At 33.6% G+C, this 72,089-nt stretch overlaps 5 protein-coding genes and 1 long non-coding RNA gene across 12 annotated transcripts; 5 read left to right on the forward strand and 1 right to left on the reverse strand.

Annotated features, from left to right (window-relative positions):
- Positions 1-353: 353 nt before the first annotated feature.
- LOC131615769 (uncharacterized) lies at positions 354-5,806 on the reverse strand. Of its 7 annotated transcripts, none has more exons than XR_009287938.1 (10): positions 5,626-5,806; positions 5,448-5,510; positions 4,291-4,484; positions 3,823-3,887; positions 3,551-3,714; positions 3,344-3,424; positions 2,102-2,281; positions 1,851-1,971; positions 1,590-1,686; positions 354-677 (listed from the first exon to the last, which is right to left on the reverse strand). It is a non-coding gene; the product is annotated as an uncharacterized LOC131615769 (long non-coding RNA). The 7 variants fall into 7 exon arrangements; XR_009287934.1 differs by having other exon boundaries at positions 3,537-3,714; XR_009287939.1 differs by having other exon boundaries at positions 2,102-3,424; positions 3,537-3,714; positions 4,349-4,484.
- A 21,261-nt stretch (positions 5,807-27,067) lies between these two features.
- Positions 27,068-32,606, forward strand: LOC131615770 (serine/threonine-protein phosphatase PP-X isozyme 2). The gene is made up of 8 exons (XM_058886926.1): positions 27,068-27,347; positions 27,565-27,717; positions 28,996-29,058; positions 29,174-29,259; positions 31,234-31,309; positions 31,403-31,671; positions 31,748-31,826; positions 32,147-32,606. The coding sequence occupies exons 1-8, from the start codon at positions 27,207-27,209 to the stop codon at positions 32,195-32,197; spliced, it is 918 nt and encodes a 305-aa protein (XP_058742909.1). The 5' UTR covers positions 27,068-27,206; the 3' UTR covers positions 32,198-32,606.
- A 2,047-nt stretch (positions 32,607-34,653) lies between these two features.
- Positions 34,654-37,219, forward strand: LOC131617804 (putative BPI/LBP family protein At1g04970). The gene is made up of 6 exons (XM_058889057.1): positions 34,654-35,214; positions 35,478-35,617; positions 35,747-36,101; positions 36,191-36,439; positions 36,542-36,667; positions 36,843-37,219. The coding sequence occupies exons 1-6, from the start codon at positions 34,813-34,815 to the stop codon at positions 37,044-37,046; spliced, it is 1,476 nt and encodes a 491-aa protein (XP_058745040.1). The 5' UTR covers positions 34,654-34,812; the 3' UTR covers positions 37,047-37,219.
- A 5,268-nt stretch (positions 37,220-42,487) lies between these two features.
- LOC131617805 (probable pectinesterase 66) lies at positions 42,488-44,172 on the forward strand. The gene is made up of 5 exons (XM_058889058.1): positions 42,488-42,840; positions 42,928-43,096; positions 43,185-43,373; positions 43,512-43,756; positions 43,892-44,172. The coding sequence occupies exons 1-5, from the start codon at positions 42,617-42,619 to the stop codon at positions 44,052-44,054; spliced, it is 990 nt and encodes a 329-aa protein (XP_058745041.1). The 5' UTR covers positions 42,488-42,616; the 3' UTR covers positions 44,055-44,172.
- Positions 44,173-50,306: 6,134 nt separating this feature from the next.
- Positions 50,307-57,300, forward strand: LOC131615771 (uncharacterized). The gene is made up of 7 exons (XM_058886927.1): positions 50,307-50,952; positions 51,550-51,931; positions 52,544-53,925; positions 54,167-54,280; positions 55,065-55,219; positions 55,951-56,050; positions 56,919-57,300. The coding sequence occupies exons 1-6, from the start codon at positions 50,548-50,550 to the stop codon at positions 55,997-55,999; spliced, it is 2,487 nt and encodes an 828-aa protein (XP_058742910.1). The 5' UTR covers positions 50,307-50,547; the 3' UTR covers positions 56,000-56,050; positions 56,919-57,300.
- A 10,337-nt stretch (positions 57,301-67,637) lies between these two features.
- On the forward strand, positions 67,638-70,276 carry LOC131617806 (indole-3-acetate O-methyltransferase 1-like). The gene is made up of 4 exons (XM_058889060.1): positions 67,638-67,802; positions 68,039-68,455; positions 69,216-69,491; positions 69,772-70,276. Exons 1-4 carry the CDS (start codon positions 67,692-67,694, stop codon positions 70,126-70,128), a joined length of 1,161 nt encoding a protein of 386 aa, XP_058745043.1. The 5' UTR covers positions 67,638-67,691; the 3' UTR covers positions 70,129-70,276.
- Positions 70,277-72,089: the final 1,813 nt, after the last annotated feature.

Consider the following 72,089-nt stretch of genomic DNA (forward strand, 5'->3'; position numbering starts at 1 on the left):
ATTGACTTTTGGTGACACTCAAAAAGTGTCACTAAAAGTCAATAATCTGTAGGTAAATGTCTATTGGACTTTGAGTGACACCCACACTTGGCGTCAACTTTAAGGGGGTGTAGTGTGACACCAAATTGAATGTCACAATAACTTTTAGCTACGGTTAAGTTTTTTCCTACAGTGTCACTATATACTATGCTAGTATTACAAATAATAGAAACTCTAGCTACGGATTGTTTTCTTTTAGCTGTCACTAGAACTACAAATAATATAATTTTTATTATATAAAAATATAATAAATTTATAAATTCAATTTTTAATATAATTGAGAAATATTACTATTTAAATAAAAGTTACTCATTTAAAATATTTTCCATTACATTTTGAACCATGACAAAGCTAAATAACTAAAATTAAACTATTATACCATTTTCTATTAAATAAAGTCAAATAGTTCAATATAGAAAGATTGATTTCATATAATATTGATAAAAACTAATTACAAAATAAATCATACCCTTAACATCTTAGTATATATCCAACTCCATATTATTATTTTCTATATTTGAATTTTCACATAAAATAAAATAAAATAAAAATCCTTTTCTTATATTTGTATGTTGATGTATCCATAACTTTGAAAGTCCTGCTATCTTCACTTCCATGTATCTGCATCTAAATTTTTCCTGAAATAATAAATAAATAATGATCAATATGCAAACAAAACTAAATAAACTATGCATAACAATATCACACAATATCACACATCTTTTACAGAAGGATACAACTTAGTTTATATTCAAATTCAAGCTATTCAAATTTTTCAAATACTTGTTTGTCAGGTACTTCAAATACCTGCAACCAATGAGATGTTATCAAATCAAAATGAATTAGTTCAAATTAATCAACACAACAAGATGTTTCGAGTATAGTCCAAAATTGTAACTTCAATATAGAACAAATAAATTGCAAGGTAAATTCAAGAAAGCACTCCTTTGGCCAACAAGATATCCTTCAATGAATTAGTTTTGGTAACACACAACAGAAAAATCAATTACAAGGAGGTAACCAATAGCCAGGAAAAAAATTAGTGCAGTTAAGAATTGGGTCCCCATATTTTAAGCAGGAATCAAAGGAGACCCAAAATCTAGCCTGCAATAATATACACATGTATTAGCAGTTAGTAGTATATGTATTGCATACTAGCATCAAAATTTGAACGTATATCATCTTTTTCTACATACAAATGTTGGAATTTACAGTTAATGTTAATTTCCAGGATCAAGTATAAAATCTACTAATAGAAAAAAGTTAGTTTTGGAATTGTATGATATTTTGAGTTCGAATAAATTGATCTAACTTATGAGCACTTCCAATCTCGCGTAATCCATGAATGGTAAACCAGTTAGGTTTTACTTAAATCTAACTACCAGTGACTCATTCATAAATGAAAATTCTCAACAAAAAAAAAGCATATACTCATCGAAGCAGTAGAAGCCGAGTGACAAAGTTTAAAGGGAGAAAACAAAACTCAAATAACTTCAAACAGATCCAAAACAAAAACCGATCTACACAGTAATAAAATAAAATCAACTCACCATTATATTCTTCCTTCCCAGACACAATCCATCTGTTATCAAATCAACTCAAGTACAATCGCTTTCTCCTCGTTCGTATCATGTTGAGTCTTCCTGCCTGTGTATAGTAGCAAGTTCTGTTGTAAATTTAAATCTTGAAAATCTTAGCAGAGCACAAATTTGTAGAACATGAGTTAGTGGCTCTCAATGATAATTTGAAACCGAAACAGTCTTTAAAGTGAAGACAATCAATCATACAATAATGCTTAATATTTTACTTACAGTGCTAATCCCTATCGAGTTATTTCCTTGAATTGCAATTGCCTCTTCGATTTGTAAGATTTCAGCTTCTGTAGTATACACACATTCCAATATCTCAGGAGTGTTTACAAAGCGTACAAACCTATAAAACCATGACGATTAGTCCACCAAGCTCTTCAAAAATATTATTCAAAATCATGCGATAATACAAATGATAATGTTTTTAAAGCTATACCAAACATATCAATAAACCGAAACATTAAAAGTCAAACCTTTCAAGAGTTCCTTTGGTAAACCATGTGGAATCACTTCCATCATCCGGCTCAAGAACAATTGAATAACCACCCTTGTCCATTTGATCTTGAGCCGCTTTCAAGTGAGAAAGAAATGGATTGAGCAAACCTGAAGCAATTTTCTCCTTCTTTCCATTCACAGTTATAACCAAGTCAAATCTGATTTACACAGAAGCAGAAACATTGAAAAATCAAACACATAAATCAGTGTTGACAAACAATGTGTAATTTTTATCATCAAGCTTTCTCATAAATCAATTAGTATCAAAATAATAACAAGTGTAAAAAACAAGGGTTTCTCAACTCTCCTAGTTAGCACACCTTTCAAAATTTGCATTCTAGTACTTAAATCATAAAAACAACATCACTGTGAAATCCACAAAACTTCAAACTTTATCACATAAAAATACCCTAACCAAATACAACTTTAATTGTTTTCCATAAAATCTATGATTAAACTTGCTTATAACACCCAAGTTGCAAAAACCATATCATGTCACTAGATTCCAATTATATGAGCAACCGTGAAAATTATAACTTATATAAAAAACTTATTTCCAATTAAAGAAATAACTTAAAGTCATTAACATCCTTAAACAAACCCAAGTTGCATGTGACTGCACTCAGTTCCAGACTCCAGTAACCCAAACTTCTTCCTCAGTGTCACTGTCACAACAGCTTTGAAGGTGTTAAGAGAAGTATCCGAAGGGAAACCAACGGTAGGTTCGATATATGAACTAATGATTAGGGCCAAAGAATCTATCAGAACATACGACATAATGGATGAGAATAAATGCAAGACATTCTTAGATATAGTTAACAAACAAATCAAATTTCTCTCGTCTATAAAAGAAGACTTCTATAATGTTCTCGAGAAGTTGCTTCCTGTACCAGATATGAGGCGCGACATGACCAATCAAATCTATACGTTTACAAAGGCACACAGAATGTTCGGTTGTAGCCTAGCAAAGGAAGCAAGAAACACAGTTGCACCATGTAAGTTTTAAATAGTACTCCATCCGTTTTGTTTCATTTGGGTTAATTGTTATTTATTCTTCAAACTAATTGCTTGTGACATGCAGGGCTTTGGTGGGAACAGTATGGTGATTCTGCTCCGGGGCTGCAACGAGTTGCCATTAAGAGCTGACTAGGCAGACAGAACTTATCCGTAAAATATATGCAAGTTAGATTGTCATTTTTAATTTGACAACGAAGTAGTACCTTTATGCCAAAATAAGGAGCAGCAGCACGTTCTAATGAGAAGAAAGCCGACGCGCTAAACGAGGATTTCACAGGGTATAGCTGGAAAAAGATAGACAACAAATGTAGGTTTGTTAGTTAAGTATTAGAAAAGCATCCAATAGCAAAGAATGATGAAATCTATCATATTCTAAACCTATAAAATGGCTAATACCTCGTTTCGTATACCTGGAATGTGCTCCTCTCCCAAATGCTTGATTACATAACCAACCGCGCTGGTTCTTTCTTCATCCGTCTTCAGTAACGGATGCAATGTAACATGACAACCAAAGGGGCCTTCGCCTTCGGGAAAAACAAACACGTCGTTGAAGCCTCGCAAATGTTCAACAAACCTTAACAAATTCAAAGTTTAACCAAAGAAACATTCATGAACAACCAAACATAAGAAAAGATCACACAAGCATCAAACATGAAAAATAGAGAAATGGAGTAAAATTTACCGATTGTGAATGAATCCAACATCACGTCCCTCAACGATAAACGGAACGAATTCAGATTGTTTGTCCTACAATCAATTCCAAACTCAAATGTTGAATATGAACATGAACTTAACATCATCTAGAGAAAGCAGATTGTTTGTCCAAAAAGCAACTCCAAACCCAATAACACAGTTTATGAGTAAACACTAGTTTGTTGGAATCACTGATCACTTTCCAACAAAATACAATAAACAGAAAACACAAAAAAGTGGATTCTACACTTCAAAATTAGCTAAACCCAAATTTCATAATTACTAATGATAAAGATTAAAACTTTATTGAAAAAAAAAAGTGGGGTGATACAAAAATGCACAATTGGGTGGTTAAAATTGATTATTACTCACAATTCTGAGTCAAATGATAAAAGGGCACAATGTAATATAGGTAACAACTTTGCTTTGTTTCATTCATTGTTTAGTAAGAACTCACAGAAGCACGATTGCAGAGTTGGATTTTGTGGAAGAAACCTTGGAGATAAGAAGAATACCCACGCTAAATTCTTCATCAACAAGGTAATGGCAGCTATATGTTGTCACAGGAAGATACCCACGCTCAATCTTATGTTCACCCTGAGCTCCTGCTTCTACTGTTTTAAGATTGAGTTCAATTGCTGCTTCAATTGCCTGTCATGTCCAAACACAGCGTAAATATAGTAAATGGTTTCTCTTATATTCAGGGTATGCCCTTGGAGGGTCGCACCCTCCACCACCTTAAGAAATAGACACTATGATTGTGTTCTAGTGTTTGGTTGACAAAGTTAAATAAAATAAGGTAAAATCAGCTTTGTTTTGATCTGTTCATGTGCCAAACACTTTCCACAGATAGGTTTAAAATTACCTAAGCTTGAGCTAAATTTAGTTCAGGCCATTCATGAGTTTAGACTTTCAATAATTTTAACACAGCTTATAGTCCAACACTATTGTCCAGCCAAATGATACCTGTCTGGTAATAGCCAAATTCTAAACCAGGAATAGCTAAGCTGAAAAACTACTCAGGGAGAAGAATTAAAAGATATGAATTAGTGCTGAGGGAAAAGAGAGAGAATATCACAATTGATCAGAATTGGCTATTTATTCATGATGCATGCCTTCAAGGCTATAAGTAGGGAAATTGGTTACAATCATCTCACCAATCACTATAATCCAAAGAGAATCCAGTAACTAACTACCAGCTCAGCTTCTTAACAAAAATATATTGATGTAAATGATTGAGTTTTTCTTTTGTTGACAAATGTAAACGATTAATAGTGGTATAGACTATATTAGTATTTAGCAATCACCAAATATTTTCTTGATTACCTTTTGAAAGCATTAAGACTGTATTCATGCTTGTACTGTTTAATTTGCAATTTGACCTAAAACCTAAACTGATAATTTGATCCTAGGAAAACCTCAAAAACAAACTCTCTTAATTGCACTCCCAGCAAATAGATTCCAAAAACTGCTACAAAACACACTCGTTTGCCTAAAACCAAAAGCTGTAACTAAATTTTACCATTCTATGACACCAAGAAATCCTCTAAGCATCAAAGTGCTAAAGTAATAAATCACAAACCTAATTGAAAAATTAGACAAACAATAAATCACCTGAATTTGAAGATATGAAACTCAGATCAGTTTTTGGTTCTAAATCCCCAACTTACTCTATACCTGAATATGAAAATGAAAGATAAAATAGATGAGTTTCAGAATTGGAAAACCATTTTTGTGATTGAAAAAGGAATCTGAAACTCACAGTGAATGAAAGATGAAAAGGGAATCTCACATTTTTGTCAACGATTTGTGTGAGCGATTGAACATTTTCAATTTGAGGGTGAAAAATGATTCTCGATTTCAGTGTGAAGAACGATTCTCGATTTCGAGGTGAAGAACGATTTTCGATTTCAGCGTGAAGAACATTTTTAATTTTGGGGTGAAGAACGTTTTCGATTTAGGGTGAGAAACAATTTTCGATTTTGGTGTTAAACTTTATTTTTAAATAAAGTTATATAAATAAAAGAGAAAAGAGTATAAATATATATATATATATATATATATATATATATATATATATATATATATATATATATATATATATATATATATAGGGGACGACTCAAGTGAGAACATTTGGTTATTATGAGAAATGAGAACAATGAATCACGACCATTAAATTTGATTTTAATGGACTGGATTGATTTCTCTTTCTAAGATCCAGTCCATTAAATATTAAGGATCTTAGAAAGAGAAACCAATCCAGTCCATTAAAATCAAATTTAATGGTCGTGATTCATTGTTCTCATTTCTCATAATAACCAAGTGTTCTCACTTGAGTCGTCCCCATATATATATATATATATATATATATATATATATATATATATATATATATATATATATATATATAAGGAAAAAGGTATTAAATAGAAAGATAATTTAGTAATAAGTTAAAATTGTTATGGTGAGAATAAATTAAAATAATTTTTTATCTATAATAATTGTTTTAAAATCTATAATTAATTTTTGTAAAAATTATTATTTTTTTAAATAAGTTTATACAAATAAAAGGAAAAAGAGTATAAATATAAATAAAAGGAAAAATGTATTAAATATAAAGATATTTTAGTAGTAAATAAAATTTTTTATGGTGAGGATAAATTAAAATAATTTTTAATGAAAATAGTAATATTTTTTTAAAATATAAAGTTAATTTTGATTGCTTTATGAGTAAAAATTAATTTATGTTTTTTTATCTAATAGGACAATAGTGATAGAGTAAAGCTGTAGGTAAAAGTAATATTTAGTGACAAATATTAGTGATAGAGTAAAACTGTAGGTAAAAGTGGTCTTTCGTGACAAATATTAATAATAGAGTAAAACTGTAGGTAAAAGTGATATTTAGTGACAAATAGTTAGCCATCACTATAAATGAGTGTCACAATATGACATTTTTTTTGTAGTGTTGTGAGACTATTTTGAATTTATGGGCTACAAGGTTCTAAGTTAATCCGATGCAAGAACAAGTGATTGTGGATCATGGTCTGAGTTTTTGACTCTGTAGTTTTTCAAAAAGTGGAACGAATTAGTAGTTTAGACTAGTTAGGGATTGACGAGATTGTTTGATTCTATCTGTTGGTATAGTAATTTCTTCAATAGGTAGGTGACCATGTTTTATTGTATTTTTGTTGTTGATGTTGTTAGATCTCTTCATAACTTTATGATTTATGTCGATATAGAAATCAAGAACAAAACTCTAAACTAATCCTTATGGTTTCAGATATGTGACCTTCCGATTTGTAGAGTTTTTTATGATTTCTTGAATCTCTACGAATGAGATCATATAGTTTTAAATATTTTAATTTGCCCCCCTTATCAAATTAGATAGTGACGTATGTATCTACACAATAATCTTTTATGACATATATGTCCTTAGCCATAGACTTAATATCAATTAGATCACTTTAGTTTTGACTAATTAAATAATGATCCTAACACATGTAATATTACATTTGTGATCCAAAATAATAACAATCTCCAACTGTTCACATATGCAACTTTACACACATGTTAGATTTTATGAGCTCAAATTTTGTCATTATATACTTCAAGCATATTCAAATTATATCGTCCATTAGTCATACCAATATATAAAACCAAGGTGATTTTCGTAAAATTGATCATAACTAAGACCCATCAATGATCACTGATAGTGACATAGATTCATCATGAAATGTGTAGCATGAAAACCACATAAAGTTGGTATGTACATGTTGATTTTTAACTGGTCCTACTTTACTTTAGTGAGACTATTCAATAATTTTATTGTACAAAGTATAAATAGTTGAATGTCAAACTTTATAAAACAAAATATTTAAAAGCAGATTATGCATACATAATACCAAACATATAACAAAAATTTACAAATGACTAACTTCCATTAAACTAAAGATTTTTCAATCTATAAAACATCCATTTTAGCAGTGTGCTCATGAAAGACCTTGGGTGGAAGACCTTGGAATAGAGGTAACAAATAATTTGTTACATTCATAGATGATTTTAATCGAAAAATATGGACTTACCTGATCAAGAAGAAAAGTGAAGTGATAGAGGTATTTACCAAGTTAAAATCTATGGTCGAAGGGCAAAGGGAGCGAAAGCTCAAAGTTCTAAGGATTGATGATGGTGGAGAATATGTGTCGAAAGACTTCGACATGTTATGTGAGAAAAAAAGGATTGTGCATAAGGTGGTGCCACTCTACACTCCACAACTGAATGGAACTGGAGAAAGGAAGAATCAAACCATCATGAATATGGTGAGAAGTATGTTGGAAGGCAAGTATTTACCTAAAGAGTTTTTGGGTGAAGCTATGTCGGGAGAGAAGAAGTTTAACAAGAAGAAGTCAGAGGTGATGCAGGCCCAAGCAGACCTCAAAGAACAAGACACATGCCTACAAGGTTGCACAGTATGGCATCAGACAGAGATCCTATTTTTTTGAGTCACTTTTGGCAGGAGATTTTTCGTTTAACTGGATCTAAGCTTCGCATGTTGACTGCGTATCACCCTTAGAGTGACGGCCAAACGGAAATTGTCAACAAAATGTTGAAAGCAGTATTTGAGGTGTTTTGTTCACAACAGGCCAAACGCATGGGGATGCTACCTCCATTAGGCATAATGGCATTACAACACCGCAATATACACATCCACAGATTTCACACCTTTTCAAATTGTGTATCGAAGACAACCTCCATCTCTATTAGATTATATGGAGGGAACCTCACACATTCAAGTTGTAGACACAATTCTTATGGATCGAGCTGCCGTATTACAAGAGCTGAAGAACAAATTAATTAAGGCTCAAGTAACCATGAAGCAAAATGTTGACCGTACCCGAATTTCTCATAAATTCAAGGAAGGAGGTATGGTTTTCGTGAAGTTGCGGTCTTACTGCCAAACTTCTGCCGCTAGAAAAAGAGTTTATAAACTCTCCAAGCATTTATACGACCCCTTTAATGTCATAAAAGCAATATGAGAGGTAGCATTTAAACTAGATTTTCCCCTACTAGCAGGATACATCCTGTTTTTCATGTATCCCTGTTGAAATAGTGTATTGGTAATGCTGAACCGGGGCTTGAATTACCACCTGAAGTAGTCGATAACTAGCCTTTGATTCGACCTTTAGCTGTGTTAGATTGGCACATTCATGGGACTGACTATGAAAAGCAGATGCTGATATAGTGGGCCGATTTAATTCCAAAAGATACAACTTGGGAAAAATACCATCACATCATCAGCATCTATCTAGATTTTCACCTTGAGGACAATGTGAGTTTTGAAGATCAATGGGATGTTATGGAACCAATATAGAAGCATGTCCAAGAAAATTGGGAAGAGGAAGAAGAAAGCATACATACACCAAGGCTCAAAAGGAACCATAACAAGCCCGAACATTTCAAGGACTTTATTATGAATTAATAAATTAGCATCTATAAAATATTCCTTAGATACGACTCGCCAATTCGTTGGCAGGTGATGTCACAAAATTGTTAGAAGTGTCATTAGGTTCTATTTCTGATATGTACTATTCAAGTACTATCGTACACATGGAGTGAAATCAAGAAATTGGATGCAAGTAAAATCATTTAGTATTATTAGTTGTATATTTCTGTTAGTGTATTTATTACATGCTCATTCAACTTTTCAAGTCAAGACAACAACACATAATATTGCATTCCATATGATCATGTTAAAGGTATACATAGGGATCTTTGTGGTGGAATGTGAATATATTGAGTTAATTAGAAAAACCACATGATCTAAAGATAAAATAATTCTTTGTTTAGTTTGATTTAGTTACTCACTAAAAAAATATGATCTAATTTAATTAACTATAGTTTAATATAGATCCATTCGCAGATATTTAAAATACGATTGAAAAATATATTTTTTAATATTAATGTTTTAAAAGTGTGGTGATAAAATAATATGTTTGATGTAAAATTAATATGTAATACATTAATTAGCATTAACATGTTAAACATGTCTATTACGAGTTTCCAAATGTGTTTAATCTTTTTAAATCTCTCAAGGTGTTGACTCCAACATTCTCATCTCTCAAATCAAGTTTCCTCAGCAGTTGCTTTCACTCAGAGGATTGATATGGTATCCTTGGCTAGCCCCACTTTTGAGGGTTTGACTTCAGTTTTAGCAATACTACCATTTCAACACCAGATCTCTCAAACTTCGATGCCTCATTTAGCCATACTATGTAAATGGCGTTGGAGATTGCTTTTCAAATCTATTGGGTTATGGAGGGATATTTTGTCTACCAAATATGGTGCCTCTGTGATTTCTTCTTTGAGGGGTGGTAGATTCATGAACCTGCGCTCGGCTTCTTCTTGGTGGAAGATGGTCTATCTACTGGGCTCTAAGAGTAATGAGTCTTTAGACTGGTTTGTGAATGGGATTAGTAGAAGAATAGGAAATGGTTTAGACACATATTTTTGGGATGATCCTTGGGTGGGTCTTATTCTACTTAAATAGAGTTATAAAGGTCTTTATCTAATTGATAATAATCAAAGGTGTAAATTATGAAAGGTAGTGGAGTTTAATGGCAGTCAGTTGAGATGGAATTTTCAGTGGAGGAAACATTTCTTTTTTAGGGAGTTAGATCTTGTGGACCGGTTCTTCCAGGGTCTACAAGGTGTTAGCCTTTTGAAAGGTAATGATTGTTGGTAGTGGAAATATGGAAAGAGTGGTGTTTATATTGATGTGTCAGTCTATAACACCCTCTTAGAGGCTAAGTTGTGCTCATGTTTTCCTCTTACTGTGAGGAATTGGGCCTTGTCTTCTATTTGGGCCAGTTGGAATAAGTTCCCTTTATGGTTAATCTTGCTAGGCAGTGGTTTTTTTAGTGAATATAGGGTTGACGTGTAGCTTTTACGGGGGAGCCCTTGAGATGGTTTTCCTTTTATTTGTCAGTTGCAATTTTACTTTGACTTTATGGTATAAGATATCTAGGTGTTGGGATGGCATTCTGTTATTAATAAGGATGTTTTATCTTTGTATGAGTCATTTGGTGCTTAAACTCGGTCAGGTAAGAGTAGAGGAGGGATTCTGATGGTATGACATGTTGTAATCTAGTTATATAGAAATATTGTAATGATTTGGTTTTCTCAAATATGGTGGTCAACATGGAGGACATGAGTATTGCATTGGCTTGAAAATGGTATCTGGGTAAGTCTTCGAAACACTCAATCCTTTTTTGCATGGTTGGAGAACCATACCTTAATAATGAAGTAGTAACGACCGGAGTGAAATCATACTCTTTCGGGAGGAGTTTTTCTTTCATTCTTTAGGACTTTTGTGCTCCTAGCTAGTACATGTTGTTGGGTTTTGGCTGTTTTACCTTGGAAGATTTTCATTGGAGTTGTGTTTTGTATGTGAGGCTGTTGGCTCCTCAAGTCAACTGTTTTTCTTTTTGCTGTCTCTTTAGATTCTTAGTTAGAATTTGTTGGGATGAATCTAGTGTTTGTTCAATTTAAATATTTATGATTGTAATTATCTCCCTCCCTCTATTTTATATATATATATATATATATATATATATATATATATATATATATATATATATATATAATCTTTGTCATTCAAAAAGAACATATAACATATTAAATTGACATATCAATAAGAATTGATACATATTGGGTATTTTTGTAACATATAAAAGTATAAATTAATATTATGTTAGAATTTAATTTGGATGAGTGAGTTACTTTGATAATTGAATTATTGTTGCCTAAAAAACTTGTTGCAAAAGTCTCAAGAAAGGATAGCGTGGTTTAAAGTCTCTAAAGACTTTTAATGAAGCTTCTAACCTGCATTTCTATTGTAATTTCTATCAAGCTAAAAATGGTTGGTCTCGACTCCTTGCCTATATGGTTAGAAGAAACAATAGAATCATTACTCACAACATCAAATATTCTTTATGGAGCAACATTAAAGCTTGTTTTGGAACAGTTAAAGATTGAACTCGTTGATTGATTGGCAATGGTGATTTTACCAACTTTTGGCTAGATTCTTTGTTAGATGAACCTTTGGCTCTCAAATTCAAAATTCACGTCATTTATCATAATACTCTCACATCAAATGTGAGTGGTTTTGTAAACAACAAGAACTGGGCCATACATGATAACATCAATACTGTCTTTCTTAGTCTGCAATCTCTTGTTTCCAAGATCTCCATTCCAGTCATGGATATTGATGATATGTTTGTGTGGACAGGCTCTCAGAATGGTCTTCTTGGCTTGAAGCAAGCTTACATATTTCTTGATAAACTTATGCCTTGTCCTTTTTGGTCTATTTTCCCTTAGAACAATAATGACCACAAGAGGCTTTTCAATTCCATCCATTTGTGATCTCTGCAAGATTCAAGTTGAAACCTCTAATCATACTTTCTTTGACTGCTCCTTTATAAGGAAAATTTAGGCTTGATTTATAGATTCTTTTGGCATACAATCAAAGATAGCTAATTTATTAGACTGCAAGGTAGTGATCCTCAAGGATTGGTCTCCTCAAGCTCACACTGTTGTCATGGCTTACAATATTAATGTCTTTCATCAGGTTTGGATGGCCATAAACTTGTTGAGATTTGAAGCCAATGATACTCATTGGAAAACCTGCATCACCGACATTTCTTCTCGTGCTAAGCTTGCTGGCAATCACACATCAAAGTTGTCCAATGCTACCATCTCTAATTTTATTATATTGAAGAAGTTTAACATCATTGTTCATCCTCGAAAGATATTAAGAACACAAGAGGTTCTTTGACATCCTCTTCCTACATGTTGATTTAAATGTAATATTGATGGCTTGACAAAAAACATCCCTATTTTATGCTCCATTGGTGTCATCTTCAAAAATTACAAAGCTTGTCATATTGAAAGTTTTTGTGATTATTGTGAAGCTACAATTTGGTAGCCATGAATGAAAACCAGAAAGCTTAAATTGAGGAAGAAGAAGGCAAATCTTTTATTTCACAACTAAGTTTACAATCATACACAGTGTCAAGCTTATATAGTGAAGCTGAGTTAGTTACAACACAACTAACTACTATAACTAACTTAACAAACTATGTAATAACAGCTACTCATACAACTAAGTGTGATTACTCTATGCCTTCTTTGTTATGCTTAACATCCCCCCTCAAGCTGGAATAGATGTTCAGCATTCCAAGCTTGCTTTGTAAGACATTAAAAGGTCCAATATGCAGAGATTTTGTCAAAATGTCTGCTACTTGATCCTTTGAAGCAATAGGAAGCAAGTGTAGAATTCCTGCCTGCATTTTATCTCTCACCACATGACAATCGATCTCTATGTGTTTTGTCCTCTCATGAAACACATGATTAGCAGCTATATGGAGTGCATATTTATTGTCACAATAGATCACAAAAGGTCCAGAATGTTTGATTTTAAAATCTTGTAGCAAGTACAGGATCCATTGGCCTTCACAAGTGGATTGTGCCAATGCTTTATGCTGTGCTTCTGAAGATGACCTGGATACAACTGTCTGCTTCTTGCTCTTCCAACTAATCAAGGAATCTCCAGGGAAAAAGAAAATGCTAGTTATTGATCTTCTTGTATCTGGACATGCTCCTCAATCTGAATCTAAGAATCCTTTGAGTGTGAGGTCAGATGATGAACTAAAGAACAAACCATTTCCAGGATTGCCTTTGAGATATTTTAGGACATGAATGCCAGCTAGCATGTGTTCATCAGTAGGATTACTCAGGAATTATCTAAGTTTGCTAACTGTGTAGGAAATTTCAAGTCTGGAGTGTGTGAGGTACAACAATCTACCAACCAATCTCCTATATTCAGTAGGATCTGAAAGAGGCTTACCAGATTCTTGATGTAATTGGAAATGAGGTTGCATGGGAGTATTACAAGGTTTGGCTCCAGTCAGGCCTGCATCTTGTAATAAATCCAATGTATATTTTCTTTGGCTAAGAGAAATTCCTTCTGTGGATCTGCTAACTTCAAAGCCAAGGAAATATTTAAGGGCACCTAAATCCTTGATGCTGAACTTATTATGTAGTAGGGTCTTAATGTTAGTGATTTCATCAACATCAGTCCCCCCTAAGACAAAATCATCTACATAGACAAGGATGATAGTGAAGTGAGGACCATTAGATTTGCTGTACAAAGAATAGTCTGACTTGGACTGGATGTAACCAGAGTGAAAAAGAGTCTCAGTCAGTTTTGTGTTCCATTGTCTGCTAGCCTTCTTCAATCCATAGAGGGATTTTTGAAGCTTGCAAACAAGATTAGAATGAGGAGGTATGAGGCCAGGTGGAGGTTGCATATACACTTATTCATTGAGTTCACCATGTAAGAAAGCTGTGTTGACATCAAGTTGGAACAAGGGCCAGTGATGAACAGCAGCAATGGCTAGAAAGACTCTTATGGTGGTCATTTTAACAACAAGACTGAAAGTGTCCATGTAGTCTAATCCTTCAGTTTGGGTGAAACCCTTAGCAACTAATCATGCTTTGTATCTCTCTACAGAGCCATCAACATGTTGCTAGAGTTTGAAAACCCATCTACATCCAATAGCTCTCTTATGTTCGGGTAGAGGAACAAGTGTCCAAGTGTTAGTCTTTGTGAGAGACTGTAACTCAGATTGGATTGCATCACTCCAATGCTTGTTACCAATGGCTTCTTCATAGGTATTGGGCTTAGGGATGGATGAAAGATGCATAATATATTGATTATGAGCAGGAGATGTATTATGATAAGAAAGGAAATTGGAGAGAGGATACTTACTTTGGGAAGAAGACTGAGTATCAGCTGTATTGTTGAATTGGACTGTATTCTCAATCAGATTGTAGTGGAAATCTTGAAGGTAAGTGGGAACTTTGGGAATTCTGGCAGATTTCCTAAGGGGAATGGTGGGATCAGAAATTGGCACAGGGAGAGTAGGAGATGTGTTAGAAGATGGAGATGAGGATGTTAGAACAAGATTTGTTCTTATCAATTATCTTAGTTTTGATGATAACAATAATATGAATTTTGCTTAAGATAATATGGTACTCTAATCCAATGCAATTTCCCTTTCAGGAAATATATAAAGAGTACGCATAATTCAGCGCTCAGAAGATGTGTCTCAAATGGTTCAGCATGCAACATCAGAACATGGTCTGGCAAGACATCAGAAGATGGTCGAAGCAGAATCAGAACATGGGTCTATGGAAGCATCAGAAGAACATGAGATCAGAAGCACTGAAGATCAGAAGATGGTATCACGCTCAGAAGCACTTCAAGATCAGAAGATCAGAAGATGCTATGCACCAAGCTGTTTGACTCTGATGATATTCAAACGTTATATTCACAAACATCAGATCAGAAAGAAGTACAGGTGGCAGACTACGCTGACTGACAAAAGGAACGTTAAAGCTACTAAAGGCTACGTCAGTAGACACAGCGTGAACAAGGCTCGAGGTAGTTGACAAAAGCGTATAACATTAAATGCAAAGCTGTACGGAACACGCAAAGCATTAAATGCATTCAACGGTCATCTTCTCAACGCCTATAAATATGAAGTTCTGATGAGAAGCAAGGTTAACGATTCTGCACCAAAACAACTCATATCAAACTTGCTGAAACTCTGTTCAAATCTAAACTCAGAATCTTCATCTTCATCAAAGCTCACTACATTGCTGTTGTAATATCTTAGTGAGATTAAGCTTAAACTGTAAGAGAAATATCACAGTTGTGATTATCGCTTTTAAGAAGCATTTGTAAACTCTTGAACTGATTACATTAAGTTGTAAGGAACTAGAGTGATCGGTTGATCAGTATACTCTAGGAAGTCTTAGCAGTTGGCTGAGCAGAAAGTCTTAGGAGTGAACTAAGCCTAGAGTGATCGTGTTGATCAGTAGACTCTAGAAAAGTCTTAGGAGTGAACTAAGCAGTTGTTCCCGGAGTGATCAGTGTGTGATCAGAAGACTCTGGAAGACTTAGTTGCGGACTAAGTGGAAAACCATTGTAATCCGTGCGATTAGTGGATTAAATCCTCAGTTGAGGTAAATCATCTCTGCGGGGGTGGACTGGAGTAGCTTCGTTAACAGCGAACCAGGATAAAAATAATTGTGCATTTTATTTTTATCGTCCAAGATTTAAAGTTACACTTATTCAATCCCCCCCTTTCTAAGTGTTTTTCTATCCTTCAATTGGTATCAGAGCCTGGTTCTAAGGTGCAAGCACTTAACCGTGTTTAGAAAAGATTCAGGAAGAGAAAAACGCTTCATTTAAAAGATGGTTGATGAAAGTGAAAGGACTACACCTACACCTGCATCTACATCTGGCTCTGCTGAGCAATACAACGGTAACAATGGTTATACTAGACCGCCGGTATTTGATGGTGAAAACTTTGAATACTGGAAAGATAAACTGGAAAGTTATTTTCTGGGTCTAGATGGTGATCTATGGGATCTTCTGATGGATGGTTACAAACATCCTGTGAATGCCAGAGGCGTAAAGCTGTCAAGGCAAGAAATGAATGATGATCAAAAGAAGCTTTTCAGGAATCATCATAAATGTAGAACTGTTTTGCTGAATGCTATCTCTCATGCTGAGTATGAGAAGATATCTAACAGGGAAACGGCCTATGACATATATGAGTCCTTGAAAATGACTCATGAAGGAAATGCTCAAGTCAAGGAGACAAAAGCTCTAGCCTTAATCCAGAAGTATGAAGCCTTCAAGATGGAGGATGATGAAGACATTGAAAAGATGTTTTCGAGATTTCAAACTCTGACTGCTGGATTGAGAGTTCTTGACAAAGGATACACCAAGGCTGATCATGTAAAGAAGATCATCAGAAGCTTACCCAGAAGATGGGGTCCGATGGTGACTGCATTCAAGATTGCGAAGAATCTGAATGAAGTTTCTCTGGAAGAGCTGATCAGTGCCTTGAGAAGCCATGAGATTGAGCTGGATGCAAATGAGCCTCAAAAGAAAGGTAAATCTATTGCATTAAAATCTAATATCAAGAAATGTGCTAACGCTTTTCAGGCCAAAGAAGAAGATCTTGAAGAATCAGAATCTGAAGAAGAAGATGAACTGTCCATGATTTCCAGAAGGGTAAATCAACTCTGGAAGAGCAAGCAAAGGAAGTTCAGAGGCTTCAGAAGTTCAAAGAGATTTGAACATGGAGAATCTTCTGATGACAGAAGAACTGACAAGAAGAAGGTCATGTGCTATGAATGCAATGAACCAGGACACTTCAGGAATGAATGTCCAAATCTTCAGAAGGAGAATCCCAAGAAGAAGTTTCATAAGAAGAAAAGTCTTATGGCAACCTGGGATGAGTCAGAAGATGATTCAGAAGATGAGCAGGCCAACTGTGCGCTGATGGCGACAGAAGATGACGGATCAGAATCTACATCAGAATCAGATTCTGAAGAGGTATTTTCTGAACTTACTAGAGATGAGTTAGTTTCCGGTCTAACTGAACTTCTGGAACTCAAGTCTCAGATTAGTCTCAAATACAAAAAGCTGAAAAAGCAATTTGAATTTGAAACAAAGAAGCTTGAGTTGGAGAATTCTGAATTAAAAGAAAAACTTTTAAAATTATCCAATAATGTTGGATCTCCTTCTGATTCAGAAAAATCCACTCCTAGTCTGAACCATATTCTGAAAGAATATGATTTAAGTTTCAGAAAGTTCTTATCTAGAAGTATTGGCAGAAGTCAGCTAGCTTCTATGATATATGCTGTGTCTGGAAACAAAAGAGTTGGCATTGGTTATGAGGGTGAAACCCCATACAAACTTGAACCTGTTGATGAAATGAAAATCACATACAAGCCATTGTATGATCAGTTCAAGTATGGCCACTCCCATGATATTAGGCACACTTCACATGCACAAAGTTTTCACATAACACACACCAAGAAGCATGTGACACAACCTAGGAAATATCATGAAACTCATATTAAGAATTATCATGCTGTTCCTTCTATTGCTTATAATGTTAAACCCAAGTTCAATCAGAACTTGAGAAAATCTAACAAGAAAGGACCCAAGAAAATGTGGGTACCTAAGGATAAGATTATTCCTATTGCAGATATCCTTGGCTGCAAGAAGGACAAAGCACAACATGTCATGGTACCTGGACTCTGGATGCTCGCGACACATGACAGGAAGAAGGTCTATGTTCCAAGACCTGGTGCTTAAGTCTGGAGGAGAAGTCAAGTTCGGAGGAGATCAGAAGGGCAAGATAATTGGCTCTGGAACTATAAAGTCTGGTAACTCTCCTTCCATTTCTAATGTACTTCTTGTAGAAGGATTAACTCATAACCTCTTATCTATCAGTCAATTAAGTGACAATGGTTATGATATAATCTTTAATCAAGAGTCTTGCAAGGCTGTAAATCAGAAGGATGGCTCAATCCTATTTACAGGCAAGAGGAAGAATAACATTTATAAGACAGATCTGCAAGATCTTATGAGTCAGAAGGTGACTTGTCTTATGTCTGTTTCTGAAGAGCAGTGGGTCTGACACAGGAGATTAGGTCATGCTAGTTTGAGAAAGATCTCTCAGATTAACAAACTGAATCTTGTCAGAGGACTCCCTAATCTGAAATTCCAATCAGATGCTCTTTGTGAAGCATGTCAGAAGGGCAAGTTCTCCAAACCTGCATTCAAGTCTAAGAATGTTGTTTCTACCTCAAGGTCATTAGAACTCTTGCACATTGATCTGTTTGGACCAGTCAAAACAGCATCTGTCAGAGGAAAGAAATATGGATTAGTCATCGTAGATGATTATAGTCGCTGGACATGGGTAAAATTCTTGAAACACAAGGATGAGACTCATTCAGTGTTCTTTGATTTCTGCATTCAGATTCAATCTGAAAAAGAGTGTAAAATCATAAAGGTCAGAAGTGATCATGGTGGTGAATTTGAGAACAGATCCTTTGAAGAATTCTTCAAAGAAAATGGTATTGCCCATGATTTCTCTTGTCCTAGAACTCCACAGCAAAATGGGGTTGTAGAACGAAAGAATAGGACTCTGCAAGAAATGGCCAGAACCATGATCAATGAAACCAATATGGCTAAGCATTTCTGGGCAGAAGCAATAAACACTGCATGCTATATTCAGAATAGAATCTCTATCAGACCTATTCTAAATAAGACTCCCTATGAATTGTGGAAGAATAGAAAGCCCAACATTTCATATTTCCATCCTTTTGGATGTGTATGCTTTATTCTGAACACTAAAGATCATCTTGGTAAGTTTGATTCCAAAGCACAAAAATGTTTCCTTCTTGGATATTCTGAACGCTCAAAAGGCTACAGAGTATACAATACTGAAACATTGGTTGTAGAAGAATCAATCAATATCAGGTTTGATGATAAGCTTGGTTCTGAAAAACCAAAGCAGTTTGATAATTTTGCAGGTTATGATATTGACATATCAGAAGTTGTTGAGCCAAGAAGCAACGCATCAGAAGCAGAGCTTCTCAGAAGCAAAGAATCTGAAGATCAAGTATCAGCTTCTCTGGAGGATCTGAGTATTTCTGAAGAACCATCTGTCAGAAGATCATCCAGACTCATCTCTGGTCATTCAGAAGATGTCATTCTTGGAAAGAAGGATGATCCAATCAGAACAAGAGCATTCCTTAAGAACAATGCAGACTGTCAATTAGGTCTTGTATCTTTGATCGAGCCAACTTCTGTTGATCATGCTCTAGAAGATCCAGACTGGATAATTGCTATGCAAGAAGAACTAAATCAGTTCATAAGGAATGATGTTTGGGATCTTGTTCCTAGACCAGATGGATTCAATATAATTGGTACAAATTGGGTCTTCAGAAACAAGCTCAGAATGAGAAGATGAAATATTCTTACGTATGAGTATCCTTTGATATGAAATTATTTTTTTTTAGAAGTTCTGATAGAAATCAATTAGAAATTGTGATTCAGTTATTACTAACGTTTCAGTGTTTAAGTTGATTCAGAATCTCTCTAAAAGCAAAACAGCTGTAACTGGCTATCCAGATGGTAAACACGTGTTCACTATTCCTGGACAAGCGTGCGTGCAGTTGAGGGGACGTCTACTTAGGTAACTGTGCAAATCACGTCTTTTGTCATTATTATCTCTCCTCATGTCACGTAACATTAAATGCTTTTCATCATTTACTCTCTTTCAGTTTTTTTTATATACTCTTCAAACGTTTCTTTTCCCTCTCATATTTCTCTCTGCATTCGGTTTCTTTTTCATCTCTCTCTTTTCATATCATAAACCCTAGCAGTTTCCAATATCTGAAAATTCATCATGAATCCATCGTCAAGCTCTTCCTCCTCATTCATCCTCTCGGAACCACCTTCTTCACCATCTGATATCTCCTCTCCTTTAACCCTTCCATCAGATATTTCTTCATCCCTGTCATACCCTTTTCCCACCAGAACACCTAATCCCTATAGTGTTGTTCTTCCCGATTCAAGGTTCACTGTCAACCCTCCAACCCCTACCTCTCAAACATATCTGGAGCTTTTACATGCCGATGTAAATGGCTGGTTGGAGATTCTAGGTGCTGCTCACCTTAATCATCTGGATGAGTATGCTACAAACAACCTCTGGAATACCTTTCGTCAGGATTTTCTGGATAAGGCTACAGACACTCAGAGAAGGATTATGTCTGAAGCTCCTGGTGTGCGTGGTCTCCGGTTGGAAGTTGGTGAGAGCAGCCACCACTGTCTCATCAGGAACAGAAGCGTTCTTGAAGAGAAGATACCTGCAGATGAGTTGGAAGAAGAAAATCTCTGCAGAGATATCGTGGTGTGGAAACCCCGGTCTTCTGTGCTCTGGTTTCCTGTGCTGACTGGAGATTTTCAGTGGCTGTTCAACTGGTTCAGAATGAACCCTTCTGAAAAAGCACCTCACATGGTCTTTCCAGTAGTGGTTTATCGTGCTGAAGTTGCTGGTCCTTCTCCTCCAACAAACCTAGCAGCTATTCTTCAAGCATTGGAAGATGGAACTTCTGAGCTGCCTGAACCAGAATATGCCAAGGCTCCTTCTGAGTCAGACTCAGATGAGGAAATGGGAGATGCACAAGCTGAAGATCTTCCAGAAGATCACCCTGCTGAGATTGCTGTCCCTCTGGGCAGAAATACTGGTGCTTCTTCTTCTGGTGAAACCTCAGCTCTGATGGAGACCTTGGAAACTCTTCATCAGAATCAAGCTATGCTGGCTTCTCGTTTGGACGCGCAAGAAGCAGCCAATGCTGAGTTTCGTTCCTTCATGACAAGGCAAGCTACGAGCACTGACGGGATTCATGATGTTCTGGCACGGATTTTGCGTAGGCTAGGATCTTAGTCTTTTGGTCTTTGTAGTTTCCTTTCCTTGTTGCATCTGTTTTCCTGCATTCCTTTCTTGTAAACCTTTTTGATTATCAATGAAAAAGTTTCATTCCAGTAAATGTTTTCTTTTGTTTTATGCATTTGAATCTTTTTAGATATTCTTTTTGATGTTATGACAAAAAGGGGGAGAAGATAAATGATAAATGATTTGATTAAATCTATCAGTTGCTGGGTAAAAGCTCCCACACATTCACTTACAAGAACTGCAAGTTCTATATGGTTTAAGTGTTTTGCAGGTACAGAGAAGTGAAGTGAATCTTCAAAGCAAACACCAGAAGCAAAACCATGGAAACTGAAGCAAGCTGAGTGCTGTCAAGCTTCAGAGATCAGAAGCAAGAAAGAAGAATGAATCAGAAGCACTGATAATAGAATTTGAATATCATTGTCTATCCTGTTCTGACAAAATTCTATTTGCTTTGATACATATAATGTTATGGCCCTGATACATTATTTGCTCTGATACACGTTTTTAGCCTAAATGCTCTGATACATTTGGCTCTGATACATATCATGTATTTGAATATACATTTTATGTTCTAACTCGTTCATGCTGACTTTTGTCGTTTAGTTTTTGTTCTGTAACATTTCAGGATGTAGAGATGCTCAGATGATGCTCTGGTACATTCAACAATGTTCTGATACAAATCTAGCATGAAGTGATGATTGGTAGACATTCAAAGTTCTGAAGCTATCCGAGGGAAGCAGAAATCAGAAGATGTGAATGTCCTAAAAGATCCAGAAATTCAAGTTCTGAAGCTGTCCTGAATGGAAGCAGAAGTCAGAAGCTGTGAATGTTCTGAAGATCAAAGAAATTCAAGTTCTGAAGCTGTCCTGAATGGAAGCAGAAGTCAGAAGCTGTGAATGTTCTGAAGATCAAAGAAATTCAAGTTCTGAAGCTGTCCAATGGAAGCAGAAGTCAGAAGCTATGAATTCTCTGAAGGCAGAAGCTTATATGATCGTCTCTACCGAAATAATCAGGGAAGTCTTTTATTAAAGTTCTTCGAGTATTTATTTCAGGGGGAGATTATTTATCTCAGGGGGAGATTGTTAATCTCAGGGGGAGACATATTCATATGCTTATGCTATAGCTGTGTAATTTGTCTTTTGCCGTCTACTCTTTCTGATCGCAAATTCATATCATTTATATATGTTTTTGTCATCATCAAAAAGGGGGAGATTGTTAGAACAAGATTTGTTCTTATCAATTATCTTAGTTTTGATGATAACAATAATATGAATTTTGCTTAAGATAATATGGTACTCTAATCCAATGCAATTTCCCTTTCAGGAAATATATAAAGAGTACGCATAATTCAGCGCTCAGAAGATGTGTCTCAAATGGTTCAGCATGCAACATCAGAACATGGTCTGGCAAGACATCAGAAGATGGTCGAAGCAGAATCAGAACATGGGTCTATGGAAGCATCAGAAGAACATGAGATCAGAAGCACTGAAGATCAGAAGATGGTATCACGCTCAGAAGCACTTCAAGATCAGAAGATCAGAAGATGCTATGCACCAAGCTGTTTGACTCTGATGATATTCAAACGTTATATTCACAAACATCAGATCAGAAAGAAGTACAGGTGGCAGACTACGCTGACTGACAAAAGGAACGTTAAAGCTACTAAAGGCTACGTCAGTAGACACAGCATGAACAAGGCTCGAGGTAGTTGACAAAAGCGTATAACATTAAATGCAAAGCTGTACGGAACATGCAAAGCATTAAATGCATTCAACGGTCATCTTCTCAACGCCTATAAATATGAAGTTCTGATGAGAAGCAAGGTTAACGATTCTGCACCAAAACAACTCATATCAAACTTGCTGAAACTCTGTTCAAATCTAAACTCAGAATCTTCATCTTCATCAAAGCTCACTACATTGCTGTTGTAATATCTTAGTGAGATTAAGCTTAAACTGTAAGAGAAATATCACAGTTGTGATTATCGCTTTTAAGAAGCATTTGTAAACTCTTGAACTGATTACATTAAGTTGTAAGGAACTAGAGTGATCGGTTGATCAGTATACTCTAGGAAGTCTTAGCAGTTGGCTGAGCAGAAAGTCTTAGGAGTGAACTAAGCCTAGAGTGATCGTGTTGATCAGTAGACTCTAGAAAAGTCTTAGGAGTGAACTAAGCAGTTGTTCCCGGAGTGATCAGTGTGTGATCAGAAGACTCTGGAAGACTTAGTTGCGGACTAAGTGGAAAACCATTGTAATCCGTGCGATTAGTGGATTAAATCCTCAGTTGAGGTAAATCATCTCTGCGGGGGTGGACTGGAGTAGCTTCGTTAACAGCGAACCAGGATAAAAATAATTGTGCATTTTATTTTTATCGTCCAAGATTTAAAGTTACACTTATTCAATCCCCCCCTTTCTAAGTGTTTTTCTATCCTTCAGAGGAGGTATGAGCGATATTGTCAGAAGAGGACTCATTAGAAGGTCCAGTGGAAACATTTTGAGATAGAGGGATAGGGGATTGAGGAATAGACTCATGGATGAAAGGAAAATCAAAAATTTCATTTGAAGGCTAAATGGATGGAGAAGAAGATGTAGGTGGATAAGGAAAAATATGCTCAAAAAAGACAACATCTCTAGACAGAAAAATTTCTTTGGATTGCAAATCAAACAGAATATGGCCTTTGACTCCAAGTTTGATTCCTAAGTAAAGGCATTTTCTGGATCTAGAATCAAGTTTCTTTCTATGAGATTGCAATGTGGTAGCATAACATAAGGAACCAAAGACTCTAAGGGATTTAATGTTTGGCAGACTGGTATATAAGATTTCAAAAGGTGACTTGTTTTGCAAGAAAGGTGTAGGAAGTCTGTTGATAATGTGAATAGCATGAATGACTGCATAAGACCAGAATATTTTGGGAAGATGGGCTTGGAATAGAAGGGCTCTAGTGATGGTAAGTATGTGTTGGTGCTTCCTCTCAACTATCCCATTTTGTTGAGGAGTACCAACACAAGATGTGTGATGGAGAATGCCATGAGTTTGGTAGTAATCATGTAAGAGAAACTCATTGCCATTGTCTGATCTTATGCATTTGATAGTTTTGTTATGCTGGGTTAGGGCCATGGAGACAAAAAATTTGATCAAATTTCTAGTTTCAGTTTTGTGTTTCATAAGAAAAATCCAAGTAAAACGACTCTTGTCATCTACAACAGTAAGGAAATACTTGTGACCATTAATAGAAGGAATGGGGAGAGGTCCCCAAATGTCCATGTGGACCAAATCAAAAAATTCATTAGACACATGAATACTGTCAGGAAAAGGCAGTCTTTTCTGCTTGGCATAAAAGCAAATGTCACAAGGTATATTAGATGGATCAATACTAATGAAAGGAAAAGATTTCTTTATTTCAATTAACTTGGCATTAGAAGGATGTCCAAGTCGTAAATGCCAAAGATTACATGCAGTTCTAGAACTAATGTTTACAGAATTGTGTGGAAGTGCTAGAGAATTAACATGAGGTGATGAAGAAAGGTTGGGAATGAGTGCAAGTGGCTGAGTGAGAATATACAGTCCTCCTCGCAATTCAGCTATACCAATCCTCTTCTTGGAGTAAGTGTTCTATATGAAACAAGAAGAATTACCAAAGAGCAGTTGACAATCTAAATGTGAAGTGAGTTTGGGTACATAAATAAGATTAAAAGTGAAGTGTGGCATATAGAGGACATTGGTCAGCACAAAATCATCAGCAAATTGAATGGTTCCAGCAAAATGGGTAGACACTAAAGTTCCATTTGGTAACTTAACAGTAATTTCAGGAATTCATGTGATGCAAGAAAAAAGCCTTTTGGAAAAACAAACATGATCAGTAGCTCCTGTGTCTAGGATGAAGGATTCATTCAAGTCCTGAGAAGGAAAAGTACATATAATACCTGAGCTGGATGTAGATTGAGTGACAAGACGATTCACACTGTGAGGAGTTAAAGAATGCTGGAGTAAAGCCAGAAGAGCTTTATGCTGGGCAGGTGTGAATCCAATAGTGCCAGATGTTGTGTCATTGATTTGCTCATTAGGAAGTTCATGTTGAGCTTCATCTTCATGCTCTTGCTCGACTGAAACATTGTTGATATGGTTTTGTTGCTGCCAATGAGGAGGGTAACCATGCTTTTTGAAGCATGTGTCAATTGTATGATTGGTCGTACCACAATGAGTACACACCCTCATGCCTCTACCACGACCACTGAAGGATCTACCACCTCTTGAGCCACGTCCTCTAGCAGAATTATGACCTCTTCCTTGAGATTGAGTAGCAGGAAAAGCTAAAATTTTGGATTCATCAACTGGAACAATCAACTGTCTTTCTTGTTGTACAAGTAAAGAGTAAACTTTGCAAATGTTGGGAAGAGGATCCATTAACATAATTTGGGATCTAACAGCAGAATATGTATCATTCAATCCTTTCAGAAATCTAATAACTTGGTCAGAATCATGATAGCTACGCATCTTTTCAATTGCTATGCACGTGGAGGCACAATCACAAACAGGTATGGGGCGAAAATTATCTAACTCTTGCCACAGCATTTTCAATTTTGTGTAATAGGAAGAAATGGAAGAATCACCTTGCCGAAGGGTGCAAATTTCTTCTTGAATCTCTGAGATTCTGAAAACATCTCCATGATAAAATCGATCTTTAAGTTCTTTCCATATGCTTGAAGCCGTCTCCATCCATAATACACTTTGAGAAATTTCGTATTCCACAGAATTGTTCAGCCATGACATGATCGTCGTGTTGCAACGATCCCAAGCAAGAGAATCACGATCCTCATCAGGCGGTCGAGGTAATGCACCATTGATAAAATGGAGTTTATTCTTGGATCTCAATGCCATTGTCATTGATCTTGACCAAGAATGATAATTGCTAGCATTCAAGAGAGGAGAAACAAGAACGAGGGCGGGATTCTCGTTAGGATGCATGACGTAGGGATTGAGAGTATCATTTTGATACCCTTTGTTGCCATGATTGATCGGAGAAGGAGAAGATCCATCTGAAGACATGATGCAAGAAAAGAAGCGGAAAGAAGATCGGAAAGAGGAGAGAAATTGAGTTGTGAATAAGAATGCAGCGGAAAAATGATAAGGAGGTAGCCATAGGTCGATGATACCATGTGAAGCTACAATTTGGTAGCCATGAGTGAAAACCAGAAAGCTTAAACCGAGGAAGAAGAAGGCAAATCTTTTATTTCACAACTAAGTTTACAATCATACACAGTGTCAAGCTTATATAGTGAAGCTGAGTTAGTTACAACACAACTAACTACTATAACTAACTTAACAAACTATGTAATAACAACTACTCATACAACCAAGTGTGATTACTCTATGCCTTCTTTGTTATGTTTAACAATTATCTTAGCTTTGACACTACTTTGGTAGTTGAAATATCATCGGCAATGAATTCTATTTCCACTTATTATTTATGTTACAACTTTATTTTAACATACTTTATTGTATTTATTTTTTGATATTTAATTAATTTTTCATAAAATAAATAAATAAATAAAATTTTGATTTTAATTGATACTTACATTTCTTCCTATTTGTAAACAAAAATAAATAAAAATTGAGGGTACATGTATTTTGAGTCTCCAAAAACAATAAAGTCAGATATAACAAAAATGAAGAAATATCTATCAGAAATCACAATCACCAAAATTACAAAATAACAATAATCTAAATTGAAACTATCTTTATTTTATAACCATAAATATTTCCCAAATTTAAAAACATAACTAAAACCAAGTAATTAAAAATATTAATTGAATAAGAAATATATAAAAATAAAAGGGTAGTATTTTGCAAAACAGAAGAACAAAAACTGAGAAAACGAAAATTGAAGAAGAAGAAGAAGCAGTGGAAGAAGCTCTGAGGCAGTGACTGAATCTTCATCACCGTTTAGAGCGAGAAAGAGGAGAGAGAAAGAGAGAGGAGAGAGATGTCTGACCTAGACAGACAAATTGAGCAGCTGAAACGATGCGAACCTCTGAAGGAATCTGAAGTGAAAGCTCTCTGCCTTAAAGCCATTGAAATCCTTGTTGAAGAAAGCAATGTTCAAAGGGTCGACGCTCCTGTCACTGTTAGTCACTCTTTCTCTTTCAAATTTTCTCTCTATAATATCTTAGGTTAAGAATAGAATATCAATTTTCTAGGGCTCACTGTGATAATCAGTGGTTGATTTTAGGGTTAGTGTTTCAATTTTGAATTTTTTTTACTGTAATATTGATTTGTGATTTTTTTTGTTGCAATGGAACTGACGATAGCTGTTTTGGTGGTTGTGTTTTTGTTGTTTGTAGATATGTGGGGATATTCATGGACAGTTTTATGATATGAAAGAGCTTTTTAAAGTAGGAGGTGATTGCCCTAAGACTAACTATTTGTTCCTTGGGGATTTTGTTGATAGAGGATTTTATTCGGTTGAAACGTTTCTGCTTTTGCTCGCTCTCAAGGTGATATGTACTCTTTTGTTTTTCTCTTGCATAATTTTTTGATTTGATGTAATTTTATTGTTCTGTTATAATTGTAAGTAAGAAGCATGTTGAGTGATTGTTTTAGAGAATATTGTAGTTTTTTGTGAGTGTTGTGGTGTATGTTCTAGATCTGTGTTTGGCTTCGGTACAATGATTTCAAGAATGCTTCTGTTAGTTTGCTCAGTGGTTGATTTATCATAGAATAGAAATGTGCTCTTGTGATTTCTGGGTTGTGAGATTGGTGTTAGGATAATGTAATGTGTTCGAGTGAACTTGATGCTTTTTTGGAGGAATTCAAATTTGTTAATTATCTACAAGTCTTTGTGTGGAATGGCATGAGTGGCTACACTTGAAAATCTGCCAGAGGAGGCTTTAATTATTGGTGGTCTTTTTGTAATCTGGTGTTGAATTTTTGTTGATGAAATGAAATCAAGAATCAGACGCTTTCAGTCAGCAATTTCTTCTACTCTCAGAAATTTCACACCCACTTTTAGGTTTCTCACCATGTGTTTTAGCCTTTTAGGGAGTCCTATGTCTATAATGAAGGGTTATAGCCCAATTGCTAGACAGTGTTGTCAAATAGCGACAGTATAGTGTTATTGCGTAGCGGAATTTGAACACAACACTGTTGTTCTGTGATAACTGATATGCAAGTTAGTACTAAGTGTTATCAATTAGAGGCACTGTAGCATAGTGAAAATTCAACAAACAACTATTTTCTGCAATATGCAATTAACAACACTTAAGTTAGAGGTAGAGGGTGCTCAGGAAAAACTATATGTCAACCATATACTTTAGAAACTTGGAGATACATGAAGTGATTATGAACTCAATACTCGAGGAGATTTTATGCCGCCGATTGGTTCATGTACCACCTTCTGAGAAAAAGCTTAATTGTTATTGTCGTTGTTGCTTTATCTATAATTCAAAGGGGCTGTTTTCATTTTTGAGCTTATGCTTTTTCTCTATTTGTTTTTACATTTTCATTATTTTTAGAAAGAATGTCTGATTCTCCTTCTTTTAGCTTTGTTTATCTCTTGATAATTCTTCAAATTAGTTAATATTTCATAAAGTTTTGAGTTAGCTGTCTTGTTAAATTATTCTTTTATAATTTATTTAAATGAAAAACAAAAGATTAAAGTGTTTTGTCAACTCCCTTAAAAAAGGGATTTATCAATTTCTGTCTCAGTCATTCCTTTTAAGCCATTATCTGCGTTTTTTCATCAATTCTGTAACTAATTAGTGACATACAATCAGGTGAGGTATCCAGATCGGATAACACTCATTAGGGGAAACCATGAAAGTCGTCAGATCACACAGGTTTGTCTATTAGCTGAAGGGGAATAATGAATAAAAGTAAAGGGGAAAAGGCATTGAAATATTTCTCAACAATTTTTTACTTTGAAACACTTATTCATTATCTATCACTTGACAGGTATACGGTTTCTATGACGAATGCCTTCGGAAATATGGTTCAGTAAATGTTTGGAGATATTGCACCGACATATTCGATTACTTAAGGTTTGCTGCTATTTAATAGATGTAAAAAATTTATTTGTACATTTGTTTCTGTGGAGAGAGTGAGCTTTGGCACAATTGTGAGGTTGTTGCCTTATGACTTGGAGGTCACAGGTTTAAATCCTGAAAGGCTTTCCTTTTGCGAGAGTGAGGCTGCACACGTTTACCATCCCCAGGCTCAGATTCCACTTGGGGGGGAGCCTTGTGCACTGGGCTGCCCAATTGCCCCAGGTGTGTTTTATAGCAAATCAAACATGTAAGTCGTATGAAGGGGTAGCTCGCATATGCAAGACCTAGGTTGTCAATAGCGCGCTATATCACCTCTATAGCGGCATAGCGTGACGGAATGTCACCTCACTGCAACACTATAGGATTGCAAAGCACTATCGACAACAGCGGCCGACGGCCGTGAATAGTGGTGTGGTAGCGGCACAATAGCGGCCGTGAATAGTGGTGTGGTAGTGGCACAATAGCACTGCTGTAGCAGTTTGCTGACCTCTATTCTTAAATTAGGGACCATTCCGTAAATCCAAAAACTTTTAAGGGTATGTTGGTATTTTTGACCTTTTTGACCTAATATTCAAGGCCATGTGTTGGCTTCATTCAGTTTCACCGTGTTTTTTCATTTTCCTCTTCCTTTTTCACCTCCTTTCGCAAGTCACCATTGTTCTTCGCCGTTCTCCGCCTCTTTCATCTGTTTCGTCGCTGTTCTCACCCATTCGCAGCCGTTCACATCCATTCTTCCCTACCTTCCTGTTTTCCACAGTTCTCCCTCGCCTTCTCCTCTGTTCTGTTGTGTTGCTCTGTTTCTCTTTTAATAACAATCATGGCATCATCATCCCCTGCCTCTGCAAATGTAACACCAACTTCCAGCAACAAAGTTTATTTTAAAGCTATTGGTGACAATCTTGATATTGGTTGGCAGTGGAAAATCTTGATATTGGTTTAGTCATTTTGAATACTTTTATAATTTTATTTTGATGGGACTCATTTGGTGGGATATGTATGCTGTCGAAATTTATGTATGTTGTTGAAACTTCTATGTTTAAGTGTTTACGTAATCTGTTTGAGTTTATATTTACCGGGTACATTGTTTTTTAGTCTTCACAATGGCGGTCATCCCGCCATAGCATTTTAGGGGACCGGCGCTACGTGCTATTATCCGATATTAACAACCTAGTGCAAGACTAAAATAAAGACATGTTTATATTTATGTCTCAATCCGCTTTATGTCATTCCACATAAACATACATGGGCAGCCCAGCGCACGAGGCTCTTATCAAGGAAAGTCTGGGCCTGGGAGAGTAGATGTACGCAGCCTCATGTGAAATGGACGTTTTACCATAAACTGCAGTTTTCATACTATATTGTTGCTGACATCTCTTTCTTTTCCCTGTCTGTTTTATGGGTACAGGGGCTGCTTCTTTTGCTTTTCTTTGGATTTTTTTTCTACCCAGAAAACTATATGATAATTCTTTTGAACACTATGCTCTTTGTTTGGGAAACTTTTTCTGGATTATTTTTCTCTGTCATTCTTTCAACTGTCAAATTCATAAATGAAGTGTTTCTACCGCTGCCACTGTTAATTGCAAAGTTTATGCATTATCCTTTCTATTTTAGAGTAAAGGAGTGTAGGTGTATACGAGCTAGGCTAATATTAGAAGGATGCTTATGCAGCTCGTCTTTGTGTATTTTAAGAGGAAAATGGGTTGAGGTGGGTGATTCCAAGAACCACAGACTATATATTTTGACAGCCTTATCAAATAATATAGAGAAGAAAAATGCTAGCAACACGCTATGAGGCCACATGGATGGTCACACAGTAATTGTGAGGGTGTAGAAAAAGAAATTAGGGTTTTAATGGAACATTGTATGTATGTAGCTGCTTTAACTTAATAAAATTAGTTTCATTTACAAACTTATTTGTTTTAACGTGCATTTTTGCTAATGACTTTCATTTATATCGATAAACTGTAGCTTGTCTGCTCTAATTGAAAACAAGATTTTCAGTGTTCATGGTGGCCTCTCTCCTGCCATTACAACATTGGATCAGGTTAGAAGTTCTACCCCAACTTATGTGTCTAAAGATTTAGTCCTAGATCGTATATAGACTACATTATACAGATTATTTACTATTCATATCCAGATACGAACTATTGATAGAAAGCAAGAGGTACCTCATGATGGTGCCATGTGTGACCTCCTATGGTCAGATCCTGAAGATATTGTGGATGGATGGGGTCTGAGTCCCCGTGGTGCTGGTTTCTTGTTTGGCGGTAGTGTTGTCTCTTCTTTTAACCACACCAATAACATTGACTATATTTGCCGAGCTCATCAGTTGGTAATGGAAGGATATAAATGGATGTTCAATAACCAGATAGTTACTGTCTGGTCAGCTCCAAATTATTGCTACAGGTACATAATCAATTCAAATGCCAGTTATTATTTGTATTCCGGTGTATTAAATAAGAAATTTTCGTCTTTGTTACAGATGTGGTAATGTAGCTGCAATTTTGGAATTAGACGGTAATCTTAATAAGCAGTTTCGTGTGTTTGAAGCTGCCCCACAGGTTTGTTGGCAAAATCACTTGATTTTGATTATTATTGTTATAAACTTGGTGCATAGATAGCTATATGGATTATTGTTTCCTAAAAAAGCAGCAATTCAAGCATCAATCCCTTTATGTCAAATCCGTTGATTCATGTCGTAAAGAATGCGCCTCTTATGCATCATGGTTACAATTTTTAAATCCTACTGAATTTACATATTTGAATGTACAATCTATGCATGTTTGAGCAAACAATTGGTGGTTCGTGTTCTTTGCCACCAATGCAAAGATTAATTTGTTCATTGGTTGATATTGATTTTTCAAATTTTAATGAATCACAGGACTCAAGAGGCGCACCTGCCAAGAAACCAGCGCCAGATTACTTCCTATAAAGCAGTTTTCTTTGTTTCTATATCTAAATACATGAATTGACAAAGGTGAGATTTGAATCAAGGAGATGTCTGTAACGGGAAGAATCAGCGAAGGGGAATTGTCAATTCTGGAGGCAGGAGTATGTCATACATGCTTGTGCATCTGCTTGCTTCATGCATATCATTATTATTGTAGCAGTGTTGTGAATTAGTATGATTGATTTGGAAATATGTGATTCTTACCTTTGTTCATTCAGAAGATGTGATGGACAGTGGGTTTATTTAGAAAGAAAAGGACATTTGCATATATGAGAACTTGATTAGGATTGGATCAGGGAATATTGGGAGTCCATATAATCCTGTGGAGGAAAAAACCCACTATTCAAGTTTTGTTATTTGTTTGGGTTATAGAAGTTTATTATTCAATTTATGTAGCATGTGAGTATATATGTATTATTGCTTTAAATTTGCAATTTTTGGTTGGTATTGGAATCATGCATCTCCTGAATCCAGAGTTTCACTTTTCAACAGAGAATCTTGATGCATACAAATGCATGGAACTTTCTGATGTCTCTCAAAATCACCTGGAATGTTTGTTGGAAGCTCACTCAGGACCTCAATTGTTTATTCCCTTTTTTTCTTTCTTGTGTTAAGTGATAATCTAATAATTAATTCTTAACTAAATAATTATAACTTAAATTAAATTGGAAATAAAAGTATACGAGTATGTTTTAGCCTCCAACACGCACTCACAACATTTCTTAATGGATATTCTATTTGGGTGTTAAAGTGATTTTCACGGATGGTTTAATTATAATTTTTTTATGTTAGCAATTGATAATTACTCAATTCTTTCAATGCAACACTTCAAAATAGTTGATTAAATAGATCATACAAATAGTTTTATCATTATATTTCAAAAACACTTATTTATTTTAAGGGTCATGTTAACTAGGATTCGAAAGACACAAATATTAAAACAGAAAATATGTATTGGGAAAAAAAAATCCAATTTTAAATTTATAAGAAAGTCAATACACATATTTCAAAACAATTTTTATACATAGTATCTTACTTATGCTAGCATATGTTAACATTTTCTTTATTATCATTATTATTTTTGTCCAACTTAGTTAAAAAATGTTAGTAATTTAATATTGAGGTAGAAGGTCTAAAATAGTTGATCAATTTTGATATAAATCAAAATTGGATAATACAAATATGAACTCCAACTTTGAAAGAGGTTAATTTCAACCTGCCACCCAAGCTTCACGTAAACTCATTTTGATGGAGTTGAATGAAAAAAGAATAATGCTGCAGATATTTTATAACTCATAGAACCAATTATATCCGATAAAATTTATAGGATTAATTTGTTAAAAATATCACACTTAATCAAATAATATATTTGACATGCATTTTATTGATTGTACTTAAAAAGAAGTTTAGGAGGAGGAGTTTTTTAATAGAGATTATTCTCTATAAACACCATAAACTTTTATCCCACACCGATGGTACATATTTAACTTGGTAAAATTACACCATATCCTTTAAGTTATTTTTTTTATTAGGTTGGTCTTTTAATTTTTTTTTTTTTATAATAATTAGGTCCTTTTGAGTGATTTCTACCTCATTTTTCTCGCATTTTAAATATTTAGAAATGTTTATTGTTGTATTTTTCTTCATCATTTTCATACCACTCAAAAGAATTACATCTACAATTAGCATATTTTCTCTGTAAAAAAATGATAACAATGCACACATTTAATAACTTAAAAGAACAAGTTGCTGAAAAAAATTTAACTGTTACAATCAAATAACTTAAAGGATACCTGGTAAATTTTTGCCTTTAACTTAATATGAATATCCTCTCTAAGAAAAATATTTGTATTAAAACAAACATAACATGTGATTTTACAAGCAACCAATTACAATTTTTTTATTTAAATCTTTTTTTCTCTTACTCAATCACAACCAACCCCATAAATCCAATTTAAAAAATTAAAATTTTAAGATCGTATCCATGCAAGTTTTTCTTTCTTCTATAATTACCCTTATCAATTTGCTTCTATCAACAATTTCTTTCAAAGTGTTTAATCAAAAATAAAATCAATTAGGAGTCCATAAAGCCAATAAAAAAAGGAGTCCATAAAATGTGGGCTATAAGATTCTGATTTTTGTCATTTTCTAATTAATTTTTTCTGTTATTAAATGATGGATTAATGAGACTAAATGAGATTAGAAAAATAAAAAGGAATGTTTTTTTTAAGGCTTAGAGTAATTAGGGATATACACACACAATGAAATGTAAAATAAGTAACAAGTCGCGTGGGCCTCGAGCTAACTTTCAAATATATTTTTTTGACAAAAATAAATATACATTTTATATTAATAATAATTGAACACTACTATATAATATAATATTAATTATTCAACAAACTTCCAAAACCAACCACAAAGTTGGTTGTTATTAGAACACTAACAATATTATTTTCATCTTTCACTAATAAATCTAAAACACAAACATCATTAAAACTCTCTTCAAGATTCAACAACACCATCTAGGTTTCATGTTGATGTTTTCTTGATCAACATAGATTCATTAGTTTTATAATTCATTCTCACAGAGACAAATCATGTCACATAGGATTTCTGTCCTTTTCTTGTCCTTTCTATTAATCTCAACAACCAGTGTTTCTCTTGAAGATGGTTTCATCTCTGTGATTATATCTGATCAGGGTCTTGACTTTGTCAAAGACATTCTAATAAACCAAAGTATTGCATCTATAGTTGTTTCTCAGCTTCCACAAATTGAGAAATCTGTTCAAGTTCCTCTTGTTGGAAAAGCTCATGTCATTCTTTCTGAGATTATGATTAAGAATATTCAAGTGAGTTCTTCGTCTGTTGAAACTGGTGATTCTGGTATTGCTGTTGTTGTTTCAGGTGCTACTGCTAATTTGAGCTTGAATTGGAGGTATACTGTTAGTAGTTGGTTGGTCCCAATTGGAATTTCAGATAGTGGCACTGCCACTGTTAAGGTATTTTATTGTTGTATCAATCTATTATATTGTTGTTAAGAATTTAGGGTTTAGGATATGATCGAAATGTCTGATAGAGACACCAGACACGATACTGACACATGTGAATAGGTTCGATTAACTGATTTTTTCAATTTTTTATCGGTGTTGATGTGTCAGTGTTGTGTTTGTGATGTACTAGTAATTCAGGTAGTTTTGTTTCCCTCTTTGATCAACCGATAATATTCCTTACTTGGTTGTGTTGTGCTATATATGTTTGGAAGGTTGAAGATATGCAAGTGGGACTAACTGTAAATTTAAGGAACCAAGGAGGAACTTTAAAGCTTGATCTCTTGGATTATGGATGTGATGTTGGAGAATTAAGGATAAAAATGAACGGCGGAGCAGCTTGGCTTTATCAAGTGTAAGAAACTCAGTTAACTTAATCCGTTTTCGAGAATAGTTCAGATAGATGGATAGACAGATAGATAAATAGACAGACGGATAGATAGAAAGAAAGATATATATTATGACTTTTGTTTTTTTGCTGCAGGCTAGTTGATGCTTTTAAAGGAAATATAGGATCTGCAGTTGAAGATGCTGTTTCCAAGAAAATACGAGAAGGGATACCTACACTCGACGATTTACTTCAAACTCTTCCGAAGACAATTTCATTAGACAAAACTGCTGCTCTTAATGTTTCTTTCATCGATAATCCTGTGCTGAGTAACTCTTCTATCGAACTCAAAATCAACGGTTTATTCAGTGAGAGAAAGGGTGTTTTAGTACCTCAAGGTTACCATAAAGGTTCTGATCCCATTTCTCTTTCAAATGGTGATTTACCAAAGATGATTAACATTTCAATACACGAAAACGTTTTCAAATCGGCCTCCGAAGTTTACTTTGCAGTAAGTTTCTGAATTCTGTATATACATTTGCATTATTATAGACTCAACTCAAGTATAGTTTTTGATAGTTTATGCTGTTTTTGCCTCAGGCAGATGCTTTGCATTGGATACTTGATGAACTACCTAACCAGTCCCTTTTGAACACTGCTGAATGGAAACTCATCATTCCTCAATTATACAAACAATATCCAAACGATGACATGAACCTTAATATCTCGGTATCTTCTTCACCGGTTATAGAAGTGTCTGATCAAGATATCGACGCTACCGTTTCCATAGATTTAATCATTGATGTTTTGGAAGCCGGTGAAATCATACCTGTTACATGCATCTCTGTGGTAACAATTCTCACAATTTGTTTCATTTCTACATTCTGATAACATGATCAGTATCTTATCAATTATCATAACATGTTCCATTAATATTGCTTGTTGAAATAGAACATCAGTGCTTCATTTGACGCGGAAATTGTTCGAAAAAGTCTCACTGGTCGGCTTAAACTGAAGAAGTTCTCCACATACTTAAAATGGAGCAAAATAGGGAAACTTCACATGAATGTAATTCAGGTAAGTAGCAAAAAATTCATTCATCTTTTCACATATGTAACACCATCTCCATGTTCATACAAAAATCATTGTAATTTCGACTTTGATATACATGACTGTTATTACTTATCAGTTACTTGTTAGTCAAGGCATATTTATATGAATCTTACTCTTTTACTTTGTATCCATTTTGCAGTCATTGACATCAACTGTCCTCAAAACCGTCCTGATACCGTACTTGAACTCGCAGTTAAAGAAGGGAATTCCATTGCCGATTCTTAAGGGTTTCGCCCTTAAGAACGCGCGAATCATGAACACTCCGCCGTGGATTGTGTTGTCTAGTGATGTAACCTTCTTGGGAGACTACTATCTTAGACATCATCTAGCTTCTGTATCATAAAATTACTCTCACAGAACAAAGTACAGAGGATAGCTTTGAAGAATGTATGTATTTTTAGGACTTAAACTTTTTATAAATTATTCTTTCAAGAAGATTACTTGTTGAAGAATTTTCCTACAGTCAACTTTCTTATTTGATATACTACATGAAGGTTCTTTATTATTTTGATCAAACATTGGTATTATATTTGTAAATTTATGCTAAAAATTATTGTTATTTTGGAGGCACATATATTAACATTTTCTATTTTTCCAAATAGTCAGAAATAAATATTGAGAACTGTTTTAATAAGCTAAAAATATTTCTTTTCCCTATTACTATTGAACACCAGAAGAAGCCAAAATAAGACAATTTCTCAATTCACCCCATAGATCTCTTACACACCGGGCAAAATTCCATTTTTGCTCTCAGCTTCCTTAGATGCACCTTCGTAAGCACCCCATTTATCCAAAAAAAATTGATTGGTTCCGTAGATACATCTACGGAAGTATAATAAACTACTATATATGAGGGAAAATACAAATAAATTCAATTGAGAGATAGTTCTGTAGGTGCATCTACGGAATGACTTAGCGCCACACTATTCTGTAGATGTACCTACGAAAGTGTCTGATATAGTTTGAACCAGCATGATCACTCCCTCCATTGTTTCATTTCTTCTCCAACACTCACACTCACCACCCTAAAAAATCCTACTTCATCGATATCATTTTCTACACCAAAGTTTCAACTTTTTGGTGTAACATATCAAAGGGAGGAAGAGAATACTCAATTTCAGGTAAATATCGATCTTCAACCACTACATTGTTCACATTATGCAACTAATTTTCTGCAAAATAGTTACGCTGCTTTCGTAGATGCATCTACAGAACGTGTTGAAGATGAACACTTTCGTAGGTGCATCTAAGGAAAAATCGTTGAGTTGTTTTTTCCAACAGGTATGTAACTCTGTGTAAATTTGGTAATTGTTCGCAAATAGGTATGGGGCACCCCGATAATATTCTAAAAGAATTAGCTCATTTAGTCAATGTTTGTACGAGTGTTGATGGGGTAGTCGCAAAGATGGTAGATGTCGGAGGTGACTTTAGTAGCAACTAGCAAGGAAGACTTTGATGATCGTAAAAACATGATAACATTGATACGTAGGAATGCAACTAACCTTGGTTTCGGTGTGGTAATAGGAAGATCGGATAATGGTACGAGAAGAACTAACCCGTTTATAACAATGATGTGCGAAAGAAGCGGGAAATACCATCCTCCTCTAAGGAATTTTAAAAGAGACGACACAGGTACTAGAAAATGCGAGTGTCCATTTAAGATCCGTTATTACATGTTGGCTAGCAAGAAGTGGAGATGCTCTGTTATTTGTGGTTTGCATAACCATGATTTGTGCGTAAAATTACAAGGTCATCCTAGTGTTTGTCGGCTCAATCCGGAAGAGAAGACATGTATCAAAGACATGTCCTTGAACCTTGAACCCTAAACACAAACAAAAAAATGACTCACATAAGGCCTTGTACATGGCAACGAACATCATCCAAGCGTCCCGATCCTGAACCGGCTTATCACATAAGGGATGGGCATGTCATTTTCTCTCCTGTCAAACTCCCCATGCCGATTAAGTTTTGGAATATCCAATCATTCGACCAACTCAAGAGGACTATGATGTCTTTTTTAGAGCGGGTACAAACTCGACGAAGTCATCAGAAGGATCCAGAGGCTTATAACAAGGACCTCTTCTGAGACCGGAGAAAAGGAACGTTGGTGAAATGGAGTGGAAGGCGACATTGATTCCATTCAAATGATGCATGAATCAGAGGACATTGTTTTAACTGATGTAATTTCTTAGATCTCTTAGTTTTCTTAATTTTTTTGTTGGAAATTTCGTCGTATCTTTTAATCAATGTTGATTTTAATGAATGAATGAATGTTTTATTGTTAGAAATGTTGTTCTGAGTTTTGTTTTGTTTTGTAGATGCACATACGAAACTCTCCCGGAGATGTATCTACGGAACTAAACAACGTTAAAACAATAAAAAAGGTGCTTCCGGAGGTGTATCTACGGAAGCACGAAGACATTTTGGTGAATTCGGTGGTGCATAAGAATGTCATGGGATGGGATGAGAAATTGTCCAAAATAATACCCCACCAATCAAGTTTTGGTGATGTTTTAAAGTTATCAAGAAAAGTAATAAATTTTGTTAATTTTAATAATATTATTTATCGTTTTTATAATACTATTCTTTATTTCTTAGTTAGAATTCGTTGACATGAGGTCTAACTTTAAAAATCTTACATTAAATCTCAACTGTTAATAAAAATGAATTGAACTGTAATCTACAATTGAATAAAAAATTTAAACAAATATATGATATTTCTTTTTCTTAAAAAATTACCTATTTTTTTTTTAAAATTAAATAATTATTTAATTTATTTCTATTAACAGTCGAGATTTTGAATAAGACTTTAAACTTATATCTGATCTCTATATATGACAAATTTTAATAAAACAAGTCTTCATTACGAAAATTGTAGATAAAGTTCTCCTAAAGTCTATAATGTTTAATCATTTTAGTTGATAATTATGTCTGAATTTAGTTTATAACAAAAATAAACAACACTATTTGTTATTGGAACAAAAAAACATTTGAAAATTGTAATTTATAATATTAAAATAAATGTTTGTCATTAATGTTTAATACATGTGTGAGTGATTGATAAATTTACTTGAGAAATATAAAAAAACGGATATTCATAGTTGAAATAAAACATAATACTTAATATTCTTTTTAGTCACTTACTTTTACATATGAGTCTATTTTAGTCCTTTTTCTTTAAAAATAACCAATTTAATCCTTTATCTTTAAAAAGTGTATCACGTTTATCCTTTCTATTAGAAAACTAGTCAAAGTCCAATCTCTTTTCCAAATGGTCTTGTTGGGTTAATACGTTGCTGATGTGGACAAAACAAAGTAGAAAACTCTTGAGACTTTGGAAATTCACATTTCAATTCATTTCTAACACATTTCAAAAAAATCTAGCAGAGATATGTAGAGTGAGAATTTGTGTTCGGATGCGACAAATTAAAGAAGAAGGGGAAGGATTGAGCGAAGAAAACGTTGAAGACGAAGGATCAATATTGTTTTAAAATTGAAGAGGGCGAAACAGAGAACTTTTGTGAAAGCGTAATATGGAGATTCAATGAAGACAAAGCTTAAAGTGAGGTTAACATCTTTTATATTGTTTCAATTTTAGGCTTCTGTTTTTGTAGAATGTGTTTGTAATGCTAGGTATTTTGAATTTAGGATTATCATCTTCTACGATTTAGTTGTTACTAATGCTAGATATTTCAATTGTAGGGTTAACATCTTCTACGATTGTGTTGTTTTTGCCCCTTTTGATAAGTTGATGTTTTTGTTTTACTTAGGTAGCAATGGATGTGTATTTGTGTCTGAATATTCATCATAGTTTTGAGTTTATGGATAGTGAAAAACTATGTATGAAGGAGGGAAATGCAATGAACTAAAAATATATGTGGATAGATAGAGCTACTTTGAGTTGGTTGGTATACTGAAGGATTTAGTTATGCTAAAGTAGATACCATCTATATAATGACCCCGCTTTTGGGATCATGGTGTTGAATGATGACAAATGTTCTTTAGAGATAACTGACCTCGGCAGGGTTCATTTGAGTGTTGATGTCTATATAGAATATCCTATATCTCAACCAGAGTATGTTGATAGTTCTTTAGATCAAAATATAAATATGGGGAGGAAGATATAACTCTTTAGGACAATAATGTAGAAGATATGCTTGCAAAGTTTTATGAATAAGTCATTAGGAATGACGAGCAAGATGGTTTGAGATTGAATAATAGTGTTGAAGATTTTAATGATGAAGGTGAGAGTCTGATTGTAGGTGGTCAAGATCCTATTGAAAATAATGTAATGGTGTTGAGGGTCGAAGATAAGGGTCTAAAAAAAAGTATATTATTTTTATTTTTATGATAATAATTTGTTAGCTAAGCCTGTAGATAATTGTAACTACTTTTTGTGTGTGGAAAATAACAGATATGCATCCGTTTTTTACACATGTTAAACATATACAAAAATGTAGTTTAATCAGTTAGTTGAACAATCGATTATTTAAAATTTAAAATTGATTAATTCATTTAAAGATAAAATTATAATATAGAGATTAATTGAAATATACTAAAGAAAAATTATAATTAAACTATTTTAATAAAAAAAATTATATTTATATGAAGACAGGGAAACCTTACTAGTACCCACCCCGTCTCATATTCGCACTATATATTTATATAATTTTATTTATATTTTTATATAAAAATGTATCGCTATTAAACTATTATACATTTAAATAAATATGCTTATTTATTTTTTTAATTGAACAATAACATCCAATTTTTTTTTAATATTGTTAAAAAAAAATTAAAATGATATGATATTTTATAATTAATCGATTTAATTTTACTACACGCGAATAAATGGGTATTGATATTGAGATATGCATAGGGTACGAATATGAAAATTGGTGCGGTATGGGCTCGGGTATTGGGATTTTTTCAAATTATGGATATGAGAATGAATACAATAGTATTATATCCAAACTCGGCTCATTGTCATCCCTATTTTATACCAAAAGTGTATTTTAATTAATTTTAATAATATATTATTAATTTGTAAAATGTTTTTTTTAGAGCAGTTGAATAATTGGATTTTTTTATCAATATTCAATAGGTAAATCCATAGAATTGATTTAGAGGGATATTTTTTTTCTATAAATAAATTTTATGGAAATTTTTTTTTAAAAGTATATTAAATTTTGATACTTTGTCATATTCTTTAAATTTTAGTATGCGTATGAAGAGCTTATTAATAGTTATTTTTAGACAAAATAGTTTTGTAAAATGACCCATATAATTTTAAAAAAAAAACTATATAATGTTGTACCGATCTATATAAAACTAAGTAATTTATTAAAATATTAAAATTTTAAATTATTTTTGGAAAGTATTTTTAAATTTATAGTCCCTGTATCTTTAAAGTAATTTACAAAATTTTAAATTACTTTTTGGAAAATATTTTTAAATTTAAAAAATTATTAATTATTAATCCTTTTGATTTCAATAAGTTGACTTGTTTTTATTTTTGTCTCTGTATCTTTATTTCTTGCTAAAATAACATAGAAAAACGGGTGAATTAATATATTTTTTATTTAAGATTCAAAGAAAACAGTTTCTAAATGTATCATAAATGTAAAGTTTGGTGTATATATAGTTAGTATTTGACTATATAATAAGGAAAAAGTTTGGTGTAATCCAATAGGATCTTCATACATAGAAAAAGAAATAAAGTGAATATATTATGTCATATGTTTGGTAAGAAAGTTGGACACATGTTAGGAAAATATCCTTATATCAGTAAGAGGAGAATCTCATATTTGATAAAATAAATTAATAATATCTGACCAAATAAATTATTAAATAAGATGTGTTAATTTTCAAGTGTATTTATGCTAGAAGAAGAAAAAAAGATTGTCACTAAACATGACAATGTCTCTTCAAATATCAATGATGTTTCTTTTAGTATTGTTTATGAGTTGTTTTTCTATTGGTAGAGCCATAGATTGTGGTGGTAATCAAGTTGCAAACACCATCATTGTTGATCAAGGAGGAAAAGGAGCATTTAAAACAGTCCAAGCTGCCATTGATTCTGTAAAGAATCCAAATGATCGATGGGTTCTAATTAAAATAAATCCTGGTGTATACAAGTAAGTAAAAATATTGTTACATGTTAATTTCATGATAAATATTAGTAAATTTTTAAAATAATTTTTTCATGTGTTTAAATTGTGTAGAGAAAAAGTTCTTATACATCCAAGAAAGCCATGCATTATTCTAAAAGGATCTGGTAGTGATAGCACAATCATTACCTACAATGATGCAGCTAATGATATTGGCACATCTAATAGTGCAACATTTCATTCTTCTCCACCTAATGTAATTTTGAGTGGCATTTCATTCAAGGTAAATATAATAAAATGAAGTTAACAATTTTTGTATCAGATCAAAATTAAATCTTCGATTATTTCTAAATCATTTTGTATAATTGTAGAACACACATGGTACTGAAGGACCAGCAGTAGCAGCTTCAATATACGGTGATAAGACTGCAGTTTTCGAATGTAGTTTCACTGGTTATCAAGATACTTTACTTTCATCAAAGCGGCGTCAGTATTTTAAAAATTGTTACGTTGAAGGTGAAGCAGACTTTATTTTTGGAGAAGGTCAATCTTATTTCGAGGTAATTAAACTCGCATGTAGATGAAACATGTTAATCACTAGTAGTAATTGTGCAAATTTTTGTTTTGTTTTAATGTTCTTAACTATTTTGCTTGAGATCTAAGCATTTGTGTTTTTCATGACTTTTTACTTTTTGTAGAATTGTAAGATCAATGCCACTCAAGCCCCATCAAAACCTATAGGTTTTGTCACGGCACAACGTAGAGATTCACCAAAGAGTCCAAATGGTTATGTTTTTAAAGGAGGACGCATCGATGGAAATGGTCAAGTGAATCTTGGTAGACCTTGGGGTCCTTACTCAAGAGTCATATTTTGGGAAACATATTTTTCGTCAGTGGTAACTCCTCAAGGATGGGATCAATGGAATTTAACGACGAGTGGCGTGTAAGTTATATTTTGTTACATAACAGAAAAACCACAATTCATTTAAATGAATATACAATATTTAACAATATGCAACATTTAATATATATTTTATGAAATTATATGTTTATTTAATTTGTAAATAAATTTATGCAGGCAAAATACTGTCTTTGCAGAAGTAAATTGTACAGGACCAGGGGCCAATACTGAGAAACGTGTTGGGTGGGAGAAGAAACCAAGTAGCTTAAACATGAATGATTATAGTTTGTCAACTTTCGTAAATAAGGATGGATGGCTTGATAATTTACCATCAATATAATTGGAATTTCTTATCTTAATGGTGGCATTTAGCATGATTGCATATAAAATTTCTACTATGATTCGATTGTCTTTATAATCATTAATTTGTAGTAATAATGTTCGTTGATTGAGAGTAAAGAAAGAGATATTATGTAGTTTTGTTTTTTTATAAATTTAGAATTTCAGTTTTCTTTAAATAGGAATTCAGTAATTTATTGTAAGGGTAGAATTTTATATGTGCTAGTACTACAACTTACTTAGAATATAATCAACGTTCAAACCAACATGAAAATTTAACATTATATATACTACAACTTGCATACCTAGAATATGACCAAAATTCAAACCAACGTGAAATGTTATAACATTAGGCTGTTTAAAAAACCCGCCTGTTCAAAAGATCTCATAACTGAATCGAGTTGAAGTTAAAATAACTGAATTGTTAGTAAACCAAAGTATAGTGTACAAATAATTCTAGAACTGAAACTGAACTGAATTGAAATCCAACAAAAACTGAAAAATACTTAAAACAAGTTAATTTTTAAAATAAAAAAAAAATTAACGGTTCGGTTTTTTAATAAATAGTTCGGTTTGAGATAAATTGTCTTCTAACGGTTTAGTACGATTTAGAATTTCAAAACGGTATACCAAACCATTAATTTTGGTTCGGTTCAATTCTTAGTAAATTGAAACAGTTTGGTTACGTTTGAGTGAATTTTTACTATGATTTAGTTCGGTTCGGTTCAATTTTCTCACGAATTGTATCATGAAGAGTCCTAACATTATGTGTATTAATTGAGAATCAGGTTTTGATAAATAGCTCGGTTATTGTATCACTATATGATCCACAGTTCAGGCTTCAATGGATAAAGAAATGTAGTGGTGAATTTTATCCACAAGTGTCATGAATATAGTTAGGGTTCCAAAATAGATTTTTCAATTGTGATTTCGTGCGTGTGTTAATGTATGGGTGACCATATAATGACTTATGTATTCTACAATTTTTTTGCTGTTGAAAATATCAGAGGCGGGAGAAGATAAGCGAGGAAAAATTAACATGTAGACTTCTTCATTTAAATTGTCGTGTAAAAAGGCGTTATTCACATCAAGTTGTCAAAAACCATCTAGATATTGCTCAAAGAATTCTCCATATGGTTAATATGGTCTATTAGCCATAGTTAACTTTAAGTGCTTTTGGGGCAGTTGGGCTTCAATAGGAAATATTATAAGGCGAGGGTTTCTAGGAAACTCTTGTCAATTACAATGAGACAATTTTATAGTTTAGGGCGAGGGTTTTAGGAAACCCTTGGAGCAATTTAAGAGTTTTGAGTATATTTAAAAATAAGTTGAGTTAAAGTCAAAATAAGGTGAATAAGTCAAAATAGGTAAATTATAGTGAAAATGTCGGAAAACGTCTAAAATATTAAAGAAACTCAGAAAAATCTCATATATATATATATATATATATATATATATATATATATATATATATATATATAAAAGGGGATCGATTGACTTATTTCATGCGTGACTTGAGTTTCATAAGTCCGTTTAAGGTGCTGTCAGTTGCATTGAAAAGCTAACGCGATAGTCTTTCTGTTGAAGTGGGAAATTGGGTCTGGGAGTGCTATAACACTAGCATTTCTCTTGTATTGGTTGTCTTATTTCACGTATAACTCGAGATTCACAAGTCCTTTAAGAGTAAACTTTATATCATAAGAAAATAGACAAAATTTCTTACATATTAGACTTAATAAGTATATCATTTCATTAAGTTCAATAGGATAAATACTAGTTACAAGTCTGACAAAACATTCTGCGCGGTGTCGGTACCAGTTTCTATTGTTCGATTAAACTGTACAAATTGAAACCTTAAGTCCAAACATAAAAATTATAGTCTGATATTAGATATTCTAAGATTTCCAAAACATATTCGTTTACTGGATTTCGACTCCATTTGATATTTTAAAGAATTGTTCCAACCTCAGGTATGACTAGTAGTAAACATTATGTGTGGTGCCTGCATCAGTTTCTATTGTTTGATTATCTTTTACCGATTGAGATCTTAAGATTTAAAATAAAAGTCGTAGTCTTGAAACAAACACTCTAAGAATTCCGAAAATTATTCATTTGGTTGATTCCGTCTCCACATCACTACAATTATCCATCATCAATGTGATTTTAGCCGTAATGCCTTCTGACATATATATGCGACGAACGTGCCTTCTCCATGAGATGAAGAAACTATAAGCGATAAGTGGAGATTGCCTCGCACTGGAATTACTTGATTGCGACAGAGTAAATTGAACACCAAACACAGAATTATCGATGACAGAAGTGGTTACCATCACGAATTCAATAGTATACCGTTACAGTGAGGAGTACCAAATATTTCAGTTTTATTCTATCATACCTCATTGTCACCGAGATCCATAATTCGACAGGGTGGTGTTATGGCGGTCCAGGTTAATTTTACCGGGTCCTATGGTGGACTCCAATTGTACTTATTGAAAATACAAATGCATGACAACCTCTATTGATTAAGGATTGTTAGAGGCTTTAAGGTTTGTTGTGTAGTTGAGAACTAGCTCACGTAGGGGTGAGAAACTCTGCATGTGTGTATTTTTGTATTCGAGTTAGGTCGTTCTTCTCAACCATGATGTTGGAGGATTCTACATGCCACCACTAAGTTATATATGGAACTCCCTTATTTTTCTTTATTCCACAAATATCCCTTCTCAAAAAAAGAAAATAATTTCCGAACCAAAATTTTGGTATAGTTACAAAATTTTCGCTATAACATAAATTTTTGGTACCTTACAAATTTTTTTGGAAATTTCAAAATTTACCAGTCTATACCATAAATTTAGTTGATGCCTGAAATTTCCGGAAGTTTATTTTGTCAAATTTTTTGGACAATCAGGATTTTGTCGATAGTTTTATTGGGCTATGATTTCACTGACAATTTTGTGTGGTCTAGAATGAGTCCAAGATTATATAAATAGGGACATATGTTATAGAGAAAGACATCTAAAAAAATGCCTCTTCCTCAATTTTTGGTTAAGGCAGAAGTGTATTTCAATGGAAACAATCATTCTGTTGAGTTCAAGCTTTCGAATGGCACCTCATATCTCGCTAACTTAATTGATAAGTTGAATGAATTGTTGTCGGATACCGAGAACAGAAGAGTGAGAAAGACTGAGTTTCATGAAGATTGGATTGATAGTAATGGAACGATGAAATACAACCTGATTTAGTTGAAGACTAATGAAGACGTGACTGCCATGTGGAAATCGTTTTGCCATAGAATAACTAAGGGGTCGATCGAGTTTGATACGCTGATTTCAAGATAGGTTGACGATAAAATCAATATGCTGAAACGTCCAAAATCATCTGGTAGTAACTAGGTTTTCATGCTTAGTTAGTTTTAATTTATGATTGTTATATTGTATTGTCTTGTGTTATGTTTATCTTCTATCGAAACATGTAATCGGCAAAATATTATGCAATAACGTACTGTGATATGAGAAGTAGTATTAGTCAGATAATATACAAAATATACAACTATTAAATCAAAAAATCTAAATAGGCCCCACACGGACTATGTGTGCAACCCGACCTAATCTTGTGAAAACCTCATCATTTGGGTTTACCAAACCCGTAAGGTTATCCATAATAACAAAGATCATCTCAAGATGCTCCTGATCATCTGAGTCTGGAGGAGGTGGTGGAGGCACATTGTCATCCGGTACTTCAAGATCAGAAACCCTAACAACAAAAGCCCCTGCAGCATCGGAAGACCCTGCAGTAGGTGGTATGAGGCGAGGATGTGATATGATGAGATACCACTCTAGATAAATAATCTACTGCCAATGGGGAGATGAAACAATGCAGAGAAATCATCTAAAGTGATGGTTATCTCCCCAAATGAAATATGAAAGCATGATGTCTCTGAGAGCCACCGCTAAAAAAAGCAAACAATAGGGAGGTGCCGAGCATGGTCGAAGAGCAATCAACGAACTCCAACAAACTGAAATCAGAAACAATGCGGCTGACCTAATTAGGCATTAGACCCAGGGGAAGTTCTTCAACTTCGACCCGTGGGATGTGACCTTCAGTGGTTGACGCTCCCGTAGGAAACAAGGTTAAATAAATAAACCGTAATCTTTCAACATATCAGCGAACCATAATAAATATTTTGCAAATAAAAAATACAACATATATACCTCTCCCTGCCATACTCTGTATGCGACATCGAAAGCATAACGTGTGAGCATAAATCTGTCACTAGGCCCTCCCGGGAAGACTCCAAGTGTATGAACAGATGCCTCCGTAGAAGCACGAGTTGTGGCCTCTGTATCAGTAGGAGTAGCATCCTCCTCAGCAACATGTACCTCCTTATCAACAACAACTACCTCCTCCACAACAACATGAACCTCTTGAGCCTTAACTGATATCTCAACTTCAATAGGTACCTCCATAGGAACATACTCCTCCACAACAACTGGAACCTGCTGAACCTCCATAGGAACATGCTTTTCCACAACAACTGGAACCTGATCAACCTTCATAGGAGCAGGCTCCCCTACAACGACAAAAACTCTGGCAAGTCTGTGTCGGGGTGCACAGAATTGTCCCTGACCTTGCGCTTGCTCCGCCATACATTTCTGTTGAGAACCGGTCGGAGCATGTCGTCCAGCCCATAGCTGGGAAGCCTTTGCCTCAGCAACTCTAGCGACAACTATCGCTTTTATCAGTGGTTCTGTCGGCAATGGTGTTATCCTTTCCTTTTGTCCTCATTGAAAAGAAAGGAAAAAACAAAAAAAAATGATATGAAGATATTACTAGAAATTTCAAAATTTTCGGAATTTTAAAAAAAATTTTGAGTTACTGGAAATTTCAAAATTTCCGATAAAATCTACCTGAATTTTTTAAAAAATTTGAAATTTCCGAGAAATAATTTCAGAAATTTTGAAATTTTCGGTACTGGCCAATTTTTTTCCAAAGAATTTTGGATATGATTGAGAAATTTATAGTATGTCCCTTACTATTTGCAAAGAATTTCCGCTATTACTGGGAAATTTCCGATATCACCCTAGAAGTTTCAAAATTTTAGATTTCTAATTGCAAATTTTCTGAAATGGTAGAAAATTTGGAAAATTTGAATTGGGTTATATTTGACTTTTCACTCATTTTAGAAAGTGCCATATATAATTTAAATTAAAAAAATTATTACGAAATCCAATATCCATAAAATATAAATAAATAAATTTTCTTTTTTGACAAAATTGAAAAGAAAATATAATAGTAAAAAAAATAACACATAAATTTATGTACATCACATGTCAAACATTGTGCCAGCATTACACTTGTACAATAATAGGTAATTTCATGTATTTAATATACAAATGGCAAAATATACATAAAATATGAGTATATATACATATACATATACATATACATATACATATATATATATATATATATATATATATATATATATATATATATATATATATATATATATATATATATATATATATATATATATATATATATATATATATATATAGAAAAGTATGAGTATTATTGTATTGTATCTACACCATATATATGCATATAATTATTTAAAAAGTATTAAAAAATATTTCCCAAAATATATGTTATATTTTTCATTTAAATTTAGTACAATGAATCTGATACAATAAATATTTAAACTATCTAAATGAAAATTAAAAATATTATAACAAAATAGAATATGTATAAAATAATTTTCTTCTTCATCTGTTTTCAGTATACATTTTAAAAGGAATTCTATATAACAAAATTTTTTATTTCTAAAATAATTTTTAAAACTAAAATAAAATTATACTTTATTTAAAAAAATAAAGTACCATTTAAAAAAAGAGAATATTTATTATTATTAACTTAAATAAGATTATATATCAATGTTTTCAAAATTAAATCGAAGAATGAATCGATAATACATGCGGGTCAATGTTGAATCTTTTAAACTGTATTTGAACTGCTTATTAAATTTAAACAAAAAAACTAAATAAGTTTTAAATATTTTAATAAAATAAATTTATAAAATAAAATTCTCAAACAAATATAATATTAAGAAACAAACTTATAAAAAAAGAATAATGTTAAATAACAAATATAGTACATAAATAAAAGAAAACACGTGACAAGGCACCGAAGGGAGCTACCCACGCACGAACGCACGCGCTGTTGGGTCTGTTTCACTAACTGAACCGAACTCATCCCAAATATCTCAATCTCAATACCTAAATACAATTTACCCCAATTCTTCGTCTCTCCCAAACTCTATTTTTCAATAACACACGCTATAACACTTACCCGCCAAAAACACTCGATATTTATATTTATAATTAAATTACCGCTTCCAATTTTTCGTTTTTTCTTTTTATTTTTCAAATCTCTTTCTCTCTTCTTCCTCTTCCCTCCTTTTCTCTCTCTCTCGTTCCATTCTCTAGGGTTTCTCTCCGATGGACGAGGCTTCGGAACCGACGGTAGATCCTCCACCGTTGGTCGAGAACGGAGGAGGAGAACCATCGGAGGAACCGTGTAGCAAGAAGGCCAAGGTTGACGAAGTTGATAAACCTGAGGCGGAATTGAAACGTGTGGCGGAGATTGTTTTGGTTTTATCGACGATGGCGACGATGCGAGGTGGAGAGAAGCCGACTGATGTGGAGGTTGAGCTCATGAGAGAGGCGCGGAGTAAGCTCGCAATTCTCTGCCAAGGGATTGCTCCCAAGGATATTGTTGCTCGTGAAGCTGTTGGTGCCGTTATTGAGGATCTCGGTTTGAATGCTAAGGTTGGGGACCAGAGGTTAGGGTTTCGTGCTCCGAAGATGTCCATTGCCGAGAAGTATGCGTTCAATAAGTCGAAGGTATTCAACTTCTCAATTCTTAACTCAGTTAATTCCAACTTTTGCAACTCTATAGTTTTTGAATTATTGATTTGTAGAATCAGAAGGTACTTCGTGTCTTTGATTGTATTGTATGTCTTTAGGGGCATTGTTTAATACTGCTTTAATTACTTGCTTAAGGTTTTAAATATCGGTTGCGTCGCAGTCATGTAAAGGCTTTCACGATTGCGTTCGTCGGGGTGTGAATTAACAACAATTTGTTCATTAACATAAAAACAGTGAATAACAGTAACTGTACCGTTTAGTCTCGACTGTTTTTCGTTGTTGCAAATCGTTTTTAAAACCTTTGCATCTAGTATTAGGTTGTGTTTCTTTCTGTTAATTTCCTTTTACCACTCATCTAATCTTAATGGGAAGGTCCTTTGTGGAGTTTGTTGGAAAGATGATGAACTCTGCTAATGTGAAATGCTTTTTTAATTTCGTTTCCTACCTAAGTAATAGCTTTTGTTTCTTTTTCCTAGTATGCATGTAATGTTAATAGGGAAGCTATTGCAAGTGTTTTGGCGAGTTAGTTTTTCATCTGCTTTCTTTTCCTTTTGCTGTCCTTTTTATTTCTAGATGGAGGAATCAAAGAAATTATTATCTGCATCTTCTACAACATATACATCTCAACCCTTGCAAACAAACACTGGTGGGATGGTTGACAATCGTGTTCCAACTAATGCTGTTCGAATGTTCTCGTCTGATAAAACAAACCACCCAGCAATGACTTCTACAGTTCCAATGGCGTCTATTCCTTCTCATCTTTCTGCAGGATCTTCTGCAGCATTGCAATATCAATCAACCAGCAATGAAGTCAGACCGCCCATTGTTTCTGGTGTAATGCCTAGCAGTCACATGGGGAGAAATCCATCTTCCGTAGCATTGCCTAGAGTTGAAAACCCACAGTTTAAAGTTACTGGAGGATTGAGTGGGGCTCCTTATGTGCTTCAGGTCCAAGGTAATTTCCACAGCTTTTCACCTATCCAAAATTCCAAGGGGTGGCAGACTTGCATTTCTATTGGTGAATTGACTTATAGTGCAACATCAATATGTCCTCGCTGCATGATGATATGAACATGTGGTGTAGACTCGTACTTTGTTATGCCGTGATTCTATTTTATAAAACTAAATGCTTACATATTTTGGTTATTATTTACTTCTAGGAGTTTCTCCTATATATTGAACATTGAATGCAATAATGCATAAAGAAACCAGAAAGTTCATTAGATGTGTGTGGTTGTAGGTCCTTTTAAAGTTAGTGAGTTGATATGGTCCTTCTGTAACAGGCCTAAATTGTTATTGTTTCCCTATTCTTCAAGAGTCTGAAATTGAATGACTGACCCTCTTCTTTCAGTTGTCTCTTATCCAATTTTTATTATTTGTAGGTGAAATTTATGGAAATTGGAAAAAGTATGTGTTTTAACTTTCTACTGGGATTTTCCTACTTTTGTTTGTAGTTTGCAATACTAGTAGTCCGCTGTATGTTCTTAATAATATGCATAAAATTGTATCTTATGATATTTCAGTCATTGAAGTGGCAACTGAATTTGAGAACTTTTCTAAACTGCAGCAAATTCATTGGCAAACCAATCATTGGTGAATGCTCCTACATGGTCAATACAGACTCAACCTGTGTCTTTAGCTAGAAGTGTATCAGAAAACAAGGCGCCTGCTCATAATCCTCCCAAGGTGGAAGGAACTGCTGATGCAACTTCATCGAGGGCAGGTCCACAAGTAGCAACAGGTCAGAGCATTAGACCTTTTATTACTCAAACGGGGCCTGGAAATATGTCTAGTATGCACCAGCCATTGCAGGGTGGGAACATGGTTCACCCTCCTTTGATTCCTAGTCACTCTGATATTGCAAAGATTGTCCAGAAATTGTTACTACCAAAGCTTCCTGAACATCGCACATGGACTCCTCCGTCAAGGGATTATATGAATAAGGCTTTCACATGTCAGACATGTGAGCTCACTGTCAGTGAGGTTGACTCTGTTCTTCTCTGTGATGCTTGTGAAAAGGGATTTCACTTAAAGTGCCTGCAGCCATCAGTAATTAGAGGAATTCATAATAGAGTTGATTGGCACTGCGCAAGATGCTTGAGTTTAAGTGGCGGAAAGTCTTTGCCTCCAAAATATGGCCGTGTGACGAGATCTTCAATTACATCACCAAGTTTTCCCTCTAATACAGTTGGTATTCAACCATCTTCAGAGAAGAAAGCAGATAACTTAGATCTAAAGGTCAGCCCGCAAATTTTTACAGCAAATGGAAACTCTGTTCCAACTGTTTCCAGTGCCAGTCACAGTACTGAGCGGTCATTTGACTCAAATACCCCAGATACAAGAGATATGCAAGGTTCCAACATTTCATCTAGCATTGAAACCATTGAAGAGAAGCCTGATCCAAGCATATTAATGAAATCTGCAGCTTGTAGTGTTTCCACTGGCTTGCAGGGTGAAAGTCATGCTGAACAAATAGATTCAAAGGCTTTGACCTGTAAAGATACTTCTGAATCAGAAACTCTTCCTAAATTATCCGAGCCGGCTAAATGTGAAAATTTGCAATCATCACAAGATTCTCAAGTTGAGATGGCAGTGCCACAGGACAATGCTGAAACATCGCCAGATAGACATGATAGCAATAGTTTTATGATTAGTAATCAAATGGAATGTGATGGAGGAGAGAATATAACTTACGATATCAAGCACGATGATCTAGATGTTGCACAACCAGTTTCTGTCAAAAGTTCTGGAACTAATACTGGAGGTATTCAGCACTCTGCTTTATCTTCAGATAGCTCACATGCTGTAGAATGGATTGGTGATGATGTACAACTTGTAGATGAGAAAAAGTATTACCAATCTTGCTGCATTGATGGAGTAACATATAGGCTGCAAGGCCATGCTTTTTTCACATCCAACCACGGCAAACTGACACCTTCTAAACTTCAGGCAAGCAAATTATCTTGCATTCAATCGTAATCTAGCACTTGGTTATATCACACTTGTATAAATTCACCTATGAAACTGCGAAGGGCATATGAATAGTAAAAAGTTGTGTTTTCTGTTTAGGTTTTACAGTTTCTACTGTAATTTGATTAATTAATAATTGGTTTGTACTCTATGCAAAATTGCGCCATTATATAAATTTATAGAACTTTAACAGAGAGACTTATTCCTATTTAATTTTCAGTCTATGTGGGAAGATTCCGAAACTGGGATGAAGTGGGTAAAGGCAACGAAGTGCTACTTTCCTGATGACTTGCCAGGAAATATTGGTCATCCTTGTATATCTGAAGTCAATGAGGTAACAATTTTTTATTATTTAATTTTACTTATACATCTTTATATAAAACTAAGATGCCTCTTCTTAAATGGATACCAATTCATTCTCACAATTGTGAAAATTTGTCATTGGTATCTTAGCAATCAGTTTTTTCCTAATGTTACATTGATTTTGGTTATACACACCCACCCACTTGTATTCTCTCTCTTTAGACAATTATTGATTGGTTGGAGAGATTTTATTTCCCTTATATCATGTATGCAAATAGTCTCTATTTCTTTGTATATAATTCTGATGCCATATGGAGAGATTATAGAACAAATGAAATCCCTATAATCAAGGGATTATAATTGTACAACTATTTCTCTTTAAGTTTTTATGACTGAGGGTTAATCTCTGAGGAAATTCAATAACAAGTTCCAATTGTGTTCAGAGCTCACATGGCTGACAGTTATATTAAAAGCGAATTCCAAATCATATGATGATATATTCATTTCCTTATTTCTTCTCTGTAAGTAATCCCTAGTATACTATTATGGCTTCTGATGTAATTAGAAGAGATAATAGTAAGATTTAGTCCTTAAAATCAAGGGATTATAATTGTACAACTTTATAGCTATAAATTCACATGGCTGATAGTTACATCAAAAGCAAATTCAGCATCAGTTCGAGTGTAACCTCTACAGTAATTTGATTGGCTGTTCCAATGAAATGATGATGATGCTACACATTTTACTTATTGTTTAAGAACTAGATGTTGCTTGATACTTTCTTATATATATGTCTTCTTTTTTCTTTGTTGAAGGTTTATGAATCTAATAGTGATAGAGTTGAAATGGCTAGCTCTATCCGAGGCCCTTGTGTAGTCCTTCCATACGATAAATTTAAACAAGAAAATGACAGAAGATCTCAATTTGGAACTGAGGCAAGTGTTAGTGTACAGCCCATTTTCCTTTGCAGGTTTGTTTCATTATCCATTATTCTCTGAACAGTTTTTATTTCATTTTGTTTTGTTTTATTTTATGCCGGTTGCACCCGCTTCAAACATTTTTTCATACATTGAACGCAGACATCAAGTAGAAAGATGGTTACATTTATTTCATGCATTTATAATATTATAACAATTACATGTTACGGAGGGGAAATGGTAAAATACAAGTAGAGAAAAATTTGGGAGTTTGGGACTATGAGACTTGGAATGGTTGTGTTAACCTTGTTTGGACACTCTTTTCTATGTATAGTTTAGTGCTTTTGTATTCAAGTGATTCGGAATACTGCATTTGGTGAAAATATGAAGCTGCCTGTTTATTGTGGTTATTTTCATAATGATTTAGTTTTTTTTTTTTTCTGTAAAATTTTGAAGTTATCTCTCTTAGGGTTAAGGATATTGTTCTCTGATACATGAAGTGCTTCAGATGAAAATTAAAGGCTTATTACTTTTGCATGAATAAATTTGTATCTATGAATAAATGAGTTATTTCAATTAGAATTCATAAAATTTGAGAATCAAGCTATATAGTGATCCAGGCTTCTAGCCATACAAACATAATTCTATTTAGTGGAGCATAGGCTATATCCTATTAGTGCTTATACTCTTTCAGATATTCAATAATATTTCAGTATTTTACCACAGCTATGTTGTTTGTTCTTATTTTGGGAGGGTTCTTAAGATGATTTGACTTGTTTTGCAGGTGGTTTTATGATGAAATCAAAAAGTCATTTCAACCCGTTATTAGTTGATCAGTCTTGAACATACATGTTTTTGTGATTCCTACACATTGCAGTTTTGTGGTGAGTATTTGACCCCTGGCATCTACCCAAAAATTGAATTGAAATTTTCTTTAGCCAAATTTATCTACTGGATGGACAAATCTAATCCAGCAAGTCATAGAAGTATAATGAACCATGCAGCATAGAATTAATTGAAACACAGATGAGATATTAATAGGAGATTTGAGATGGCTAGAACATGTAAACAAATAAAATGCTAGAGTGGTTTCAAACAGAAATTAGGCTATTCATCAAATGGGATAATAACATGCAAACATAATTAACCTACTAACTGCTGTCCTAATGATTTCAAACTTCGTGGGAATGAGATATAACAAATGTGGCATCTGAAAACACCACCTAAAGTACAGAAGAAATCCAGCAAGATTGGGGCCATGAATGTAGAATTGAAGAGCAATTCAAGCATGGAACAGTCCTAGAACAGACTACAGAGAGTAGAAGCAACAAACTTTTCACACCCTTTATTCATTTATTGCAATTTACAAGTATTTACTGCATGTACATTAAGTGGTGAACCACTTTTTCTTTATATATTTTATTTTACATTTTACCAATTTCCCCAATTAATGATAGGCCTAATTATGTTTTTAATCTCCCTAAACTGAAGTAGGAGGTATTGCTTTTGTTCCTTCAAAATTTATTGTTTTACATCTCTTTTCTGAAAATGTTCACAATTGATCTTCTAGTTAGAAAAGATGATAAAAGATGAAGCCAAAAACTAGCAATGATTATCCTACTTTGAGAGACGTAAATATTTAAGCTTTAATGGTAACATCAGATATGGTAGTGAAGCATGCACAACATGAGTCATTGATAAACCTTGTACTTGGAAGTTTTAGCATTTCTTGTACCTCTTGTGTGGATGCAGGTTTTTGGATGGTGTCAAACTCGTATGGATAATTTAACATGATTCATGTGTGACCCGTTTCAAGGCGTATTGCAGAAGCATTGATTTATGCAAATATGTAGCTAGGGAGCCTGAATTGCCTTTGATGTTATACATGTAGCTGTAGCTGTAGAAGCTGTGACTGCTTAGTTTAGTTATAAGGTAGCTAGCTATATATTAGTGCTGTTCTTTATAGATATTCATTTTGTATAATTCTTTTTTGGTATATGTAGGCTTGTTATGCCTGCTGATCACAGTTTTATCTTTGAAATTAAATTATCGTTGTAGTCCTCTTAATTGTATAATATTTTGTTGTACAAAAGTTTCTTCTGGAAAAGCATATCCGTGGGAATTTTTATGATCAGTGAACACATATTCAAAGACCAGTAATGTATGAAGTTTTAATGAATTCTGCTTGTTGAGTCTGAGTATAATATTAGCTCATGAGTTATTTGAATAACCGTCAAATGTCTATCTATTCTTCGTCATGAATGTATTATATTCTTTTGTTTCTGAAAAATGAAGATGCATTATGATTAGGGGTGGCATTGAGGCACACCCACCACGTTTAAGTCTGTCTTGCAAAAGTCTACAAAAATGGAGTGGGGCATAGCGGATATTGTGTAGGGCGTTTAGACTTAAAATTTTGGCCCTCTCTTCGAACAGTGAGAGTCTGCATCTTTTTAATAAAAAATTACAAAAACTTGTGTTAATGTGTGTAAAAATGGGGCAGGACATACATATTATAGAGTGCAAGCTTAAAAATTTAATCTGCCCAGCATATTATAGATTGTGAGTCTAAAAACATTTGATTTGCCCCGTGAAAAAAATGCAGGTAAAACATACATATTCAACGTGACGGACCTGTTTTGTCATCTCTAATTAGTCAATTATGATTAAGGAAATTGCTTTTTTGTTTTAATTTTAGGAATAAACAATGTATCTAGAAACATTTAATACTAAAAATTGATTTATTTTATATATAAAAAGTAAATATAAACGAACATACACACCACGTTTTTTACGATTTATCCAAGCCATTTCAATCCTTTTTTCTTCCCTGATCCTTTTATTATAAATCCACAAAGCAATTCTAGCATGTAGCTTAAAATGTTTCAAATTGCATAAACTTGACAAGTTTCTAGGCCTAGCGTTGGAAATGTATAGCTAGCATGGAGATGATTCACGTTTATATATTTACATATTTTTTTTCCCAGCGGAATACGTATTAATTAGCAGAAACTTCAACTCCTACATTTCAGGCACATATCTTTCCCAATATCATTAAATACAAGATCTGGTCAAGAAGTTTTGTGTATAGATAGATAATTGATGGTTGCTTCATTTGGAAATCAACTTATTGATCGGATGAACTCCAACATGCGAACTAAGCCTATAGACATGTGGATTCGAACCTCAATTTCATCAATACTTGTATACTTTTATTCCTCAGTATATTCATTTTGTCTGGTTACTGGTACTTGAGGATCAATCTTAGCATGGTTAGCCAATCAATTTTGTTGAAAAGTTAATGCACTAATTCTAGATATATAGAGATACTTATAGACAAAACCTATATTCCTATACATTTTGTTTTGTACTAATAAAGAGAGCACATGTACTATACCTAACTACTCCATAAATGTCTTGTGAAAACAAAACATGTATTTTTACAGGTCACAAACCAAATACTTTGTCTGAAAATTCTAATACAAATAACTGTCCTGATTTAGTAATTCCGGGAGAATTGTTTATTTCTTGAGTATCAAATCAACAAAATTTTAGATTAGCCGTTCTCTTAAATTGTATATACTAGTACCTAAGATTTTGAATTTCCCGTGTCAAAACTAAGACGATGATGATGATTAACAAGCAGCTTATTATCCATATTTTATTTTAATTTTGAGAATTTTTTTATACATTTTGTAGGGGCGGAAATAACTCTTGAAAATTCCAAAATGCTATTTGGAGATGCATCTTTGAACGCACCACAAAAGATATTGTTTTGAAGATGCATCTTTGAAAGCACCCTCACAGGTGTTTCGGATGTTCATCACCGAAACCCTGGACATTAATTTTTTTAATTTAAAATCATCAAAGTTTTGATATATAATTAGATTAAAACGATAATAAAAACACAAAAGAAAAATGATAAAATATAAAAACAATAATAAACAAAATATTGTTCAGAAATAGTAAAAAATAATATATAAATTGTTCATAAGTTATTCTGGCATAAAAAAAAGACATAGCCTACTGCGTATGCACAATCATCACCCCTGACCCCTCCTCTGTCTCTTGTATCCGACTGCACTTGCTGCCTCGCGTATCCCACCACACTCGCTGCCTCCCTAACCACCCTCTTCATGATGGTCGCCGTTTCAGCACTGCCCCTCTCAATCATTCTTAATTCTAAAGCCTCCTGACCAATCAACTGCATCCGTTGACAGACCAACAAGAGATTAGTGACATGGTCATCCTCGGCCTGCTGATTCTCCAAGATCTCCTCATGAGTTGGCCTAGGTGGAAGTCAAAGAGCATCCGGTGTCATGATAGGGTGTGACACTGTAGAACTATATCACGTATCACTCTACATAATGCCAATTGTTGGATGCCTGCATCAACTCATACTTATGTGGAACCATATGATGCTCTAAATCCTCAAAGATGCCATCGATATCCCGACGAACAATGGTGTCGGGAGGAGCCTGAAATGGAGATCTGGGTATGGTCTGAACATAGCCAAACTACGACATGCATTACTCCAGCAGATACCTGACCATAATGTCGATCCCACACGCCAGCCACCAGGAGTACAAAGAGATGTAGTCGAATGAGATAATCTCCATGTGATTCTCGAACGACATCCAGTGGATGTCATCATGAACAGTCCGATCAAGATACCTCTGGAATGACAACACAACTTGATTCCCTTTGTGGGGGAGATACATTGCAGTCCTCAGAATCTCCTCCCTATACGTCGAATCAAGATCAAAACCATGAATGCAGTGGAAGTCAGAATTGATTCATCCCTAAAAACACGAATAAGAGTCATGTAAGAACAAATTATTAATAGTAAATTAAATTTAATACTTGAATAAAAGGTACAGTTAGCAGTGTAGCAGAGCCTGTCAGCTTCTTGATGCTCTAGTTAAAGGATTCATTCAGCTTTTGATATAGATATACCGAACACCCGGCCCCCAATTCCACTCCCTCATTGTATCCAAATCCATGAAGTACCAGAGGTATGTTAAATCCACGTAGTTTACACTTTTGTCCATAAAAATGGACGTGTCAACCAAGAACATGAAGTAACACCTCAAAGCATATTGATAGTGACACTGAACAAAGAAGTATCACCCTCAGTCTCGGAATCAGCTGCCGCAACAAGGTAGTCATAATATAGGTCCTTCAGAAATGAGAACTTAGCATGAGCCCCATTAGTCGAGGAGCACTGCTTAGATGCCTTTTCTGTTTGAGCTCCTTAATAGTCAACCATATATTCAATGACGAGATCACGAGTGACACGAGAGTGGTTAAGTAACCTTCATTTAAAAAGGTTTGATAAAATGAAAATAGCCAATATTTCGTATGACATTCAATGTAAAACACATGAAAATGGAGTTACATAACATAACACATAAAAGAGATGAAATCATTGATGAATAATCTTTAACTCCCATCTTTAAGCTCTCAAAATAATCCTCCAAGTGTTGAAAATCTGTATCTTATTTTGAAACCAAAGTTTTGGAACAAAATTAGAACACTCAAACCGTTGTTTTGCTTATCTTTAAGTATGCGTTAATAATGGACTTTTAGGGTTAAGATAGTATTATAAAATAATCCAATTTCACAATTTAGAATCATAACAATACCATAATTGTATCCATTATATTTTTCCCTTTTAAACTCCGAAGCAGTCTTTGACTTCTTTATGAAAGTTATAGTCCTAGATGTTAGCTTTTATTTCCCGATACTTTCACTTTAATAGAATTTATGAAACTTCATATATGATCAAAATACTATACAGAGGTAAATAGCTAAATCGCATAAAAGCGTTGTGTCACACATCGTTTTTTTTCCTTCCATTTTTGCTTATGTGGACTCCATCAATTTTCCATAATACGCTCCACTCATGTACATGACGCGACACATTTTATTCAATACGTAGCACACAATGCTGATTTCTAAAAAAAAGTGACTTCGAAAGTACATATTTGAAATAATTTTTTTTTAAAAAAATGTGCATTCAGATATGCACATCCGAAATATAGAAATATTTTAAAAATTTCACTGCAGATTTATAAAAAAGTATATAAGTGTAAAAAAAAATTGCATTTTCAAATGCTTTCCAAAGAACTCGAAGTCAGACTCAATTATTTATATTATCCCTAAGTCAGGAGACAAGTGATTTATATATTAAACAACCTCCTAATTAAATGTGTTAATAATATTACAAACAACGATTAATCACTTGTTAAAATAAGATACTCATTTTCGAACATACTAATTCAGCTATGCACTTCTTAGTGTAGATCAAACTAAGAAAATTACAACTGGATGATAAATGAAAGCATCTAGGGGGAAACCTAGAATATTAACTTTGTTCATAGTGTAGATCAAACTCTGGTCATAGTTATCTCTCATTAATAAGTTACAACTGCATGTATTGATTTTTCTCAAATGACTTTTTAAACCAAATAAAAGATTTTGCTTGACTTTGTAAAACCACTAGCTAGCAAGACCAAAGTATTTCTCTTTTAAGTCACACAAGAATGTTGTTAGGTTAAAAGACACTAACGATAAAGCACAAAATTAACCCTAAACAACAAAGCAAGCACATTCATATTTCAAACTTTTGTTAAAAAGTATGAGGGGCCTCACATGTCTCCAAATTCCAAATATAAACCAGCAGGGCCACACAAGAAAAAAAAGTGAAAGAAAAGAAAATTAACATATTTTGACCATGCCACCATATACTTCAACTATCTTTTAATTGCTAAAAAAAAGTCTATTATTCTCTTTGGTTGAATGACCATATTTAGTAACACTTAGTAGTCCACACCCATCTTAACATTTGAGAATTTTTCACCCTCCAAAAATATTCAAAAACTGATGAAAAATTTTATAAAAAAAAATTATATTTTAAAATATATAAAATAAATTATGTTATCACAAACCCACTAATTATCAAATGTTAATTGATACTCACATAAATTTTAGAATAAAACATCATAAAACAAAGCAATTAAATTGGTGTATATATATATATATATATATATATATATATATATATATATATATATATATATATATATATATATATATATATATATATAAAAGATAGTTTTGGTGATAAATAAATGGTAAGAAGAAAAATGTTCTGGTCTAGTTTCACGTGAACCGGCGACTATCACGGTGATTTTTGGACTATGGTTAGTACAAATTACAATGTTAATTATTAGGAATTTATTCTCTACTTTTTTTTTTTTTGGAAAGGCATTAGGAATTGATTCTTTTTTCACACCCTTGTGTAAGACTATGAATGGTAGAGTCAAAATCACATCATTTACTTACTTTTGTCGTTCGTATTTTGACTATGATTTTGTGTCATAGTTTTAAGGCTATGTTTGGTAAAACTAGCTGATAGCTGATAGCTGATAGCTGGTAGCTTTTAGCTGATAGCTGGTAGTTTTTAGCTGATAGTTGATAGCTGGTAGCTGATAGTTGATAAGCTAATGTGAGTGTTTGGTAAATTAGCTGTTTCATTAGCTGATAGATACAAAATGTCATTAATGGCATTTTAATTAATGAGGGTAATAATATATTTTAGTTAAAATAATAAGGGTATTAATGGAAGAAAAACTCACAAGCTAAAAGCTACAAGCTCAAAAGCTACTTCAAATAGCTTTTGAAAAAAAAGCTAAAAGCTAGTAAAAAAGCTACAAACTAAAAGCTAAAATAGAGTTACCAAACAGAACTTTTTTATTAATACGAGCTGAAAAGCTAAAAGCTAAAAGCTCTTTTTTTTGTCTTACCAAACAGACTCTAAAGCTAAACTGTTTCCAGATAAGTATTTGCAGAAAACAAGTTGAATTGTTCCCCCAATCAATGCCAGGGATCATATATGATAATGGCTCAACTTATTGTATAAAAGCATGTTGAATAATAGGCATTATATAGGATACTAGGCATTACAATCTCATCGATTAAATTAAGTATTTACTCTTATTCGATTGATCTTAGAAGAAAAAAAAAACATTAATATAAAAAAGGACCACTTCTTTCATCGTCAAATTCAAACCTTTAAGTTGGTATAGTTTGCATAAATATTTTACAAATTTTTTTGTAAGGGGGTTGAACTCACTAATCAAAACAGACTTAACACTAATTTTTTTAACGGATTTAGTTTTGAATTTAAACAAACTGCTTTTAAAGAAGAATAAATTTATTTAGGGATGGCAAAATGGGCAAGCCTGTTCTATTTAAGTCCGTCTAACAATAATCTGCAAAAAAATGAAATGGAGTGGGGCAGACATAATATAAGATGCAAGCTTAAAACATAGGTCCGCCCGCACTAAAGTGCGGGTGGAGCGGGACGGTCCCGCAGACATTGCATCTTTTAAGCCTAAAAACAAATCATGTTAATACTCGTGTCCGCAAAAACCTGAAAAAAAAACATAACAAGTGGGGCGAACACATTAAAATGTTAGGGCCTAAACGCTTAGGCTGCCCACACTAAAGTGCAAGAAAAACGGGCAATGTCCAACGGACCGTATCCGTTTTCCACCCCTAGATTTACTCAAGAGGAAAAAAAATCTTGGTGAATTTACAATATTACCCTTAAACATAAGATCTTTTCTCAAAACGTTATGGCTAAAATTATGTGATAGAATTTGAAAATATTTGAGAGAGAGAGAGAGAGAGAGAGAGAGAGAGAGAGAGAGGAGAGAGAGAGAGAGAGAGAGAGAGAGAGAGAGAGAGAGAGAGAGAGAGAGAGAGAGAGAGAGGAGAGAGAGAGAGAGAGAGAGAGAGAGAGAGAGAGAGAGAGAGAGAGAGAGAGAGAGAGAGAGAGAGAGAGAGAGAGAGAGAGAGAGAGAGAGAGAGAGAGAGAGAGAGAGAGAGAGAGAGAGAGAGAGAGAGAGGTGAGATATCTCACATTTTTTGGATGTGAAAAAATAAAAGGGAAGACCTTTATTTATAAGGCAAAGAATGGTTAAAAAAATGAAATGATCCATGGGCAAAATTAATTACCCATTCTATTAGGTCTTTATTCTAATCTATTAGATGACCCAAATAATCGATTGTTTGAGTCAATTTTGAATATTTTGGATAGAGAGTCGTTATCCTTCATTAAGGCACTATTACAATCGATTATAACCTTTTTCCCTTATCTAATTGATTAAGTATATGGTCGATCGATTAGACAATTATAAAACTTGCCCTAATCATTTGCCAGCTCCTAAATTATTTGACAAGACTCAAAAATAATTTTAGGTGATTTTCTTTGAATAATAGAGACTTTAAAAGGAGTTTTAGTGAGTGTGTGATTTACCTAAAAATTTAAGAAAATGGTCATGTGTTTTTACAAAACACTTATCACTCAAACACGATTAGATGAACTTTCACACTCTTAAGTTTCAAGTCTTTTGCCGGATACACCAATCACATAATCACTTTACTTGATTCTTCTTTGAGATGAGACTTGAGATATCTTTAAGTCGAACGCCATTATCTGATGGTCATAAATCCTAACTCCCCAACTTTATTGGAGGAACCATTTGATCAACCATTTTGTGCATCTTTGACCGCTTGAAATAATTTTAACACTTGATTGTCTTTATACGTTGTTTTCATCAAATTCTTGTTACATCTTCACAAGTTTCCATCATCCAAACCTTGATGTTGACAGATCTAAACATGTCTTACTTAGCTTTGATGACTTCTAAATTAAATCTACAAGCACATAGTTTCACAGTAATATTAGATGATCACTTAGAAATACTAAATCGTCCTCTTTTGATATAAAAATGAGTGTTCCTTCATGCTTTATATAATAATAATACGCATACGAAATTAGATTTCATTGTTAGATAAACGAGATTTTTCACTAAAAATTTGATCTTAGTCTGCATGGTTAATTTATTGTGATAATCTCTCTTGTGATATATATGACCTTTGTTAGTAAATAATAAAAAAGAGAGATTCATTCTCTAATCACTTTCGTCATAGTTAATTCAATCAACTTATTTTAGTTATTTATAAATTAAATAAATTTTCAGACAAATTCCTCAAATATTATCAAAATATGATTACTAATTATTCTATCGTTCTAATTTTCATAAATCTATATTGATATAAATTTAATTAATTATTTGAACGTATTTCTATTTACTTCTTTTTTTTTTCCCATGAGTTTAGTTTTAGTAATAGGTTCAAATACATTTAACACCTCACTCATAATTCCAACATAGATCCCTTCCTCTTGCTATGTAGTACTATCATTTTCAAAAGAAGGATTAATTTATTATTGAAGTACCGACAAAGTGGTTTTTTTAACTAACCGAACAAACTGATTAACCTTAATTTCTGGAATGATGACTTAACTAACCATGAATTAATTAATCATCATTTGGCTTTTAATGGGTTACTTTGACTCTCTTATTAATTTACAATAAAGCCTCAAAATAGCCGACAGAAGTAATTAATCTTCTAACAATAATACGATTTAAAAAATGTGAAAGTTACTTAGCCTTAAAACACAGTATGTCACCTTCTTTGTTTTACACCAATTATCCCTAATAATACGTATCATTATTCAATAATTTTCGAAACATTAATCTAAATCTCTTTAACTTTAACATAATAACTTATACGTTAATTATATCGTAGATACATTGCTCACTTATTTAATCAATAAAAAACGTCCCCTAACTCAATTAAGTAAAATTAAGGGTAACAAAGTGGACCGCCCGTCCTGTTTAGGCCCATCTAAAAGTGGAGTGGGACGGACCAAGTTAGATGTCTAAACTCAAAAGTAAAATTCATCCCGTTTACTTACGAGTTGGTGCTGACCTGCAAATTTTTATTTTACAATTTAATTTATTATATAATTTACAAATTTTTTAATTATTAGCAAGGAGGTAGATAAAATATTTTTTTTAATAACACATAATATAATTTCAACATATCTTAAAGATCAATTACAACAACAATAAAAATGAAATAAACTCAAGCACAATAAAAAAAAATTATCAAAATAAATAAACAATATATATCATCCTAATCCTATTTAAAAATTAACTACTAAAAGTACTCAATTAAGAATTTAAACAAGACAAACAGTAATAACAATTACATTGCATAATACATCACAATGAATAAAATAGTAGTGCATAAAATACCAATACCTGACTTTCTCTTTACATCATATAGACTCTTATATTGACCGATTCCTTAATAGTTAAATCCTAAATTTGTCATACATTTACACTAATCAAATTCTTCCTTTTCTTAAAATTAACCTCTATTTCTAAAGAAAACATGTGAGTTAATGTATTGAGAACTTAATAATTATGCATGTCATACCATTGTTATTTTATTTCAAACATTTGTAATCAACACATGTATAATAATTTAGAAATACAATTCATCAACATAATCTTAAAACAAGGGTGTTGTTTTTATAGTTAAAGTTGTTTTAATTTTAAGTAAAATATAAAAAAATTCAACAAAAAGCCCGAGAACAAAAACCGATCTGCTCAGCTTATTTTTTTAAGCGAGTTAGACGGGACGAACCAACTTAAAGTACCGAACTGAAAACCTCAGCACAGCCCACACAAATGACGGGTCAAACGATCCAACTCGACAAGCTTGACCCGTTTTACCATCCCTAAATAAAAGGTTTTTTTTTTTTTACTCAAATAACTAGAAGTTATATGTAACAGAAGAGTTGCATTCTTACATAATGCAATACATTATGAATTTTGATTGGATAACATCACGAATAACTATACAAAGGATTTGTTTTAATAAATTTATTTGAGTTTATCTATTCACATAAATATAAATTTTAAGTTTTGTTGTAATGTTTGAAAGACTTTACTTAAATAATTTATAAATTTTTTTGAAATCTATTTTAATAATTTTTCAAAAAATATAATAAAAATTTTAAATTTATTTTATTTTTATTATGAAAATAATTTATATAAATATATTTATAGACTTTATTTAAATAAACATTTGTACTATAAGTTTAAAAAAATGAATGGGCAATCCAAACATTCTTATATGTTTTCAAACTTACACAACAATTTTTTGATTTTCCCATAATACAAAAAAACAATTTCTTCATTTTGTGGATGCGGCTTTTCAATCCAACCTAATTTTAAAATAAAATAAAAAACCAGAAAAATGATCAATATATATTTAATATAGAGATAAAGAAGAGATGATAGGGAAGTCCCAAACTAAAATAAAGTACATAATCCAAAAAATAAATAAAAAATAATTAAACAAAAGCCATGAAATAATTTTTCTTATAAAAAAAGTAGCTTAAAATCAGAAAAATACAAGAATATAACTTACACAATAAGTTCCAAGCCAATAAGTCAGCAAGAAGAAACAAAACAGACCGAAGCAAAAAGAAAAAGAGACAAAAATAGCCTTCTCCTCCACTACTATATATATCACCTTTTCTCTCTTTAGTTTTCCTATCTTACTCATACATATATCCTTCCATTCATTAATCTCACAATGGCTATGGCTTCTGTGGAAAAAAATACTGTTGAGTCCAACTTGGAGAAGTTGTTTAGCATGAAAAGTGGCAAAGGAGAGGCCAGCTATGCTAACAATTCTCAAGCACAGGTAATCGTTCATATTCATTCACATATAGCACCGACACCTCTGAAAAATAATGTGACTGTTTATTGTCCATATTTAAAATCGACACAGACACTTTCATTATGTTTAATTAATTAATTAACTAAAATATTATGTGTTGGTGTCGGTGTCTGTGCTTTATAGAGGTTTTCTATACAAGTAAATGTAGATATATAACATAAAATGTTACTTGAAATTCAAGCTAACATAGATACATGCAGGCCATACATGCCAAATCCATGATTCACTTTTTGAGAGAAACCCTAGATCAAGTGAAGCTTGGTAATGGTGAAGACAAGGCTTTTGTGGTAGCTGATTTGGGGTGTTCATCCGGAAGCAACACCATTAATATGATGAATGTGATCATAAATCACATCATTCAGCGTTATGAGGCTATAGGTTGCAATCCACCTGAATTCTCTGCCTTTTTCTCTGATCTACCAAGCAATGACTTCAACAGTCTCTTTCAGCTTCTTCCTCCAATTGCAGAGGGTGTTAGCATGGAAGAATGTTTGGCCACCGAGAAGGAAAGGTCTTACTTTGTCGCCGGTGTTCCCGGTTCGTTTTACCGGAGGCTTTTTCCGGCAAGGACAGTTGATGTTTTTCACTCTGCCTTCTCTTTGCATTGGTTATCCAAGGTAAATTAATTTATAATTTTTTTATATTATTATTTTATTTTTAATTAATCATTGAACTTTTCATCTAAATTTTTTGATAATATGCCATAGTTATAATATTAAAAAATATATATATTTTGTCCGTAAATTCCAGTTCAACGAACAAAAATCAAGATCACCATTAGAATTTGAATCCTAATAAATTAATTTATTATTATCATTTTATTTTATTACTATTATTATTATTATTTTTTACTTTTATTATTATTATTATTTTCTTTTTCTTAAGTAGTAAAACAACAAATTTATTCTAGACAAAAAAATAAAATAAAAATGTCTTTGAATGCTATTTAAGTCCAAATTTATGTATATGTGGTCAAAAAGTGAATGCAACAAATTCATGATCAATTGAAAAAAGGAGCTTGTTTCATGGAAACAAGAACGTGTTTGAACAGTATAGTTTTCAATGCATGCATCGTAAGCACCTTGGACTTTATAACATTTTTTTATTATGAAAAACATTTATAGGTAGAAATTTCACTAACTTTTTTGGGAGTGCATTTACTATGGTCCAAAAGTGTTTTCATACATGATGTCAACAATTATTAAAATTCTACTAACTTTCTTTAACAAGTCATATTTGCTTCCCATTTACGTTAAATCAAATTATTGGATCATCATTTAAATCAACTCAGTTGACAGTTGTGCAAAGACGTTAACAGATAAAATTTTCAAATTTATCATTACTGTCACCGTTATTGATAATTTTAGAACCTTGCAGATACCAGATTGTGTAGTGGATGAGAGTTCCATTGAATACAACAAAGGGAAGGTGTTTATCCATGGAGCTAATGAGGCCACAGCCAATGCCTACAAGGAACAATTCAAAGCAGATTTGGCAAATTTCTTGAGTGCAAGGTCAGTGGAAATGAAGAAAGAGGGGTCCATGTTTTTGGTTTGCTTAGGAAGAACTTCAGAGGACCCTACAGAACAAGGTGGGGCTGGTGTTCTTTTTGGGACACATTTTCAGGATGCTTGGGATGATCTTGTCCAAGAGGTATATACATAATAATTACAAACATTTTTATGCATGCTTTGTGTTTTGTGAACACTTTACAATGATTATCAATTGCTTCTTTTATGCTCTTCCAACTATTAAAGCATATAATATCATTTTCATGTATTGAAATTTAAACTTGAAATAGTCTTGTTAAGTCAGTTTCTGTTGATAGTTGTACAAGGACATCAGATCAGATGCAGAAACGCGAGTTCATTTTAAACTTGAAATATACCTACCAGAATTAATGCTAATTGATTCATATTATGGATGATGGCAGGGGTTAATTAGCTCTGAAAAAAGAGACAATTTTAACATTCCACTTTATGCACCAAGTTTGGAAGACTTCAAGGAAGTGGTTGAAGAAAATGGTTCATTTGTGATAAACAAGCTTGAGGTATTCAAAGGTGGAAGTCCCCTTGTTTTGGACAATCCAGATGATGCTAATGAAGTAGGCAGGGCTCTAGCCAACAGCTGTAGGACTGTGTGTGGAGTCCTTGTTGATGCTCACATTGGCGACAACTTAGGCGAGGAGCTCTTCCTTAGAGTTGAGCGTCGGGGTGCATTTCACGCCGAGGAGCTTCTAAGTGAACTTCAATTCTTTCATGTTGTTGCGTCGCTTTCTCTTATTGAATGAGAAAGAAAAGTATATTATGGTTTATCGGAGTTCTGGTTCATCTTATATTGATTTCTAATACTAATTGTTTATTTTATAATATATTAAAGAGTATTAGAATTTTAGAAATTAAATAATGATAGATTAAGAATTCGGAAAAACCATTCAACATAGAGAATAGCGAAATGCTTATATATTGTGAAAGAGGTATGAAATTTGAAACTTATTTGTTAAAACCTTCGTACCTAATAAGAAAACAATATTTGATCATCGACTAAACCAATTTGATCTTGCCAAACTTTTGATTTTCTTGCAAGTGATATAATTTAATCATGATGTGTTTAGTTTTGTCATGGAAAACAGGATCCCTTGAAATAGTAATTGCGGCATGGTTCCTTTTGCTTTATATACAAATCAATAAGTATTTCATTAAGCTATAATTTCTTGATTCTTAAAACACCATTGGTTGAAAATAGACATGGCAATAAAACCCAGACCCACGGGTACCCACCCGAACCCGCCTCGAAGTTGACGGGGAAAACCCGCTTTGACTGGGTTTGGGTTCGGGTTTGGGTTTTCCCCGATTAGAAAACATGGGGATGGGTCGGGTAATGGGGACACTAGTACCCACCCCGAACCCGTCCCCAAACCCGCCCCGTTTATTTCAATATGTACATTATTATTTATATTTCATAATTTATATTATTAAATATTTGGCTAATATTTTAATAATTTGATTTGTATTTATTATTTTAAATATTTGAAATATATGTATGAAATTTTTTGAGATTATTTTATTTTGTTATTTATAATGTAATTTGATTTTTGAAAAAGTAAATATTTTTATTAAAAAAGTTGATTTTACGAAATACATGGTGGCGGGGCGGGGATACCCGAACCCAACCCGAACCCGTTTAGGACGGGTTTGAGTTTTAATTCCCCATCCCCGTTTGGGTTTGGGGCGGGTAATGGGGATTGATTGAGAATTCGGGTTTGGGTTTAGGGGAGGTAAAAACCGTCCCCGACCCGCCCCGTTGCCATGCCTAGTTGAAAACAAGATCAATAAGTTTAAACTTTTGATAACATGTATACCTAATTCCATAATTAGTTTTCTCTTAGAAACAACAAGTAAATTACCCTCCCTTTCTTTGCCATATAATGTAGCTTCCCTTGAATTTTAACAAATCCATGTTATTGAAGATTTTCATCAATTACTATGTTTTCTTCAAAAAGTACATATATTTCTCTTGTACTTTCACTTTAAAACCTTCGGAGTACTTCACATAAGTCTCTTCTTTACACTACTATAGAAAACAAATATAATGACTGTTGTGAAATACATATAACAACGGTTACGTTGATACGTAGCATGTGATTGTTGTATGCAGGTTTCCACAACGGACGTGTGGCCGTTGTTATAAGTTAGGTAGCACACTACTTATAACTACGAGTGAAGAAAACAATCGTTGTGAAATAATTTATAGGACTTGGGCTTGAATCCCAACAACGTTATTCTTGGATTTTATTATTCTGGATTGCGCACTATTTATAATAACGGCTGAATTAAAAAACTGTTTTGTGATATTATTTGTTTGAATCCCAGCAACGTCATTCTTGGATTTTATTATGATGGTTTCCACAACAGATGTGTGATCGTTGTTATAAGTTAGGCAGCGCACTACTTATAACTACGAGTAAAGAAAACAATCGCTGTGAAATAATTTGTAGGACCTGGGTTTGAATCCCAGCAACGTCATTCTTGGATTTTATTATTCTGGATAGCGCTCTATTTATAACAACGGCTGAATTAAAAAACTGTTGTGATATTATTTGTTTGAATCCCAACAACGTCATTCTTGGATTTTATTATGCTGGTTTCCACGACGGACGTGTGACTGTTGTTATAAGTTAGGTAGCACACTACTTATAACTATGAGTGAAGAAAACAATCGTTGTAAAATAATTTATAGGACCTGGGTTTG

Source organism: Vicia villosa, linkage group LG7 (assembly GCF_029867415.1).
Source record: "Vicia villosa cultivar HV-30 ecotype Madison, WI linkage group LG7, Vvil1.0, whole genome shotgun sequence".
NCBI classification, from domain to species: Eukaryota; Viridiplantae; Streptophyta; class Magnoliopsida; order Fabales; family Fabaceae; genus Vicia; species Vicia villosa.

What these genes read in the sequence shown, in the direction of transcription:
- LOC131615770 (XM_058886926.1), top strand. Translation starts at nt 27,207, where the DNA reads ATGTCTGACCTAGACAGACAAATTGAGCAGCTGAAACGATGCGAACCT. An exon ending in GGGTCGACGCTCCTGTCACT is followed by an intron (nt 27,348 to 27,564) that starts GTTAGTCACTCT and finishes TGTTGTTTGTAG; the next exon opens with ATATGTGGGGATATTCATGG. An exon ending in TGCTTTTGCTCGCTCTCAAG is followed by an intron (nt 27,718 to 28,995) that starts GTGATATGTACT and finishes ACATACAATCAG; the next exon opens with GTGAGGTATCCAGATCGGAT.
- LOC131617804 (XM_058889057.1), top strand. Translation starts at nt 34,813, where the DNA reads ATGTCACATAGGATTTCTGTCCTTTTCTTGTCCTTTCTATTAATCTCA. An exon ending in GTGGCACTGCCACTGTTAAG is followed by an intron (nt 35,215 to 35,477) that starts GTATTTTATTGT and finishes TATGTTTGGAAG; the next exon opens with GTTGAAGATATGCAAGTGGG. An exon ending in CCTCCGAAGTTTACTTTGCA is followed by an intron (nt 36,102 to 36,190) that starts GTAAGTTTCTGA and finishes TTTTTGCCTCAG; the next exon opens with GCAGATGCTTTGCATTGGAT.
- LOC131617805 (XM_058889058.1), top strand. Translation starts at nt 42,617, where the DNA reads ATGACAATGTCTCTTCAAATATCAATGATGTTTCTTTTAGTATTGTTT. An exon ending in ATAAATCCTGGTGTATACAA is followed by an intron (nt 42,841 to 42,927) that starts GTAAGTAAAAAT and finishes TAAATTGTGTAG; the next exon opens with AGAAAAAGTTCTTATACATC. An exon ending in AAGGTCAATCTTATTTCGAG is followed by an intron (nt 43,374 to 43,511) that starts GTAATTAAACTC and finishes TACTTTTTGTAG; the next exon opens with AATTGTAAGATCAATGCCAC.
- LOC131615771 (XM_058886927.1), top strand. Translation starts at nt 50,548, where the DNA reads ATGGACGAGGCTTCGGAACCGACGGTAGATCCTCCACCGTTGGTCGAG. An exon ending in TGACACCTTCTAAACTTCAG is followed by an intron (nt 53,926 to 54,166) that starts GCAAGCAAATTA and finishes TTTAATTTTCAG; the next exon opens with TCTATGTGGGAAGATTCCGA. An exon ending in GTATATCTGAAGTCAATGAG is followed by an intron (nt 54,281 to 55,064) that starts GTAACAATTTTT and finishes TCTTTGTTGAAG; the next exon opens with GTTTATGAATCTAATAGTGA.
- LOC131617806 (XM_058889060.1), top strand. Translation starts at nt 67,692, where the DNA reads ATGGCTATGGCTTCTGTGGAAAAAAATACTGTTGAGTCCAACTTGGAG. An exon ending in CTTTGCATTGGTTATCCAAG is followed by an intron (nt 68,456 to 69,215) that starts GTAAATTAATTT and finishes AGAACCTTGCAG; the next exon opens with ATACCAGATTGTGTAGTGGA. An exon ending in GGGATGATCTTGTCCAAGAG is followed by an intron (nt 69,492 to 69,771) that starts GTATATACATAA and finishes GGATGATGGCAG; the next exon opens with GGGTTAATTAGCTCTGAAAA.